This window comes from Diabrotica virgifera, chromosome 3 (genome assembly GCF_917563875.1).
Source record: "Diabrotica virgifera virgifera chromosome 3, PGI_DIABVI_V3a".
NCBI classification, from domain to species: Eukaryota; Metazoa; Arthropoda; class Insecta; order Coleoptera; family Chrysomelidae; genus Diabrotica; species Diabrotica virgifera.
Window position 1 is genome coordinate 210,075,626 of NC_065445.1, and position 52,096 is coordinate 210,127,721.

At 31.4% G+C, this 52,096-nt stretch overlaps 3 long non-coding RNA genes across 3 annotated transcripts; 2 read left to right on the forward strand and 1 right to left on the reverse strand.

Annotated features, from left to right (window-relative positions):
- Nucleotides 1-5,481: 5,481 nt before the first annotated feature.
- Nucleotides 5,482-10,084, reverse strand: LOC126882353 (uncharacterized). The gene is made up of 2 exons (XR_007697291.1): nucleotides 9,565-10,084; nucleotides 5,482-9,412 (listed from the first exon to the last, which is right to left on the reverse strand). It is a non-coding gene; the product is annotated as an uncharacterized LOC126882353 (long non-coding RNA).
- A 5,779-nt stretch (nucleotides 10,085-15,863) lies between these two features.
- LOC126882352 (uncharacterized) lies at nucleotides 15,864-22,076 on the forward strand. The gene is made up of 3 exons (XR_007697290.1): nucleotides 15,864-19,780; nucleotides 20,505-20,662; nucleotides 21,892-22,076. It is a non-coding gene; the product is annotated as an uncharacterized LOC126882352 (long non-coding RNA).
- Nucleotides 22,077-24,282: 2,206 nt separating this feature from the next.
- LOC126882345 (uncharacterized) lies at nucleotides 24,283-27,609 on the forward strand. Its single transcript, XR_007697283.1, has 2 exons — nucleotides 24,283-27,110; nucleotides 27,167-27,609. It is a non-coding gene; the product is annotated as an uncharacterized LOC126882345 (long non-coding RNA).
- Nucleotides 27,610-52,096: the final 24,487 nt, after the last annotated feature.

Here is a 52,096-nt window from a genome sequence, read left to right on the forward strand (position 1 = left end):
ACATTATTATACACTCACCGGCACAAAATTCCGCCACCTAAAATTTTTGATTGTTTGACAAACTATAACTTTATTATTTGTACTCCGATTTTCAAAATACTTGCATCAGTTTGTAGGTACATGTATTGATGTCGTTTTTTATTATTCCGGTAATAAATTTTTTTGCTTAGATGGCATTATACGGGGGTGAATGGAAGCGTTGTATTTTCTCTTAACTTTAAAAAATTCTGTGAAAATTTTTTGAGGGCTGATTTTGTTTCATACTCATTTTGTATTATCCTAGAAGTATCACTAAAGTTTTGTTTTTTGAATTATACAACTATCTCTTTTTTTGTAAGAGCTGTAAATAAAAACACTGCTTTGAAGGTTTTTTAATTAAAAATATCAAACTCACTAAAATTAACAAAACAAAACAAAATTAATAACAAAACCAAACAACTCAATAGCGGGTATGTCCACCTCTTGCAGCAACGACTGCTCGCAATCTCTTTGGCATCGAATAAAGGTGTGTTATCCTTGCCTCGGGAATAGCCCGATATTCCTCTACCAGGGCCATAACTGTACCAAATTTTCTGGAGGCCTAGGATAACGGCGAATAGCTTTTTTTAATTCATCCCATAAATACTCAATAGGATTGAGAGCTGGGCTGCATGCGGGCCATTCTAATCTTATCACTCCAACCTCTATTTTATGAGTCAATCAGTGTTTTTATTTACAAAAAATGGTACAGCTCTTACAAGAAGAGAGATATTCGGATAATTCAAAAAACAGAATTTTAGTGATGCCTCCGGGAAAATATGACAGGACTATGAAACAAAACCAGCCCTTTCATTTTTCCACAGAATGTTTTAAAGTTAGGAGGAAATACAACACTTCTATCCACCCCCGTATAATGAAATGCAAACAAAATTTTTGTTTTACCGGAATAATACCAAACGATATCAATACATGTACCTACAAACTGGTGCAAGAATCTTGAAAATCGGAGTACAAATAATAAAGTTATAAATTATCAAACTTAATCAAAAAATTTGGGTGGCGGAATTTTGTGCCGGTGAGTGTATATAATATTATAATTTCCTTGTTTGTATTTATGAATATATTACCCATAATATGATAAATAAAGACGGTTTATTTGTTTTTATTAACTACTTATATTTCTGCAACTACTTTCAGAAACATCTTAGTATCTCATTTTAAACACTTATTAACTTACACCGATTGGCTTCTGAGGCATCGATATTATAGTCAGTTTGTTTTTAGATTATCTCCAAAAGAGCAAGATGGAAATTATGGAGATACTAACTGAACATTCATCTCACGAAGAAAAGTATATGAACCCACATGCAGAAGGAAAAACATCAAATAAAAATATGAAAGTTGTGACTAGAAAAAAAACTCACAAGTATGAAATTTGTTTTAAGCAATTTGGTGAAGCATTTACTTTAAAAGCCCATTTGAGAACACACACTGGAGAAAAACCTCACAAGTGTGAAATTTGTTTTAAGCAATTTAGCGTAGCAAGTCATTTGAAAAGACATTTGAGAGTGCACACTGGAGAAAAACCTCACAAGTGTGAAATTTGTTTTAGGCAATTTAGCCAAGCAGGTAATTTCAACAATCATTTGAGAAGACACACTGGAGAAAAACCTCACAAGTGTGAAATTTGTTTTAAGCAATTTGGTGAAGCATTTAATTTAAAAGCCCATTTGAGAACACACACTGGAGAAAAACCTCACAAGTGTGAAATTTGTTTTAAACAATTTAGTAATGCAGGTTCTTTAAAAACACATTTGAGAGTGCATACTGGAGAAAGACCTCACAAGTGTGAAATTTGTTTTAAGCAATTTCGCGTAGCAAGTAATTTGAAAACACATTTGAGAGTGCACACTGGAGAAAAACCTCACAAGTGTGAAATTTGTTTTAAGCAATTTAGCCAAGCAGGTAATTTCAACAATCATTTGAGAAGACACACTGGAGAAAAACCTCACAAGTGTGAAATTTGTTTTAAGCAGTTTATTACAGCACTAGAACTAAAACTACATTTGAGAGTGCACACTGGAGAAAAACCTCACAAGTGTGACATTTGTTTTAAGCAGTTTATTAGAGCAAGAGAACTAAAACTACATTTGAGAGTGCATACTGAAGAAAAACCTCACAAGTGTAAAGTTTGTTTAAAACAATTTCGTCGAATAGTTCAATTAACTGGTCACATGAAAGTTCACACAGCAGAAAAACCTCACAAGTGTGAAATTTGTTTTAAGACCTTTTCTTATTTGCGTATTTTAAAAAATCATTTGCGAATACACCCTAGAGAAAAACTTTTCAAATGTGAAATTTGTTTGGAGGAGTTTAGTGAGCCACATAATTTGAAAACACATTTGAAAGTAGTTCATACTAGTAAAAAGCCATACAAAAAATGATTTTCCGTGTAAAAATAGCGTTTCAAAGTGCTTTGAAAAATGTACAAATTTGTATTATAAAAACAACAAAATGTTCAATATATATTTTAAAACTATTGTAGTATTTTTTTGTACACTTTGTATATCGTCGATTATGTGACAATACCTCATATCTGTTTTATCATGAGTTTTGTATGAGAGACTAAAAATTTGTTTAGGGTCTCCTCCTGTTTTCATATGATATATTTTGACTTATTTTGTAGTAAATTCAACTATATATTTACTACAAAACATGTCATAACTTATGCTATTCTAGTAAAATAAGATTACACTACATGTAAATCAAAATGTAAGTTCGTACAAGTTGGAACAAAATTTATATCAAAGTTTAGGTGGGTAGGTGGGTCTTGAAAATATCAAAGATTTTCGCAAGAAAGTATCCAAATGATATGAGGGGATCATTATTTAAATAATTAAAAAAGGGGTCATGTTTGCACAATATTTACTTTTTTAACTGCTGAGATCATTTACATTTTAACGAAGGTTTTAGGATTTTTTTCTGCAAAGCTGCAAATTTGCAAAAAATTATTATTTGCGTTTTAAATAAGTACATACTATAGATTATTTTATTTTATAGGAGAAGTTGCACTATGATATCAATATTAAGTGAAAAAAAAATTGGTTAAAAATATTTAATAATTTATGAGATATTTAATTTGTTTATTAAATATTACTATATTTTCAATTGCAAAAACGCGGTTGTTGCCAAAACAATATAAATCTATTTAAGGCTTCATTACTTTTATTTTTATGTATATTTTCAACAAATGTACTGATAAATTCAATTTTCAATTTAACTCCCCTATAAAATGGCATTTGAAAATTGTTCTAATTTGTTTATAAATTGTTTTTTAAATAACGTCGCGGAGATTAAACATTTTGAAATCCCGTTTCGATAATCGGATTCCTGGGAATTTTTCACTAATTAACAAATTTTTTTGTCATTATTTCTTCTTTTTTCCTTATAGTAAAAACATAGTTTTGCTTCTACATGTTGTTTCATTAAAATTGTCCAATCTGTGAGTTGTAAATTCTAGACATCAAAATATTAAGATTTAACCAAAATCATTTAAATAAAATATGGCTCCTTATTGAGTTACAGGGTGTTTTATTTAAAAATTTAAAAAATATTTTTGTTCAGTGTAGGCACTATACACCCTATGTAAATAAGTTAACTAGACGTTTCCAGATATTACCAGAGTCGTTCTAAAAGGGACAGCAAATAATTGACCCTTCCCAAATTCTACGTCACTGGAGAAATTGCCATTTTAGCTCAATTTTCAGATTCTTCAATACTGTCAATGTAAATAACATACTCTTCACTCGTAACGATAAAATCATTAGTTTTCGATATATTTGAAGTTACGTGTAACGGCAGTTATTTTGATTAATGTTTTGTGCAGCTTAATTTTTAGTTTCAAATATCTCTCATGATTTTATTATTTAGACTGAAGAATATACTATTCATTCTTAACGGTAAAATCGTTAGTTTTGGAGATATTTAAAACTAAAAATTAAGCGTCACAATACATTAATCAAAATAACTGTGCCGTTACATGTTTAACTTCAAATATATCGAAAACTAATGACTTTATCGTTACGAGTGAAGAGAATAATATTTACATATATAGTACAGGAGAATCTAAAAATTGTGCTAAAATGGCAATTTCACCAGTGACGTAGAATTTGGGAAGGGTCAACCATTTTTACTGTCCCCAGTCGTACGCCTCTGGTAATTGCCGGAAACGTGTATTTAAATAATTCCATAGTGTGTATTATAGTACTTACACTTTTTACCATATATGAAAAGGGTACCTCGAATAGTTTTAAAATACTGAGCAAAAATATTTTTTAAATTTTTAAATAAAACACCCTGTAACTCAATAAGGAGCCATATTTTATTTAAGTGATTTTGGTTAAATCTTAATATTTTGATGTCTAGAATTTACAACTCAGAGATTGGACATTTTTAATGCAACAACATGTAGAAGCAAAACTCTATGTTTTTACTATAAGAAAAAAAAAGAAGAAGAAATAACGACAAAAAAATTTGTTAATTAGTGAAAAATTTCCAGGAATCCGATTATCGAAACGGGATTTCAAAATGTTTAATCTCCGCGACGTTATTTAAAAAACAATTTATAAACAAATTAGAACAATTTTCAAATGCCATTTTAGGGGGGAGTTAAATTGAAAATTGAACTTATCAGTACATTTGTTGAAAATATACATAAAAATAAAAGTAATAAAGCCTTAGAGAGATTTATATTGTTTTGGCAACAACCGCGTTTTTGAAATTGAAGATATAGTAATATTTAATAAACAAATTAAATATCTCATAAATTATTAAATATTTTTTAACCATTTTTTTTTCACTTAATATTGATATCATAGTCCCTAATAGCACAAGGACGTCCAACGGACGTCCTTCACGGACTTTAGGGACGTCCATTGGACGTCCGTTTTCGTCCGAGGAACGTCCTTTATACGTCCTATTTTGGTCCAAATGTCGCGCTACCGAACGTCCATTGGACGTCCATCTAAGGTCCGAGGGGACGTATATTGGACCTTAATCGGACGTAATTTGGACCTTAATCGGACGTCCTAGGGGACGTAAATTGGACCTTAATCGGACGTAAATTGGACCTTAATCGGAAGTAAATTGTACCTTAATCGGACGTAAATTGGACCTTAATCGGACATAAATTGGACCTTAATCGGACGTAAATTGGACCTTAATCGGACGTAAATTGGACCTTAATAGGACGTAAATTAGACCTTAATCGGACGTAAATGGGACCTTAATCGGACGTAAATTGGACCTTAATCGGACGTAAATTGGACCTTAATCGGACGTAAATTGGACCTTAATAGGACGTAAATTGGACCTTCATCGGACGTAAATGGGACCTTAATCGGACGTAAATTGGACCTTAATCGGAAGTAAATTGGACCTTAACCGGACGTCCTAGGGGACGTGAATTGGACCTTAACAGGACGTCCAATTTTGGTCCAAATGCCACGTTGCCAAACGTTCAATGGAGGTCCACTTAACATCCGAAGGGACATTCGGTGGACGTCAATTGGGCCTTCATAGGACGTCCCAGTTTGGTCCAATGTCTTGCTGCCGAACATCCATCTAATGTCGTGGGAAATAAAAAATATATTTTTTAAGGAACTTATATTACATCTTATATTAAATTACAATTATTGGATATTACATTATTTACATTAAATTACAATACACTTCTCCAAGAAATTAACGCACCACCTTAAATATGAGGTATTTTTGATGTCTCGTATTTCCTAAACCTGTTGTTTCATCTAAGTGATTTTTTTAATAATATTATAGCCTAGGCTATAGGTTACCTCCTTAAGCTTGTCATGCACAGGGAGCTATGCTGTAATATATGTACATTATATCATATCGCTCTCTATAGTAATGAGTGAGCCTGCAGACAGGAAACAAATGGTTCCGTATGTGCAGGCTCACTCATTACTATAGAGAGCGATGTGATATAATATATATTACAGTATAGCTCCCCGTGCATGACAAGCATAAGGAGGTACTTAACCTATAGCCTAGGGCCTAGGCTAGAATATTATAAAAAAAATCACTTAGATGCAACAACATGTTTAGGAAATTCGAGACATCAAAAATGCCCAATTTTTAAGGTGGTGCGTAATGGGCTGTATATACAGGGTGTAACAAAAATACAGGTCATAAATTAAATCACATATTCTGGGACCAAAAATAGTTCGAATGAACCTAACTTACCTTAGTACAAATATGCACATAAAAAAAGTTACAGCCCTTTGAAATTACAAAATGAAAATAGATTTTTTCGATTATATCGAAAACTATTAGCGATTTTTTATTGAAAATGGACATGTGACATTATTATGGCAGGAATATCTTAAAGAAAAATTATGGTGAAATTTGTGCACCCCATAAAAATTTTATGGGGGTTTTGATCCCTTAGATCCTCCCAAACTTTTGTGTACGTTCCAATTCAATTTTATTATTGTGGTACCATTAGTTAAATTCAATATTTTTGTTTCTTAGTATTTTTCAGATAAGGCAGTTTTTATCGAGTTGCGACTTCTTTTTTAACATGTCTTTGTGTACGTTCCAATTAAACTATTACTGAGGTACCATTAGTTAAACAGAATGTTTTTAAAACATTTTTGCCTCTTTGTATTTTTTCGATAAGGCACGTTTTATCGAGATCTGGCTTTTTTTTTACTATGGTTCAAAATATACCTAAAAATGTAAAGCATAAATAAGTCTGCATATTATTATTAAGTCTCCATAATCGTACTTAACCATATACAAATATGTGGTGGATTTGACAAATATTCAAAATATTTCGATAAAAATTGACTTTTCGAAAAAGCAATAAGAGGCAAAAAAGTTTTTAAAACGTGTTTAAATGGTACTACAATAATAATTAAATTGAAACATGCACAAAAGTTTGGGGGGGGGGGGGGTTTATAGGAACAAAACCCCTATAAAATTTTTATGGGGTGTCCAAATTTTACTATAGTTTTTTCGTAAGATACTGCTGCCATAATAATGCCACATGTCCATTTTCAATAAAAAATCTCTAATAGTTTTCGATATATTGGAAAAAATCACTTCATCTTGTAACTTCAAATGAGTGATAAAGGCACAGAGACTTAGATGGCGAGGTCACATTGAAAGGATGCCAAACACGAGGAATCCAAAAAGGGTACTAAACTATACTACAGCTTCAAGAAAGAGAAGAGGAAGGCCGAAAAATAGATGGAAGCAAGAGGTCGAAAAAGATTTGGAAAGAATGGTGCTACAGGGTCAGAAAAGAAAAATGAATAACAGGAAGGAATGAAGAAAAATCACATATCAAGCCAGAGAAGATCTCAGTACATAAAGAAACGTGAAAATGAAGAGAAAAAAAAACAAACTTTTCAAGCCATGGGCCTCTAAGGCCCTTAGTGCTATTATATATATAATATATAACATCAAAGGGCTGTAACTTTTCTTGTGTGCACATTTGTACTAAGGTAAGTTAGGTCCAATCAAACTATTTTTGGTCCCAGAATATGTGATTAAATTTATGACCTGTATTTTTGTTACACCCTGTATATATCTACATATTTCGTCTAATTTACTGACTGTCGCGCGTCATCCGCGTCGTAGCCTGTGACGTCGCATGATACCAACACGAAATATTTAGGCGGTAGGTGTGTTCTTTTTTAGAATCACTTTGCCGAGTACACTGGAATTACAGCCACTAGACATATTTTATTATATACGCGTAGAAATAATATTTGAAGATTTCTATTAATGTTAACCTAAAGAAATACACAATAATATGTTTCATTTAATTTGTATAAATGGATTATAAAGCGTTTTTATGAAGCAGATTTGTTCGGATCACACTGTAACTGTAATCGAACGAAGGTGACATTTTAGAATAAATTGGTAACATTTATTTGACAGTTGCGGTGATGACACTTCATATTTGTTTATATTCTTTACTATAAGTATCTGTTTTATTTATTATATTTACTGTTTTTATTATTTACTTTACTATAAAAAGATCCTCTACTATAAAAATATAAATTTCACCTAATTTTATAACGACTTGGAATAATCGAGGTATCTGACAACTTTTTTAGTTGTTATTGTAGACATACTTATACAAAGAAACCTACCGGCTTTTTGCCAAGAGTTGCCGTTTTTTAATTATTAACAATGCAGTGCAAAAACGCTTGCACTGCAAATCTTAAAAGATTATAACTTAATTCTTGTTCTCTATTTCTTAAGTTTTTACTTATTTACATTGAATATTAATTTGTTTTGTTGTATAATCCACGTTTACAATAATTATGTGATAAATTTGATTTAAAATGGATTCAGGATCTTTTTATACTTTGGCAACTATGTCAACTTAGATCTCTGGCGTAGATAATGACGTGCAACGGTAAGTAAATTAGATGGACTGTAGGTTATATTTGGTTCTTGGGACATCAAAGTATATTTTTTAGACATTCCCTGGATATAGTCACCGATGTGACATATCTCCGATTTGTTTTTCATGAGTTTTGTAAGAGAGACTAAAAACTTTTTTTATAGTCACCTCCTGTTTTCATATATTTTTTGACATGTTTTGTAGTAAATTCAACTATCTATTTACTACAAAACATGTCAAAATTTACATGTGAAAGCAGATGATCCTAAAAATGGTTTTTCGTCTCGTACAAAATTCATGAAAAAGCAGATAGGAGAATTATTGTACATTACAATTCTCTGATGTTTGGGAAAAAGGGCTTAAGTCAGAATTGCACATCGATAATGTTTTGATGATTTCTACAGTACTGTAGTAGATTCTACTGTACATACAGTTTACATCTACAACAGTTTTTTTCTGGTCCAGATTTCATCAAAACATTATCAATGTGCAATTCTGACTTAAGCCCTTTTTGCCAAACATAAAAAAACAATCTGGTCATAACTGACCAATGAGCAATTTTAATTTAACCTAAATTACTACTGTTTCTTAAAATGAAGAGCTTACCCCATAGCGTCTCTTATCTAATCTAACAAGATCGTGCACTATTCTAACATACACAGGCACAGCACACAAGCACTATGCTCCGTTTTTCACTATCACCTATCACTCAAACTAGTTCAAAAGGCTTTGTCCTCTTCAATCTTCTAGTTTGCCCAGTAGTATCGAGGAGCTGGATTTCCTCAATATTCTTGAACTTATGAAGTTGTTGCTCGTGACTTATTCCTGCTATCTTCTTGATATTTGTTGATAAAGTAATAACTTATTATGCATGGACAATGTGGACTTTCTTCCAACTAGCCAATACACTTTTTATATCTCTCTTTTGCCTTTCATAGCCACAAGGCTATACATTTCCTCCTTGGTTTTTTTTTTGTAGACCACTTTCAGCCGATTCTAAAAAAAATTAAAAAGAACGGTAATTTTTCTATTCTTTACAATTAAAAATCAAAAGAAATAGGTACTATTTACAGGTAATAATATGCATGTATAAATGATTCGTTTCATAAAGAATAAAGAAAATTGAAAACGGATTTTATAATACTTACAAAATTGTTTAAACAAGAGATCCAGCCAGAGTCCAGAGCAAAAACTAGCAGACAGTACAGCAAAAAAGCCACTAATTTCCATTTCCCACACCCCCTTATCGACAGTTATCGATGCATTTTTTTCCAATCAAAATTTTTACTAAATTTTTAGGTTATCGGTTATCCATGAAAATGAAATAAATATATGAAATGTGATGACCAATGAATGCCAATGACCACGCGACGCTACATAGATACTCGCGCGGCAAATTTGAAAATGAACGCAAATTGAATAGTAAATGGCCTCTCTTAAAATCTTGTAATGGAAAATTTTACCCCTCCAGGAAGACATTGTACTATGTTCATAGAATATCTTGTGGTAACTTTCCACCCATAATTTAATCAGATAGATGTTCACGGAATAGAACGGTAGTACCTACATTCCTGGAATGTTTTGTGTTGTTAGGATTAAACTTTTATTTTATTTATTCTTGAATATTTCCTATTGTTAAACATTTGTAACCAATAATTTACAAATAAGATTTTCATTACATTACTATCCGACAAGCCAGTGCTGGCGCGTGACCTTGAGTGAAAATACACAGCGTCAAATGCAGAATACGAGAAGGTCAGCCGCCACCTTTCGCTTGTCGCTCTGTACATAAAATCAAAAACATGTTTTGGATATTAAACTATATATAGTTTATAATTGTAATAATTGTATATACAATTTTGAATTAAGATTTTAATCTTTTCGATTTAAACTACAGTAAATCCTGTGTTACCGGCCCCCTGCAAACACCGGCCACCTGTACTAACGGCCAGTTTAAAAATTCCCCAAACCAATTACAGTAAAACCTGTCAGTAACGGCCACTAAAAATGAAAAAGCTATTGGCCGATATAGAAAGGTGACCGGTATTGCCAGTTTTTGTAGTCTAGATATAATTGGTTTGGGGAATTTTTAAACTGGCCGTTAGTACAGGTGGCCAGTAACACAAGTTTTACTGTATATCTAGACTACAAAAACTGGCAATAACGGCCACCTTTCTATATCAGCCAATAGTTCTTTCATTTTAGTGGCCGTTATTGACAGGTTTGACTGTATTTCATTAACGTAAAGTTAACGCGTAAGTTAATATTTTATTGAATTATTTTGCTATTTGATCCCGTAATAATGTGTCCAATATAAAATATATAAGCGTTCATAAAACGTCCGTATTTCGTCCAGTATGGACGTCCAAAGGACGTTCAACGTCGGACGTCCAAAGGACGTCCATATTTATTCCGTCCGAAGGACGTCCATATTTATTCCTTCCGAAGGACGTCCGTTTATAGTCCATGGACGTAAGGACCAAAAATGGACCTATTTTGGACGTCCAAAGGACGTCGTGTGCTATTAGGGGTGCAACTTGTCCTATAAAATAAAATAATCTATAGTACTTATTTAAAACGCAAATAATAATTTTTTGCAAATTTGATTTTTAAATTTATATCATTATTTAAATAAAGAGGGGGTCAAATTGAATTTAGTAAGTTTTAGGTAAAAGACATCCTTCAGCTTTGCAGAAAAAAATCCTAAAACCTTCATTAAAATGTACATTATCTCAGCCGTCAAAAAAGTAAATATTGTGCAAAAATGACCCCTTTTTAATTATTTAAATAATGATCCCCTCATATGATTTGGATACTTTCTTGAAAATATCTTTTGTACTCACCTAAACTTTGATATAAAATTTGTTCCAATCTGTACGAATTTACATTTTGATTTACATGTATATTTTGAGGTCTAGAATTTACAACTCAGAGATTGGACATTTTTAATGAAACAACATGTATAAACAAGACTATATTTTTACTACCGTAAAGTGAGGCTACTTTGCGACACATGTGGTTACTTTGTGACAGTTGCCTCTAAAGTTAAAATTATTAACTTGGCCGAGCCATATTAGAAATGCTGGAATAATTAAAATGTTTTATCTCAATAGTAGAGTATGTGCACTATCTAGGGAACAATAACCAAAGTTCCTAGTGCAACTTTCGCTGGTCATGCCACAGATGATTTGATCATCGTCAAAACAGGTGATTTTAGGTTGGCGTGAAAACTTTGACTTTTGAAGAAGAATTTTTACAAGATATTTCTACCAAAGTAAATTTATATTTTAACACAATATGTTACCTCCATTTAACATTAAAATGTCTGTAAAAAATGTACGGGTGTTTCTTTGTACCACAGTTAGAATTCCATATAAATATCGCAGAAAAACTTACGTGTCACAAAGAAAATCCCACCCATGGGGCGACTTTGTGACAACTTTTTTGACATTTTCTTGATTTCTATAACATCTAGCGCATTATAGTTTTCACTGAACATAGAGCAAAGATTGAGCTTTCAGGTGATATTTTTAAAATTATAATAAACCGAAAGTGTATCTACTATATCATCACAAAACCTGAAAAAGTGTCACAAAGTAGCCTCCCTTTACGGTATAAGAAAAAAAATAAGAAATAACGACAAAAAATTTTGTTAATTACTAAAAAATTCACAGGAATCCGATTATCGAAACAGCATTTCAAAATTTTTAATCCCCGCGACGTTATTAAAAAACAATTTATAAACAAATTAGAACAATTTTCAAATTCACAAATTATTAAATATTTTTTAACCAATTTTTTTGCTTAATACTGATCACATAGTAGTCTAGTAAAATAAAATTACACTACATGTAAATCAAAATGTAAATTCGTACAGGTTGAAACAAATTTTATATCAAAGTTTAGGTGGGTACAAAACATATTTTCAAAAAAGTATCCAAATCATACAAGGGGTTCATTGTTTAAATAATTAAAAAGGGGTCATTTTTTCAAAAAAAAAATACTTTTTTAACTGCTGAGGTCATTCAATTACTAATGAAGGTCTATAGTAATATTTTCTACAAAGTTGAAGGGTAAATCTATCACATAAGACTTATTAAATTAAATTTGACCCCCTATTTATTTAAATAATTATACATAAAACTTTAAAAACAAATTTACAAAAAAATATTTTTGGAGTTTTAAATAAGCACTATAAAATAACAGGAGAAGTTGCGCTATGTTATCAGTATTAATAAAAAAAATGGGTCCAAAAATATTTAATATTTTTTAAGATATGGAATTTGTTTATCAAATGTTACTCTATTTTCCATCGCAAAGACGCGGTTGTTGCCAAAGAAATATTCACCTGTATTAAATGTTATTATTTTTATCCTTATGTATATTTTCGATAAATGTATTGATAAATTCAAATTTCAATTAAACTTCCTCCTAAAATGGCATTTGAAAATTATTCATATTTGTTTATAATTTGTTTTTTTAATAACGTCACGGGTATTAAATATTTTGAAATGCCGTTTCGATAATTGGATTCCTGGGAATTTTTCACTAATTAACAAATTTTTTTGTCTCTTTTTCCTCTTCTTTTTTTTTGCGAGTTATATTACTATGGGCCCTTTTAGGGTTAAGTTTCATTAAAAATGTCGAATCTCTAAGTTGTAGATTCTAGACCTAAAAATATTAAGATTGGTCTAAAATCACTTAAATAAAATGTGACTACTTACTGAGTTACAGGGTGTTTTATTTAAAAATTATTTTTACCAAGTACTTTCAAACTATTTGACATATCCTTATCATACTTGGCAGAAAGTGTAGGTACTATACAGTCTACTAAATTGTGATAAATAAAAGTTTCTAGCTACTACCAGAGGCGTACGACATGGGATAGTTAATGGTTGACCCTTTCCAAATTCTACGCCACTGAGGTAATTACTATTTTAGCGAAATTTTTCGATTCTCCAATACTTTCTAAGCAAATAATGTACTCTTTACTGGTAACGCTTAAGTCATTAGTTTTCGAGATATTGGACGTTAAACATTAAACGGCATAGTTATTTTGATTGATTCATTCATTCATTTTAAACTTCCAATATCTCTCAAACTGATCAACTTTATCGATACCAATAAAGCTATTTACATACAAAGTATTGGAGAATCGAAAAATTTCGCTAAAATCGTAATTCACTCAGTGGCGTAGAATTTGGGAAGGGTCAATCATTCACTATCCCCTGTCGTACGCCTCTGGAACTAACTAGAAACGTTTATTAATCACAATTTAGTAGGGTGTATAATAGCCACACTTTCTGCCAAGTATGATAAGGATACGTCAAATACTTTTAGAGTACTTGGTAACAATAGTTTTTAAATTTTTAAATAAAACACCCTGTAACTCAGTAAGTAGCCACATTTTATTTAAGAGATTTTTGTTAAATCTTAATATTTTTAGGTCTAGAATCTACAACTTAGAGATTCGATATTCTTAATAAAATTTAGCCCTAAAAGGGCCCGTAGTAATATAAATACAAGAAAAAAAAGAAGAAGAAAAAACGACAAAAAAATTTTGTTAATTAGTAAAAAATTCTCAGGAACCCAATTATCGAAACGGAATTTCAAAATACTTAATCCCCACGACATTATTAAAAAAACAAATTATAAACAAATTTGAATAATTTTCGAATGCCATTTTAGGGGGGAGTTTAGTTGAAATTTAAATTTATCAATACATTTATCGAAAATATACATAAAAATAAAAATAATGAGATCTTAAGCAGGTGAATATTTCTTTGGCAACAACCGCGTTTTTGCAATTGAAAATATAGTAACATTTAATAAACAAATTCAATATCTCAAAAAATATTAAATATTTTCCGACCAATTTTTTTTGCTTAATACTGGTAACATGGCGCAACTTAATCTGTAAAACAAGATATTTTATAGTGCTTATTTAAAACGCTAAAAATATTTTTTTGCAAATTTGTTTTTAAAGTTTTATATACAATTATTTAAATAAATAGGGGGTCAAATTTAATATAGTAAGTCTTATGTGAAAGATTTACCCTTCAACTTAGCAGAAAAAAATCCCATAGATCTTCATTGATAAGTGAATTACCTCAACAGTTAAAAAAGTATTTTTTTTTCAAAAATGACCCCTTTTTAATTATTTAAGCAATGATCCCCTTGCATGATTTGGATACTTTCTTGAAAATATCTTTTGTACCCACCTAAATTTTGATATAAAATTTGTTTTAACCTGTACGAATTTACATTTTGACTTTTTTTTATTTTATTAGGCTATAGCGCAACCTTCCCTATTAAATAAAATAATTTATAGTGCCTATTTAAAACGCAGAAAAAATAATTTTTTGCAAATTTGAATTTCGTAAGTTTTAGGTGAAAGATTTATCCTTTAACTTTCCAGAAAAAAAATCTTAGAGGCCTTTATTGGAATGTAAATTACCTCAGCAGTTAAAAAAGTAAATATTGTGCAAAAATGACCCATTTTTAATGATTTAAACCATGATCCCCTTATGATTTGGATACTTTTTTAAAAATATCTTTTGTATTCACCTAAACTTGGATATAAAATTTGTTCCAACCTGTACGGAATTACATTTTGATTTTTTTTTATTTTATTAGGCTATACATAATAAAACAGGAGATGATCCTAAAAATGGTTTTTCGTCTCTCCTACAAGATTCATGAAAAAGCAGATAGGAGGCATTTTCACATTTCACATCATCGACGATATAATAAAAATTTCAAGTTTGTATCTAAGATTTCGAAATGCGTTGTAGATTTTTATCTTTATATTATACGCTATATGCACAATCAGCATGCTTAACCCTGTTTGGAGGTCTGGAGAATATACTACAAGGACAAAGATCCGAATATTCCAGTCAAATGTTATGTCTGTTCTACTCTATGGATGTGAAACCTGGAAAGTGACAAAATATCTTACAGACAAATTGCAGGTCTTTGTTAACAAATGTCTACGAAGAATTGTTCGTATTTTCTGGCCAAACACCATCAGAAACGAAGATCTGCTACACCTGACCCAACAAAAGAGGGTAGAAAATGAAATAAAATACAGAAAGTGGGGGTGGATAGGTCACACACTCCGAAAAGATAGTTCCAGTATTGCAAAAAATGCCCTAGAGTGGAATCCCCAAGGAAAGAGAAAAAGAGGTCGCCCAGCACAAACTTGGAGAAGATCCATCATGGACGAGATAAGAAGTCAAGGAAAGTCTTGGAATGAGGTGAAGGCCCTAGCGCAAAATAGAACCCGATGGCGCGTTTTCACTGAAGCTCTATGCTCCACTTAGGAGTTCAAGAACATTATATATATATATATAATATATATATATATATATATATATATATATATATATATGCACAATAAGGGTATGTGTATAAGTTTCGCATTTTAGTTTATGCAATCCATGTGCAGGTGGCGCGACCACTAAGCAGTGTGCCCCCCCTCCACGGTGGAACTAGCAAAACAGAACCAGTTGGCAATTACGAGGAACACCAATCATTCGTACATTTATTAATTCACCCTCGCACTCATACCCATTTACTCCAGGTTAAAAAAGGAGGCAGTCCGCGAGGTTAGATGTAAAAGGTCCTTCCCGCTAGCTGCCCCAGGACAGAACAAAAGAAACAGAAAGTAGACAGAATAAAAATAATACATAAGACAGTCGGCATGGACCAGATGTAGAGAGTCTTCCCCATACTAATTGTTACGACGTGCACCAAATTAATAAAATTAAAATGAATAAAATTCTTTAAAATACAAATGATAAAAAAAATTGTAGAAATAAAATTTGATAAATAAATAAAACCAGGTAAAATAGAATAAAATAGGCAGATAGCGAAATTTGGTTGTAAAGGGTCCTCTCCCCGCTGGCTGCCTTCCATGATACAAAACACGTTATACAATAAATAAACGGTCATCCGCCTGCAGTCGCCCCTCTTTCTCTTCTTAATGCTTTATTGTCTTTGTGACAAAAGCAATGATAAGGTCGAAATATCGCTTGCTGTCGATAGCTTTATGATTAGCTCCTCTAAAGGGGATCCCAGGCCCAGCTACAGCTCGGTACGCCGTTCTTCGTGACATGCGGGGCATACGAACACGACATGCCGAGTGTCATTCACCACCTCGCACTCAGGACATAGACCGTTCTCGGTTTCCCCTATATCTTACGACCTACCACAATTGTAACCATATTATAGTTGAATTATAGCACACTAATGTGTACACAAAATGAATAAAGGCCGCGTTGCTCAGAATCGGAGATGTGGGGGAGGTTCTTTGGAGCATTCTTACTAGCTCAGAAAAAGAAATAAAATTGGAGAAAAAGAATATAAAGGTATGTCATCTAGACATCATCTCCGATGTAACACTTTCCGCTGAACACGATGGAGGTCGCAGAATTATCCTACGACTTCAGAAAAAGCCGAAAAATTTGCTGAGTAAATTACTTTTGTTTTCATTTCTCCCCAATATGTCTATCACAGTTTTGTTTTTTTATCGCTGTTTCAATGTTTGTAGGTAGGTACCCTAGTTGTTCTGTGGTTTGTTAAAGTTTTTCTGCATTGACTTGCAAGTGCGAAATTTGTTTTAAGCAATTTGGTCAAGCAGGTGCTTTAAAAAGACATTTGAGAGTGTATACTGGGGAAAAACCTCATAAGTGTGAAATTTGTTTTAAGCAATTTAGTAGAGAAGACTATTTAAAAGATCATTTATTGAGAACACACACTGAAGAAAAACCTCACAAGTGTGAAATCTGTTTTAAGCAGTATATTACAGCAAGACATCTGGAATTGAATTTGAGAGTGCACACTGGAGAAAAACCTCACAAGTGTGAAATTTGTTTTAAGCAATTTATTCAAGCAGGTGCTTTTTTAAAAAGACATTTGAGTGTGCATACTGGAGAAAGACCTCACAAATGTGAAATTTGTTTTAAACAGTTTATTACAGCAAGTGAGCTGAAACTACATTTTTTTAAACTGCACACTAAAGAAGAACCTCACAAGTGCGAAATTTGTTTTAAGCAATTTGGTCAAGCAGGTTCTTTAAAAAGTCATTTAAGAGTGCATGCTGAATAAAAACCTCACAAGTGTAAAATTTGCTTAAAATTGGTCAAAAATCTCAATTAACTGGTCACTTCCCCGATAGCATGTAAACTTGTGACAAGTTTGATTCTTCTTTGATTTTAAATTGCTGCGTCAAATATGACGAGGCAAGTTTGTGTCAAGTTTGCTGCAATATTGTTATGACAAAGATGATGATTCAAGTTTGTAGCAAAGCAACTTTGCTGCAAGCGTACAGTTGCAAAGCCATGTCACACGTGCCATCTATTACGCGAGATTTCAGTTTCTCCAGGACTTGTGTTATGGGAGAATTTGGACCAATCACGAGTCACAGATTTTCGATTTTTTGACACTTGACAGTTCGATTGTCAACTTTCGAAAATGAAAATAGATCCATACCATTTACCACAATAAGGGCCGGTACTTTATGTCTCCGTTAACAGCCGGTTAGTTAACCGGGGTTTAATCGGGACATAAATATATGCATAACATAGACATAAACGCAATTATACTTATTATTATATTCATAAATAATTATAATGATAATTATAATTGCTTTTATTACAACGCAAGAGGCTCTATGAGGTACTTTTCTGTCCCGATTAAACCCCGGTTAGCTAACCGAGGTTTAACCGGGACATAAAGTACCGGCCCTAAAACTAAAAACAAATTTGTTTTTAATATTGTGTGTTTACCTCTTTAATTTTGTTATTTTTATCCATTTTTATTTTGTTCTGTAGTATTCTGTACTTTTATTGATCTTTGTAGGTTAATTGGATTATTTAGAAGTTTAATTGGATTTACTTACTTGTATTTATCAAAGTGCACTCTAAAAATGAACGCTGTGTCTAGGTACACGCTAACGTGTACGCAAATAAAAAAGTTAGGTACACGCGAAACATCATCAAGTCAGTGACGTCACTATTTAGCGTGCACTATGGCACTGTTATTGGTTTTTTGCATACACGCTAATAACTTGAGCCGCGTGTATGCTGTGGTAAGTAGGTAGGATATATTCCGTGATTATCAGAATCTTAATTTGTCTAATCGCGTTGTGTTTACACTTTAATATTGATTAGTAAAGAGATTTCTTATTTGTTTTTAAATCAACTATGGAGTGTCCCAAGTAGCAATTTGTCGACGCGACAACGTTGTCTACCGCGTGGCAACGTTTTCTTACAACGTTGTTATTACCTAGAAGACGACCCTATGCTGCACTGGTTTGGTGGACGATTTTTGAGTTGTCTTGACGTTGCCTAGGCAACCTCCTGTAAGCAACATCGTTTCGTAAGCGTTGCATAAGACAACTGAAGCGACTATAAAATGCACCTGCGCGTGCAATAGTTGCTCAAGGAGTCAGACTAGTTATGTTTTTTTACCTATATTTTTAACACCTGTATGGTGAATGCGAAAACCAAAAAGTAAACTGTTTTGACATCGTATTGGGTATTTAAATTTATATAAATACATAAAGGACTTCCCTAACAACACACAACATTCCAGGAATGTATTACCAAAGTTCTATCAATATTTGAATGTCCTGGACATTTAGGGAACATTCGGTGAACATCTGTTTAAATTATTCCTGGAATGTTACCATAAGACATTCTGTGAACATACTACCAATGTTCCTATATTTTAAGTTGCGAAATAATACATACGTGTAACAGATACAACATTACTTATAACATACCAGACAAACTAAGTGACACTTTAGGCCTACAGTGCAATAATATGTCAAATTTAAAGAGTTTCCCAAGTTCAATTAATACAATATTATAAACATACAAATGTAATAAAAATTATTGTTCGCGAATATTCAATTTGGAATGCGATTTTGTTAATAAAAAAAATACTTATAACTTATGCAAAACCCAAGAGAGGCATTTATATTTATTTCTTTTGCGTTCATTTTCAAATTCGCCGTGCATATATTTTTGTGCATGGCGCTTGAGAGGGCATCACGTGACTAAAAACGACCAACCAACGACCTCGCTTCGGCCATCTTGGCATCTTCATCTTGGCCACCTTGCTTTGCCGTGGGTGGATCGTTGTTTGTATTATTTGTGCTTTTTAAGAATATTTTTTTAATTAGGATACTTTTATAATAGCTTTAATAGTATTATTAACATAGTGAATAAAATGGTGTCCTGTTTTTAACGCAGTTGGAGTAGCAGAAACAAATGTAGATAAAAAAATCTGCAGGAATAACGTTTCAATTATGACAGAAGCTCCAAACAAATGACTGTGAATGAAAAGCCCTATTAAAAGGTTAGTATGCAAATATGTAAACGAAGGCATGCCCTGTATTTCAGAAAATAAATTAATACTATTAATACCCTAATAATACTATTCATAAAAAATCTTTTAAGTAACCTAGATATAACAAAGTGAATAAAAGGCATAAATCAGAAGAATTATTATTTTATTTTATAAGTTAATAATTGGTCATATCCATTTATTATTTTAATAATAATTGTGAATAAGCCACAAACTTCGCTTATTCCTAACTAAAATAGTAAATAGAGATAATAACAATAGGATTTGTAAAACTAAAGTAATTCTTTTTGCGTTTTTGCTAATGTATGCCTTTATAAATAGGATGGTAGACCACACACTATAATATGCAGTACCAACTAATGAATACACAGAATATTATAGTCGATTTGCTAAACTCAGTCTCAGTACTACTGAGTCTCAGACACAACTGGCTAGTGATTTTAGTAAATAATTTTGCCAATTTGGTAAAATTGGCAAAAAAAAATAATAACTAAATAGTTAATAATTACTGTAATTTTGGCAAAATTGGCCAAAAACAAAAAAAATTACCTACTAAAATCACTAGCCAGTTGTGTCAGAGTTTGGGGAACCGACTATACTAATAAACAATTTCTAAGCTGTTTTATAATATTTTGTGAGTCCATTAATCATATTTTTTATTTAAAACTAAAATTTGTTAATAATGCTTAGTAATGCATATATTTTGTATTTTTAGCTTTCCAGAAGATCCTGCGAAGAAGACATGAAGTATAGATCAGATTTGTTAATAGAGGAGTATGTTCAAAACACTTTTTAGAAAAAGATATTGACAGAACTTCACTTTCATCTGTTCGTTTAAGAGACTGTGCTGTTCCAATAGCTTATGTCACACAGGTATATGCATTTTTTTTCTTGGTTTTAACATCTTTAAACGCGAAATACGCAATAGCCTATCGAATTGATGCCATGTTATTTTTCATTATTAAGGTCTTTGTTTATTATTGTGTATGTGTATTAACAACAGAAACATTTTTGGTTATTCTTTATTTTATTTTATATTTTGTCATCAAGTGTTCAGTCAATGTATGTAGTTTTCTTATGTACACCTTTATGGGTTTATACCTGGTGGATGTATATTTCAATAAATAAATAAATAAATAACCTAATTAATAATACAGTCTGTACAATATAGATACTGTTGTAATTCATTATCTACATCGGAGATCTAAGTTGACATTGTTGCCCAACTGCAAAAAATTTTTGAATTCATTTTAAGTCAAATATATCACATAATTATTGCGAAGTAGATTATACAACAAAACAGATTAATATTCAATGTAAATAAATAAAAACATCAGAAATAGAAAACAAGAATTAAGGTATAATCTTATGTTACAGTTATTAAGGTACCAAGGGTATTATAAGGATAATAACGCTTGAGGTCAATGGTGTTTTTAACAAGGGCCTGAGGGATATACGTTGACCGAAAGCGTTATTATTATAATACCTGTGGTGCCTTCAACGTTTAATGTCTGACTAAATTATTCTTTATATGCGAAAAATTTGAATGAATTTTGAATTGATTAGTTTTTAAATAAGTACATTTACCAGTAACAGTAGTAACATAATTGTGGTAACCATAGTTTTACTTAGGTTGATATTTGTCAACTTGACAGTATCTAAGTCGTTATTTAAATCGTTATATCGTACTTAACAGACTTCGAAATGTCATTATTTGTCAAATAATGTACCAGTAGGACATTAAAGTAAATAATAAAAACAATAAATATAATGAATACTAAATACTTATTTGTTTGTGAAAAATCTATTTCTTTGTGGCTTTTTTGTAATTAACTATTCTAATGAGGAAATAAGCCACAATTTACTTGAAAAAATAATTTTATTAAGGTTTCTACTTCCACGTCGGATGTCGTTGTCAAAATACAAAATGTTCATTATTATTATTTTATTTATTAAATATTATTTATTATTTATTTAAATATTATTTAATATTTATTTTTTTATTATTATTATTTATGCGTATTATTACCTGTAAATAATATTTCTTCTGATTGTTAATTGTAAAGGATAGAAAAATTACCTTTTATTTTATTTTCTTTTAGAATCAGCTGAGAGAAGTGGTCTACAAAAAACCAGAAAGGAAACGGAATATGTGGCTACGAAAAGCAAAAGAAAGGTTTACAAAGCAAATGTGACACATTTTTTTATAATATTTAGGAATGTCAGTAAATTACATTAAAAAATGTATGTAAAGATTTTTTGCAATAAAAATGTTTATATTTATCAAGGATGTATTATTTGGTATGGCCACATATCGTCAGTGATGTGACAATACCTCCTATCTGTTTTTTTCAAGAGATTTGTAAGATAGACTAAAAACTTGTTTCGGCCACCTCCTGTTTTCATATATTTTTTGACTTGTTTTGCAGTAAATTCAACTATCTATTTACTACAAAAAAGTCAGAATACGTACGAAAACAGAAAGTGACCTTAAAAAATGTTTTTCGTCTCCTGCAAACCTCATGAAAAAACATATAGGAGGTATTGTCACATTACTGACGATATATTTCAGTGAATGTCTAAAAAATATACTGTGAATGTTCAAAGAACGTTCGTAGACATTCATGGAATGTTCTAACAAGACATTCAGTCTAAAAATATACTGTGAATGTCCAAAGAACATTCATGGAATGTTCCAACAAGACATTCAGTCTAAAAAATAGACTGTGAATGTCCAAAGAACATTCGTAGACATTCATGGAATGTTCCAACAGAACATTCTAAGAATATTTAAAATGCTGACACAGCACTTTCCTGGTACTTTCCAGGGACATTCGTGTGCATTTGGGGACATTCCAGGAATGTTTTCAATGTCCTGTGTGTACATTCTAGGAGCATTCATGGAATGTTTTGTGTTATTAGGGTTATTACCTGATGTGAAATTTATAAACGCATCTCAGATTACCGTCAAATATGGATATTTCACCTTTAAAAAACACACGCGCTCCTTTTTTTATGACATTTTTGACAAAAATATGCAAATTTAAAAAATCAAATTTTAATATAAATGTCAAAATTTATGTTAAAGATGTTCTGTATAAATTTAATGTATTGATGGTGCTTTTAAAGGTATCAGAAAATGCCTGCATTTTTTATATTCTGTGTTTTCATTTTCTTTACATCCCTTAAAATCTCAAGTAAAACCAAAATGGCGCATTAAACAATATTACCAATATTACTAAAAAAATACCTTATAACCAACCTTAGACGCATAAGACAACTTTAGAAGTCCAATCGCCAACCAAACCCGACCGCGCCGACTATCAAAACCATTTTAGAACGCACCCTCTTATTGGGCGACAGAGGTCATGTGACCAGTGTCAAAAGTGTATCATTCTCATTAACAGCGTTGCCACATTTAGTAGATTTCTACTTTTTTGGTAGATTTTTGATATTTTTTAAAAAATTCTATAGTTTATTTTTTAACCAGGAGGAGTAAACTTAAAAGGCAGATTCACGCCTAAGAAAGTCACTAGAATAATAACCAAATACATCTTCTTTTTTGGTTGATCATGTCGGCCCTCAACGGTAATCCATAAATATTATATTATATTAATACGTCGCTAAAGAGTTCTAAAAACGACTGCTTTTTATATAAAAGCAGGCTAACAATCATTAAAGGAATAACACAGTTAACACAAAAAATCGCCGGTATAACTTAACTAACCTATGAAATTCCACTAGTGTCAAAATTTGATAAATGTCATAAAGGCCGCGTCTCACCATCAAATAATTTGAGCAAACTCCGGAAGTACGTCAAAGTGACGTCACAATTGCAGTTTTTTTGAAATTCTAAAAATCTGTGCTCTCACTATCAGTCTAGTTTGATCAAATTTTTTGTATTGAGCTGTCTAACTTGTTTGTACTTTATTTAAAATTAAAATTTTTCATTATTATCCACAATGAACACTCAGGATGTGGCGTCACTAACTGTCACTTTCAGTTTGCTCAAACCAGTTTGATCAAATTATTTGATGGTGGGACGCGGCCTTTAGTGTCAAAATTTTATAAGAGTGGAGTAAACTTGCCTGCAGTTGGACCAATTACAAACAAGCATTACAGCGCGGTAAATTTGAATCACTCCTTTTGGTTAAAAACAAACCATAGTAGGCAATATGTTTTAGTAGATTTTTGGTATATTTTAACAGAATTTGATCCATTTTTTTCGAATCATGAGGAAACTATAATAAGTATTTTTGAAAAATTTAAACGCAGAATGAAAGACTGCATTATTTAGAAAAACCAAAACGTTTCTTTTGAACGAGATATTTGGAATTAAAAGTCACACTAATTTTTTTCTTTTTTTCACCCCTGTAACTTATTAAAATAAACATTATAGAAGTTTTCAGGGACTTTCGGTCCTCGGTAATAACGTAATCTTTCTTTGTGCGTTTAAATTTTTCAAAAATACTTATTAGTTTTCTAACGATTCGCAAAAAATGAAAACATTTAAAATACATTGAACATTTTAACAGACGATTTGCGCCTATCCCCTTAAGTTAGCTGTTGTTTTTATTATAAAAAATCCCAAATATATCCCAAAAATCCTTATGTATATTTTAGTTTTTGATTTAGTAGATTTTAGCTAAAAAAATGGTAATTACCAGTTGGTGGTTTGGAATAATTAGGTTTCCAATTTTGTGGAATTCCTCTTGGGACATTGAGGACGGATGTGCATATCACTGTATTACTGTATATTTACATGGCCTAAAAAGAATCTACTGATTTTGTGAAAACAAAACTACTGAAAGAGTAAAAACTGACCTGGCAACCCTGTCTACGAAAGCTGATACAAAGATTTTATCAAATCTCAAATCTACAGATAAAACAATGGAATGGAAACCAGCTATTAAAAAAACAAATAAACAGGTTGTTAAATAAATCGAAAATTTCCATCAAAATAAAATATATAATAATAAGAAAAAAATAAGGTTATAAAGTAAATTCTTTTTCTCCTCTGGAAATTGCCGCAAACGTATCACACCTCTAGAACAACACAGGGTCGTGACGTGACAGACAACTCTAACTCTACTCAACTACAGAGTAAATTAGTTTAGCATTATAACATTTATTTTTAAGTCGTTGCGATTGTTGAAAAAACTGAACTGTGATATGTAGTTGTCACAATGGTAATAAATTAGTTGCCCGTATAACTTAAGGTTGTAACATCGTAATGTCAATCGGGGTAGGGGACGTTATTTAGACGGCCAAAAGTCATTTTTAAAAAGTCGAAATAACGGTAAGCTATCAACCGTTCCGGTGAGCCAACAGTTGCAGCTACGATATATCATCCCCTCCACTCACGACCGAAGCGCAGGAGTTGGCCTGCGGTCATTCGAATTCGACAGTGAACGAGTGTGTATATAGGCGCAGTCTCTCTTATCGATTGTCGCATGCGTTTGACGCAAGCAACAGTCGCAAGCAATGGCACCTATGTACGCCGTTGCTCCCGCCTGGCGGCGCTAGTGTAGTTGGAGGTCAAAATTTTGACTATTCGCGAAGTGTATATATGGTGTTTTTGATTACGATTTAATAAATAATAAATTATTGCCGAAATATACGGATCTTGGAGAATGTTTGTGCGTTGAAAAACAAATTGAGAAGGGATGCGAGAGTTACTGGAAAAAGGAAACACTTATCGAATGATAAACTATATTATTCATCGTCTCAATGTTTTATTTCTATAGCTCAGAGGGTATTTATCTGGTATTGATTAACTCCCCACACGAGTCTGACAACTGTGTATAATATGATATGTGCGATCTGCCTTACTTTTTTTTATCAATTTAAAATTCACAATTAAGTGCGCTCAGCATTAATTTTTGTGTTTATCTTATTTAAAAATGTAATATTTTTAAAATATGGCTGCCATGACAGTTGCGCATTTGGTGTAAATTTGGTTTAAGCATGGGGTGAGCGCAGTTGATTCTGCAATGTTGTCTTATTTAAAAAAAATTATAACTCCTTATGGAAATATAGAATGAGTTAATTTAATTAAGTATAATTATTTAGGTGTTTGTCTACGTGAAAGGCGACCTTAAATTTAAGGTGAAATTAGAAAAAATGAGGGTTAGGTTTGATCAGGTTATGTTTTAGTCACTAAAGAATATTTGAATGGTACTAGGTCACTTTAATTTTCAGTTATTAACTTATTTATATTATTTTCGATTAGGTTAGCTTTGCTCAGGTTATGTTTTAGTCATTTTAAAGAATATTTTAAAGATAATATATCACTAAAATGTTCAGTTATTAACTTTTTTATATTATTTTCGATGGCGCTAGGTTAGGTTTGGCCAGGTTATGTTTTAGTCACTAAAAAATATTGAGAACTTGAGAAATATTTAAAATTAGTATTTCAAAATTTTCTATATTATTACTTCATATATAAATTTTTTTACATGTTCACTCCATAAAAAGTGATTGTAGATGTGGCAACAGTGTGAATGTATATAAAATTGCATATCTTAATCCGTGCGTTTATAATAAATTTTGATCTGAATTTTATAGTGCTATATTCTATTTTTTACAGTCGAATCTGGGGGCAATACTTAAAATCTGTTTCAACAAAATGTTTATTGCAGATACGTGCATTTATTCTCGGCACATATTTATCCCTTCTTATTGCTACAATCCACTTTTTTCTCATCAGAATATCTTTGGGAAACTCGTGTCCTGATGTTCTCGATGAGCACAAATGCACAGCACAACATTGAGGGATTTTATTTTCTTAAGTTTAATTCACACAGCGAAACAAATATGCAATATTTACTTGGAAATAGATTGATTTGAAGTATTGATGTAAGTTGACATGACCTCCAACTACACGAGCGCCACCTACGTTGAGCTTTCCAGATTAGCTGCCATTGGTCGCGTTCACCAGAATAATCCGAGTGCAATCCGATTAATTTGCGCTGAAACGCTGACAGTTTTTTTACTAGTGAACGACTGACGTTTGACATTCGATTGAGAGTGTTCTGTGTTCCATTTGTTTATGTTGTTATTCTTTGTTTATATAATTTATAACCTAAACCTAGACAGTTTTGTTTTTATTTTAAATAAAACTGAAACTGTCTAAACTAAAATGGATAATATTCTTGAAGAACTTTTGTTTGGGGACGAAATTAGCAAATGCCGTTATACATTTAGCAGATGTACCTACCTCAAATTATTCCAGAAGGATGAGATGAAATTAAATATATATAAACCATAATTCAATATCCAATTTAGAGAACATTTTCATATGTCCAGAACTACTTTCCAGGTAAAATTGTATAACAAATTAATAACATCATGTATATTATATTGTTATATTTCCAGGAACTATTTAATTGTATTGGTCATATCCACCAATTTGAAAACAGAATAATTCTATTGGAAAAAATTAATGTTTATGATGTGGATGCTAAGTAAACCAGAGAATTTGTTGCTGGGGATACGTTTGGTTTGCCAAAGAGCTCTGGACATAAGATTTTCACCCAAATAATATAGAATTACAAAAAATTGGAAATAACTAATCTTGAATATCAATGTGTATATTGAGTTTAATTTTATTGTAAATATTCTATAATATAATTTTATTGTAAATATTGTATTAACACATTTGTGGACACATCTTCATATGCAGACAGTAATTTCCCTTTGTAAGTACATGCATATTAGTCGTATCTGCGAATGGGTTAATTGTAAATCGTAATCAATAAAAATTTTTTGTGAATCAATAAAAAACTGGTTTGTTTGAAAATAAATGTAGTACAAATGTGGTCATAATATTTATTTTCATGCTTAGATAAAAACTAAATGTATTGTATATATAACACAACCTTTCATATATCTTCCTCCTCCATTGTTAAGCAGAATTTGTTAACAAGAATTGTCCCTCCATTCTTTTTTTAATAAGAGGAATTTCTTCCTTAGCGTTCCTAGTATTTGGTTGTGGCTCTAAAATTGCATTTGTTTCACTGAGAGCATCTAAAAGGTCTCTCAATCCTTATTTCGTTGGACATAGCCATACTCGTAGAAATAATTCTATCTGTATTGATGGTATTATCAGAGAACAACGAACACATGGTGGTCTTCAGAGTGCTCCCAACCAACAGTACCTTATGCTGCTGCGTTTTCTTTTACTGTTTTAACCCTTATCCGGGCAAGTGGGGCTCAATAGGCCCGAAATGCCATGTCTTTTATATGGAAGTAAAATGTCTTGCCCGGATAAGTATTAAAGTGAGCTTTCTCGTTTCAGAATTTTTTATCGAATACAGCTTCAAGATAACGTAACCATGCAAAATAATTATTTTTTCCCTTTATAGGATGCCAGCAACAACTTTGTAATGTAAGATTGCTTGGAAATGTGCTTCTGTATGAGCATCATAAAGGGATGTCTACTGCATTCCCAGTTTATCTCAAGAGTTAGTTGGTTGTGATCAAAGAATCGTATTAAAAAATAGATTATATCTCCCTCTAGTTCTTTTTTCATAGTACTTATATTAAATTTGGATTATGCCTAATTCCATGAAATGACAACAAATAATATGATTGTAAATAGTTTTGAAAAAGCTGTTTAAACTGTATAATTAAATTTTTTTTAAAACATCTACTTTTAAAAATTTCGTACCTAGGCCTGGATCCTGCATACCAAAAAAAAGTTGATTAATAGCAAGCTCAAATTTGTTAATAGCTTAACGGTGTCTAGTTGGACACTCTTTGATGTATAGAAACACTGGAACAGGGGAAGCCTTAATTGTGGAACGTGCCATCCTGACAAGTTTATGATTGTGAAAACTAGCAGGTTGTTTTTAAGTTTATTCAATAGCAAACTTTGTATATTATAATATATGAAAAAATTTTTGTCCGAAAAATATGTTGGGCAGTTGGCTGAAAGACTTTGGTCGATGGCCTTTTGGTACATTGTATCAATAAAGTATGTCTCTCTCTATGTTGGGCATTTTAATAATTCCGACACGTAGAACATGTCAGAGGATAGGAATTATATTGGTGATAAATAGCAGTCTAATTTTGCATGCTAATGAAAGAGTAGGAAATCAATTGGAAGTTCTGTCCGACACAACACATGAGACGTTTTTGTAGTCTGACGTTCGAAACCTGTAACCTGTTCAACAATTAAAACTTCCCGTTCCAGTGTTTGTTTTAAATTAAAACATCAAAGTTTGTCCGACTAGACACTGTTAAGCTAATAACAAATTTTCAGCTTGCTATTAATAAACTTTCTTTTGGTATGCAGGATCCAGGCCTATTAACTATTTAACTCGAGCAGATTCCATTTTACCAGCGAATATAAATCTCATTCAAAATTCGGCATATCTAGATACTTAACTTAATGAAATCTTACCAGAATAATAAACGTTTACTACAAGAACAAGAAAATTTTGATAATAAATTAAAGATTCGGTCAGCTGTAGAAAGGTTTGAACTAATAAAATGCAAATTTAGAGGATTAAAATTTGATACAGAAAATATTCGATTAACGAACATTGTGTTTCACACAATTTTATAATATAGAAGGCAATAATGTTCTGGATAAATGCAATATTGAGTAGGTATGCTAAATAAAGAAATTAATAACATAACGGTGGGTGAAGAAGAATAAAAAATTGGAAATATTATTAAAAATAACTAATATGGAGTATTATTGTATAGGTACCTACCTACCTATATTAAATTTAATTTTATTGTAGGTAAATATTAATTACAAATAGTTGGTATGCAATCAATACCAATTTTTATAAGATTTGTGAATCAATCAAAAACTGGATTGTTGGAAAATAAATGAGGTAGGTACCTACTATACAGATATTGTGTTAATATTTCTAGTAACTATATAAATAAAAAAACACAAATATTTCTAACTTAATTTAGATAATAACTATATATAGGATACATATTAATAATACTAAAATAAGAACTACAAATATTTACAATAAATTACATACAATAATTATTGTATTTATATTCAATTTTAATTAAATTATCCATTTTACTTTGAACTTAATTTTAAAGTTGGCGGGATTCAGCTATCACAGCACAATAACAAATTTAAGGCTGAATAAAATGGCGAGCGCTTCCAATCCGATTAATTCAGCGCACCGTTCACTAGTAAAAGAGCTTCCAATCCGATTGCAATCCGATTCCAAGCTCTCTGTTTGATGAACGCAACCATTAACGCAGTGGTTGGGGTGAGGAGACGTTAATTTGTCCAATTCGTTCCTCTATTTGCGCATGTGCAAGCAATGTCATATAAAGGAATCTTTTATTTTGACAATTGACATTAAATAGTTTTGTAAATTTGTAAAAAATTATAAAAATAACTTTTAAAATGTGCTGAAATTCTGTATAAAATCTGCTGTTACCTGTAATGTAGATAAAAAGTAAAATAAGATCATGGAAAAAAGTAAAACGTTGACTTTAATTAGTATTTTGTCATTTAAAGAACAGAACAACATAGAACATAACCGATAATAATCATCCTGCAATATAGAAGTACATTTAGAAATAAATACTCTATTTTAGGAGTTGTTAAATACTTGTGCATATTATGGGTATATAAAATGGGGAATTTATGGACAATGTATTGCTATCCAGTTCTCAACTGCAGCAGTTGAAGTGCTTCCATTATAAATATTGCTTGTTATTGAAAGATTTGGTATTTTGAAGAGATTTTTCATATTGATATGTGAAATGAGATGCAATGCAAGAAATCTTTTGTTCAAAGAATATCAGCTTTACAATTGCAGTTGTTTAGAGAAAACATTGAAATACTTTCAACTGAACCTGCGGTTATTTAATCGAACAAGCTGTGGCAGTACATTTTTAACCAGGAGAAAATCTAGTGCAAATATATGTGTGTGTGTTTGTTTGTTTTAAAATGTTGCCATTTAAGGCAAATACAGTAAAAATTCCGTTAACCGAAATGTCTTGACAGTTTAAATAATTTTGTCAATAAAAAGTAAATTAAACAGCAATAAAATTAAGGAAATTGAACATGTTTAGACTGTTTTTTAAGGAAATCTTCTATTTTCTTTTGTGTTTCCCTTTGACAACGATGTTTTGTAGCTCTATCTCTCCAATACTATGTAATTTGATAAAAGAAGAATACAAAAAACAATGTTATTTTTAACCGAAATTCTTGTTATCCGAAACAGCCTCCCCCTGAATTATTTCGATTAACGGAGGTTTTACTGTAAATGGCTAATGTTGATAATATATTATTTTTCTTGGATTGCAGTTTGTTAATAAATTTATAAATATGTACATACATGATATTGGTGTTTGATTTGAAATGATTTTAAGTATCATTTAAAGTATGTTATATCACATTCCGTTAAAAGAACTTCCACAACTAGCAAAAATGTATGATAAACAAATTGTTTTAAAGGATAAAAATAATAATAAAGGAATTAGCTGTATGGTGGGTTTTTTATAGTACATTTAAATAAACAAATGCTGACGGCATGCAAATGAAAGTGTAATTAATACTTTTGGTTCAAAACTTTATAGATTGTAATACATAATGGATTAGAATTTAAAAAATAAATACTTAAACCTTTGTTTTATTGTATTAACCTCTTTATATTGTTAATATCATTTGGATTGCATATCAACCAAAGGATAACATGGAACAAATACCTCCAAATGAAATGCAGGCAGTTGGATCTCAAGTTCAGACAAATGTACTGGTTCCTTGGTAGGACATCCAAATTGTCATTAAATAACAAATTACAACTATACAAAGCCGTGTTGGTCACAACTTTGATTTTATATTATGTTTTTGTTCCTTAGTACCCATTGTTTACTGCTATTTGTTGAATGATGTACAATTCTATCTTGAAGTTATTTATGGCATGGGTATTTCTGTCAGTGTATGTAACATATTATGTAGACTGCCAATAGGATTTTTCAGCCCTTCTCATTTGTTTAGAACTTCTGTTCTATGAGAATGAGAAGTGTTGAAAAGTCCTATTTATGTTGTGTTAGGATGGGATGATGAAATGTGTCAGTATTTTGTATTAGATAAAAAAAATAGCAAGTTGCCCGAATCATCATTGTAAATCAAAAACAGGTCTTTTGAGATATTAGACTTTGGCATCCATTTATCCAACGTTGTAATAGGCATCAGGAAAAGAACAAAAAGAAGAGAACAATACGTTGGGCAACTTGCTACTTTTTTTATCTAATACAAAATACTGACACAATTCATCATCCCATCCTAACTATTAGGGTAGCTATTGGAGCCACCTCAGAAAATTTTACTTTTGTTTAATATTGGTATGTAAATTTTTTCTTTATACGGTCCACGTTGCCTTTAAAACTTTAGAAATGGACGGTATGCTTCTGTTGGAGTGATTTAGTGTTAAATAATAAAGTTTTTATTTCTACTATTTTCCTTGGTGAGATGTACCACTAGTGTAATGAACGTGCAATGTTTACTAAATTCCCAAAAAATTGTATAAGACTGTCAGAATATCACTGGAGAGCAATGGAAACTCTCAGAGTTTATTATAACTGTAAACACCAAGAATACAAAATAAGAGGCACACGAGTTGCAAGCTAGCTGGGCAGCACTGATAAACAAAGGCATCTGAGTCACGCATTACCACTATTGTCGGACTATTATTTATTGCATTCATTAAGTGCAACAAGACAGTCAAATGGAAACAAACGCATTAATATATTATACACTTCAATGATATACCCTTTCTCTAAAACATTGAATTTTACTACGTGGCTCTAATAATTTGATCACCCACTGTATGTTACATAGACTGACGGAAATATCCATATCATAAATAACTTCGAGATATAATTATAGAATTGCACGCATCATGCAACAAATATATATATGTAGCAGTAAACAATGGGTACAAGGAACAAACAATTAACAGAATCGAAAATCAAAAACTGCATAAAAAAGCCTTGAAATTAGTCTTCCCATTATCATAGAAAAACCCAGTACCTATCTTCTTCCCTATCACAGGTAAGATATCAACAAATATGTAGCCAAACACATAAAAAGAAAGGAATAACGCCAGCTTTCAGAACTAACAACTTACAAATATTTTAAATAAATCTTGTGGGAAGATTGAAAACAAGTTTTGTTTATTGTTAGACATGAATTTCCAACCATCGAATCCGTTAATTCTTTTCATTACACTTTAAGCACACTACACTCTAAAATAAATTTGTAGTAAAGTGTACAATCTGATAAAATAATACCGTCTTTTCCGTTGGCATCGGTCCATTTTAATTCGTATCTACTTATCCAATATATTTGAAAATATCATTTAACCTAACCTATTTTTTATAGTTTAGACTTGCCTTATCTTTATATAAATAGTTATAAATAATTATAGATAAATAATTTAATTGAAATCTACACTAACATTTGTTTAAAAGCACATTTAGATATTATGAATACTTTGTTAAAGAAAGAATAATCTATAATAATGTTAAAATATACTACTAGTTAAAGAAAGAATAATCTTTTTTTAGCCGTAATAGGTCCACCAAGGTTGCCAGGTCAAAAAACTAAAAATCACCAGACAATTGCTTCAAAAGTTGCCAGATTTTGTTAAAAATCACCAGATTGTTATGAGTATGCGCAGTAACGAAAAATGTGTTACTGCGCATACGCGTAACCATTCGAGAACGGTAATGTGAAGGGTTGGAACAAACCTAATAAAACAATTAGAATACCAATGAAACGATTTTTTTTGTAAAATATAATGCAAAATGTAGGTGTTCAATAGTGTTCATTTTTATGAAAGGTATGTACTGATAATTCCGACAATATAGATTATTCAAATCTTAACGTTTTATGTCTTAAACTTGGCCTTACAGACGACCCTCGTCGATCAGGGTGTTATACAAAATTCTTTTGTTGGAAACCTTGTAATTTTTGATCATGCTAATAAATTTTTAATACAAATTAAAATTGAAAAAATAGTTCCAATAACCTTTGAGATTTTAGATGATCAAACCAACACAAAACGTGACAAAACTACAAAATATGAAGAACAGTAATCACTTAAAACTCTACAGCTGACACAAGAAATATAAAACTGATACATTGAAAAATGATATGTTGATATTAACTGAACTGGTTTGTTTATAAAACCAAGACATAAATTATTGGAAGTGCATGACACGTGCAAGAGTAGCCTAAACTTCGGGAGATCCCCGGTTGAACATCACAGAGGCGGATCATTTTATATTACAAATAAGACTTTTTGTATGATATGAATATTAGGCAATTCTTAATAACGAATAACAAACATATATTCGTACTTTTTAAATAAAAAAATATAATATAGATAAGGTAAAAAAATCACCAGATATTAAGCTTTTTAAAAAAGTTTTCACCATATCACCAAATGGGTTAGAAAATCACCAAATCTGGTGATTTTTCACCAGACCTGGCAACCTTGAGGTCCACTGCCATAGCCACCTTAGTAAAGGTGGCTATGCCACTGCCATAGCCACCTTTACTTAACAAGCCATGAAGAGAAAAAGGCAACATCGCAATTGATGACGTACGTAGTCCGACTTTCGGACTACCGCTTTTGAAAACACAATTTTAAAGTAGTAATTCTGGTAAAATTTATAGTATTTTTTGAGTCGAACAAGAAAATATTATTAATTAGAAGTTTGTACAAAATAAAATTAAAAGTACTTCCTTGTAAGTAACGTTTATTATACAAAAAAAAACAATAACAAGAATATACATGGGATTAATTTTTTTCAAATCCTAAGAAAACTAATGAGTATTTTTCAAAAATTTAAACGCAGAATGAAAGATTACGTTAGGACCGAGGGCCGAAAGTCACTGAAAACTTCTATGTTTATTTTAATAAGTTACAGGGGCGAAAAATTAAGAAAATTTAGTGTGATTTTTAGTTTCAAATATGTCATTTAAAAACAACTTTTCATTCATTCTAAGGGACTTTCGGCCCTCGGTAATAAAGTAATCTTTCATTCAGCGATTAAATTTTTCAAAAATACTTATTAGTTTTCTCAGGATTCGAAAAAAATGATTGCATTTAAAATACACTGAAAATTTTGACAGGCGTCAAAATTTTGCATTTTGTTTCTTTCCCTTTAAAGTTTTTCGCACTTATTTAGAAACACCCTGATTTGATAAAGAACAAAAATCTAGTTCTTAAAGTAGCTAACTTTTTTTATTATCCAACATAAGCGAAATAATAAAAAAAAACAGAATGTTATTAAGAAAACCAGAGTCTATAGTTGGGTTTTAATATATTATTATTATTATACAAAAAAAAACCAATAACAAGAATATGTGTAAAATACTTTATTTTAAATAAATAATATCTTATTTTAAATTATATACAAATATCGCTAGAAATAACTATAACAACAATTTCTCACATGGTTTGATGTGAAGTGTTGGGGTTTAGAGTCGATAACTTTCTTTTTTTTGTTATTTCCCTTAGCATTACTTTTCTTTTTATACTTTTTTGAAAATTCATCACTTTGATGGCTGCTATTTTTGTTTTTTGTATAATTATTTAAAACAATATTACAGAATAAACTTTGAAGGCATTTTCCCCACAATCACACTCAAATTCAAAATTTAAATGAAAGCCTTCATGTTGTAAACCTTTCATTACCAAACATGATAACAGCTTCAGGTGACAATTGTGCTGCAAAAATAATTTTTCAAGATTGGGACTATTTATAATAAATTCGAATGTTGAGCAAAGATGATAATAAATAAATTTTACTGAGTCTGTTGCTAAGCACAAACCATCTCTCTGCAAATAATCGTAGTAATCTGCTCCAGTTGTCTCTCCTTTATTGCAGAAAACAAGCTGTTTGAAATGTTCACAATAGTTTTTACTTTTATGAATTTGATGAGCCACATATCCACAAATATATAACTGGGTTGGTTCATCCAATTTATACACTTCTAAGTGGACGCATTTCTATATGCACGTAAGTTTATATAAAAATATATTATACTATAAAATATATTATATAAAAATATATTATATTGAACTAAAATCATCTTAATACATACCTTTTAATATTCTTTATAATTTGGAGCACGAAATATTGTAAAATGTTTGAGTTTTTCTGTAAATACAGTGAATATTATTTAAAAACATTTAAAAATAAATGAGAACTGTCAGAATTAACCGGTCTACGCTTAGATGTTGCCAAGTTTCAACTTCATGGCTTGTAAAGTAAAGGTGGCTATGCCACTGCACATTATTTAAATTTTGGCACGAAATTCAATATGACATTGCCTGCACATGCGCAAATAAAGGAACGAATTGGACAAATTAACGTCTCAGGGGCCTGGGCCTAGATTCCGTGCACTGTAGATATCTACATGTCGCTTTCTATCGATATTTGAATATCAAAATAAATGAATTTTTAGCTTTAATTGAATTATTTTCTAGTTTTGCTCTAGTTTATCAATTAGAGTATAACCTAGCAAAACTAGAAAATAATTCAATTAAAGCTAAAAATTCAAATATTTTGATATTCAAATATCGATAGAAAGCGACATGTAGATATCTACAGTGCATGGAATCTAGGCCCTGATTCTAAATCAAATTTCGACACTAAACAAGTCGCTTTCAATATGGCGACGGTTGAAATGCGATTGTGCGAGCCTTGTGGATTTTAGTTGAACTAACGAAGTGACGTCATGAAATAGCGACTATCGAAATTAATAGCGACTTTAAAAAGGGTGTTGATATTATAATTTCGACTGTCGAAATTATTTGACACGGGCCCTGATTCTAATTCATTTCGACAGTCGCAATTTCATTTCGACACCGCCATGACAGCCGCAGAATATAGCGATTCTTATTCATTTCGATATTAGTTACAACTGGGGATATTAACCTTATCATGTTGAGACTGCTCAGAATTTGGGTTGGCGCTCCCGTTTATTGGAACTTGTTGATAGTCTGGGAAAATTATCGAAAAAATGCCATTTTTGGGAAAAATTATTTACCAGCTATTTTATTGCTAAAATCGAATCTTAAGATTGCATATACAGTGCGTCCATAAAGTAACGCATAAATTCATTATTTCGTAAACCAGCGACATTAATGAAAAATCCTGAAACGGGTCGATTTTTATTTTTAGATTCAGATTTTTTGGCATATATATCATACTAGTGACGTCATCCATCTGGGCGCGATGACGTAATCGATGATTTTTTTAAATGAGAATGGTCATGTGATAGCTCATTTGAAAGGGTATTCAATTCTCTATTCACTAATATAAACATTTACCTAATTATTTATATAAGGTGTTCAAAAAACATTTTTTTAATTAAAATAATTGAAACAAAAAGAAGAATGTACGTAATTTATTTAATTCAAAAGACGTTTTACTGTTGTCAGAAAACAGGAAAAAAATGTTTATTTGAGAAATAAATATTGTCAAAAAGAAGAATGTATGTAATTTATTTAACTCAAAATACATTGTACTGCTGTCAGAAAATAGAAGAAAAGGTTTATTTCACAAATAAGCATTTCTTTTCGCTTAAATTAAATCACAAACAGCCTCCCTCCTACCTATTGGCAGTTTGAACATTTAATTTAAGCTAAAAGCAATGTTTATTTGCAAAATAAACATTTTTTTCTATTTTCTGACAGCAATAGAATGTATTTTGAGTTAAATAAATTACATGCATTCTTCTTCTTGCGTCAATTAATTTAATTCAAAAATTTTTTTGGCCTCCCTGTATAAATAATGATATTAATGTTTATAATACTGAATAGAGAATTGAACGCCTTTGTAAATGAGCTACAACACGAACCCCTATTCCTATTTAAAAAAATAATCGATTACGTCATCACGCTCGGATGGATGACGTCACTAGTTTGAAATATATGCCAAGAAATTTAATTTAAAAATAAAAATCGACCTGTGTCGGGATTTTTCTCTAAAATCGTCCATTTTAGAGAAAATGAATTTATTCCATAATTTAGCCCCTCTCTGTATATCAGGAGACCGGCGACAATCTAACCAATAGTTTAGCAATAATTAAAATGTTAATTAAAAAATTTCGGTCGAAATAATAACCAGAAAGATTATGATACACCAGAATAACTATGATTTTCGTATAAAAAAGCACTATACCTATTCAACGTACCTTACAGGATTGAAATTGGACCATTTGAGCGGTCTCAGGAATGTTATAAAGAAACAATTTTTTGGCTTATAAACAAATAGAACCCCTCAGAAAATATTAGATTTAATTAAATTAAGTTAACGCTGTTGAAAAGGGCACGGCTTCTGTGTCCTTTTCGAAGAAAAACAAATTGAATTGCGAGGAGTGATTCCAGGTATAACCGGTCAAATTTGACCGGCATTTGCGACAGAGTTATAAACAACAGGATTTTAATCTTTGAACCATTAGATACCTTTTAATTCCGGTCCTCTTTGTACATACAAATTTTCATATCTTCAAGACACTTATAACAAAAAAGATTTATGTCACTGTCACCAAATTATTTAATTATTGATAAATAATTACTTCCCTCAAATTTTAGTTGAAAATTAAAGATTTTGTTTGGAAAACCCGAATTTTCCGAGGAAAATTTCCGTCGAAGGAAATTGGAATAAATTATCAATGTGCAGAATTAAATTACTTTCAATTTTTATGTGGGTGTTTTGGTTTAAAGTTAAAATTTTCGGAGTTATAGAGCAATTAGTCCTGTCGCCAGGGGGTACAACGGCCTTCTTAATTCAGATTCAGATTTTTTATGTATTTTGACCCGTAGAACACGAATTTTTTGGGTAACAGTTGATCCGGATGTCGATAAGGTTGTTATAAACAAAGAAGTTGAGGAATTACATAACAGCGATTTCTCGCAAAACAAAACATTTTTTTGTATTTTTTGGGTCATTCTAACCAAAAAATGTTCCTACAAGTTTTTTCGTAGGATGCATAGTTTTCGAGATAAACGCGGTTGAACTTTCAAAAAATCGAAAAATTGCAATTTTTGAACCCGAATAACGTTTGAATAAAAAATAAAATAGCAATTCTTCTTACCGCCTTTAAAAGTGTAAGTCAAATTATATCTGTTTTGAATATTTGCATTGCTAAAAATTTATTTTTTGATTGTTAAAAAAAGCTATGAACACATAGTGTTTCCCGTGCCTAATACATGCGTTTTAATGCATGCTACTTAGAAATAGCCCCGCTTGCACTTTTACCTCCTCTACGCACTCGTTCGATTTTAAATGAGAAATCATTGAAACATCACTCAAGCACTAGGTGTTTATAGCTTTGTTTTAACAATCAAATAATACATTTTTAGCAATATAAATAATTAAAACCGATATAATTTGACTTGAACTTTCAAATGCGGTAAGCAGAATTGCTATTTTATTTTTTAATCAAAAGTTTTTCGGGTTCAAAAATTCCAATTTTTCGATTTTTTGAAAGTTCAACCGCGTTTATCTCGAAAACTATGTATCCTACGAAAAAATTTGTAGGAACATTTTTTGGTTAGAATGGCCCAGAAAATACAAAAAAATGTTTTGTTTTGCGAGAAATCGCTGTTATGTGATTCCTCAACTTCTTGGTTTATAACAATCTTATCGACATCCGGATCAACTGTTACCCAAAAAATTCGTGTTCTACAGGTCAAAATACATAAAAAAAACTTGGGTAAGTCCATCTGAATACAGGAGGCCGTTGTACCCCCCCTGGCGACAGGACTAAATAATAAAAAAAAGATTTCGGAGCGCTAATTTGATTATAAACAAAATAGCACACTTTCTGTGGACTTTGCACAGCTATATTACTAATATAGGAAATCTTAAGTTTTGATTTCAGCATGTCCAGCATGGTAATTAATTTTTCTTGTTTTTTACTAATTTTCCCAGATTATTACCTTACATCTTTCATTGAGTTGATGATTCATGTTGTGGACATTCTCAATTATTATATTTCTAATTTAATACTATTCTATCTAATTCCTCAAAACAAGCAAATTTCAATTAAACCCAGCTATATTATAATACCTTTTGCTTTAGTTTTCCTTGCAAGAAATAAACAAAACACATCTAAACTAAACCTAACCTCGCTTTTGGCCATTCATTCATCTCCGTGTCAAATAATTTCGACAGTCGAAATTATAATATCAACACCCTTTTTAAAGTCGCTATTAATTTCGATAGTCGCTATTTCATGACGTCACTTCGTTAGTTCAACTAAAATTCACAAGGCTCGCACAATCGCATTTCAACCGTCGCCATATTGAAAGCGACTTGTTTAGTGTCGAAATTTGATTTAGAATCAGGGCCACGGAGATGAACGATTGGCCAAAAGCGAGGTTAGGTTTAGTTTAGATGTGTTTTGTTTATTTCTTGCAAGGAAAACTAAAGCAAAAGGTATTATAATATAGCTGGGTTTAATTGAAATTTGCTTGTTTTGAGGAATTAGATAGAATAGTATTAAATTAGAAATATAATAATTGAGAATGTCCACAACATGAATCATCAACTCAATGAAAGATGTAAGGTAATAATCTGGGAAAATTAGTAAAAAACAAGAAAAATTAATTACCAGCTATTTTATTGCTGGACATGCTGAAATCAAATCTTAAGACTTCCTATATTAGTAATATAGCTGTGCAAGGTCCACAGAAAGTGTGCTATTTTGTTTATAAACAAATTAGCGCTCCGAAATCTTTTTTTATTATTGCTCTATAACTCCGAAAATTTTAACTTTAAACCAAAACACTCACATAAAAATTGACAGTAATTCTGCACATTGATAATTTATTCCAATTTCCTTCGACGGAAATTTTCGTCGGAAAATTCAGGTTTTCCAAACAAAATCTTTAATTTTCAACTAAAATTTGAGGGAAGTAATTATTTATCAATAATTAAATAATTTGGTGACAGTGACATAAATCTTTTTTGTTATAAGTGTCTTGAAGATATGAAAATTTGTATGTACAAAGAGGACCGGAATTAAAAGGTATCTAATGGTTCAAAGATTAAAATCCTGTTGTTTATAACTCTGTCACAAATGCCGGTCAGATTTGACCGGTTATACCTGGAATCACTCCTCGCAATTCAATTTGTTTTTCTTCGAAAAGGACACAGAAGCCGTGCCCTTTTCAACAGCGTTAACTTAATTTAATTAAATCTAATATTTTCTGAGGGGTTCTATTTGTTTATAAGCCAAAAAACTGTTTCTTTATAACATTCCTGAGACCGCTCAAATGGTCCAATTTCAATCCTGTAAGGAACGTTGAATAGGTATAGTGCTTTTTTATACGAAAATCATAGTTATTCTGGTGTATCATAATCTTTCTGGTTATTATTTCGACCGAAATTTTTTAATTAACATTTTAATTATTGCTAAACTATTGGTTAGATTGTCGCCGGTCTCCTGATATACAGAGGGGGGCTAAATTATGGAATAAATTCATTTTCTCTAAAATTTTTTACGATTTTAGAGAAAAATCCCGAAACAGGTCGATTTTTATTTTTAAATTAAATTTCTTGGCATATATTTCAAACTAGTGACGTCATCCATCCGAGCGTGATGACGTAATCGATTATTTTTTTAAATAGGAATAGGGGTTCGTGTTGTAGCTCATTTACAAAGGCGTTCAATTCTCTATTCAGTATTATAAACATTAATATCATTATTTATACAGGGAGGCCAAAAAAATTTTTGAATTAAATTAATTGACGCAAGAAGAAGAATGCATGTAATTTATTTAACTCAAAATACATTCTATTGCTGTCAGAAAATAGAAAAAAATGTTTATTTTGCAAATAAACATTGCTTTTAGCTTAAATTAAATGTTCAAACTGCCAATAGGTAGGAGGGAGGCTGTTTGTGATTTAATTTAAGCGAAAAGAAATGCTTATTTGTGAAATAAACCTTTTCTTCTATTTTCTGACAGCAGTACAATGTATTTTGAGTTAAATAAATTAAAATTCATAAATTTTTTTGGCAACCCTGTATAAATACCTAATGATAATAATGTTTATATTACTGAATAGAGAATTGAACGCCCTTTCAAATGACCTACCACACGACCCCTATTCCCATTAACAAAATTATCGATTACGTCATCACGCTCAGATGGATGACGTCACTAGTAAGAAATATATGCCAAAAAATTGTAATTTAAAAATAAAAATCGACCTCTTTCGGGATTTTGCTCCAAAATCGTCCGCTTTAAAGAAATGAATTTATTCCATAATTTAGCCCCTCTGTATAATCTACTATAATAAATCTTTCATGTCATTAATTATTTAATTATTGATAAATAATTAGGTACTTCCCTAAAATTTTATTTGAAAATTGCAGATTTTTTGGGAAAACTCGGATTTTCTGAGTAAAATTTTTGTTGAAGGAAATCGGAAAAAAAATAACTTTGTGCAGAACTAAATTACGGTGAATTTTTATTTGAGTGTTTTTGGCTCAAAGGAAAAATTTTAGGAGTTACAGACCACTAATTGAAAAATAAAGAAGATTTAGAAGTGCTAATTTGTTTATAAATAAAATAACACACTTTCTGCGGACTTGTCATACCCCATATTACTAATAAAGTAACGCATAAATTCGTTATTTCGTAAACTGGTTACTTTAAGGAAAATTCCCGAAACACGTCGATTTTTATTTTTAAATTACGGTTTTTTGGCATATATATCATACTAGTGAAGTCATCCATCTGGGCGTGATGACGTAATCGATGATTTTTTTAAATGAGAATAGGGGTCATATGATAGCTCATTTAAATGGGTATTCAATTCTCTATCCAAGAATATAAACATTAACATAATTATTTATACAGTGTGTTCAAAAAACATTTTTTAATTAAAATAAGTGAGACAAAAAGAAGAATATAATGTAATTATTTAATTCAAAATACATTTTACTACTGTCAGTAAACAGAAAAAAATTTTATTTGACAAATAAACATTGATTTTCGCTTAAACGAAATGTTCAAACTGCCAAGCGACAGGTGGGTGGCAGCTTTAACATTGAATTTAAGCAAAAAACAATATTTATTTCTCAAATAAACATTTTTTTCCTGTTTTCGGACAACAGTAAAACGTATTTTGAATTAAATAAATTACGTACATTCTTCTTTTTGTTTCAATTATTTTAATTAAAAAAATGTTTTTTGAACACCTTGTATAAATAATTAGGTAAATGTTTATATTAGTGAATAGAGAATTGAATACCCTTTCAAATGAGCTATCACATGACCATTCTCATTTAAAAAAATCATCGATTACGTCATCGCGCCCAGATGGATGACGTCACTAGTATGATATATATGCCAAAAAATCTCAATCTAAAAATAAAAATCGACCCGTTTCAGGATTTTTCATTAATGTCGCTGGTTTACGAAATAATGAATTTATGCGTTACTTTATGGACGCACTGTATATGCAATCTTAAGATTCGATTTTAGCAATAAAATAGCTGGTAAATAATTTTTCCCAAAAATGGCATTTTTTCGATAATTTTCCCAGACTATCAACAAGTTCCAATAAACGGGAGCGCCAACCCAAATTCTGAGCAGTCTCAACATGATAAGATTAATATCCCCAGTTGTAACTAATATCGAAATGAATAAGAATCGCTATATTCTGCGGCTGTCATGGCGGTGTCGAAATGAAATTGCGACTGTCGAAATGAATTAGAATCAGGGCCCTGTTGGGGTGGTCTCTCTTGAGCGTTTAGACGCATCCGACGCATCAGATATAACAGCTGATGAAAAGCGGGAATTTTAAAAATAATATGTTATATCTAACGTGCTATGTACTAAGAGTATAAGTCATAAAAAAGATTTTTCGGGATGCTTCTATATTTTGAATTATATAATTAATAAGGTATTACCAAAGTAGAAAGTAAAATCGTTAATTACTAATTTATTAATCATATTTCGTCACCATTTTCATATTCAGTTGTAATAGTTATTTCATCAGTGGTAAAAAAGACTTTGAAAAGTCCTAATAAAATATTTTCATTTTTGATTTATACTCTTAATACATAGCACTCTAGATATATTATCTAATAGCACCAATAACAGTAACATTGCTTCAGAGTAATTTATAATAATATTGATATTGCTTCATAGTAATTTATAATAATATTGATATTTAGTAATTTATAATTATAGTAATACTTATTAATTAATAATAATAGGAATATTTAGTAATTTATAATAATGGTAATAACTTAGTAATTAATAATATTCATTAGTCATTTATAATAATATGTAGTAATTTATAATTAGTAGGTAGTAGTAATAGTAGTAAGTAGTAATTAAATTTAGTGATAATAATAATATAATTGGTGCATCTACAGAGACAGCTAGGTTTATCTTCACATATTAAAAGAGCAAGAATTGGAGGAGAACATTTTAAAAATGATGCTCTCAGATGAAGGTAAACCAAATAAGAGTAAAACTGATGAAATGTATGTGAATAGGGTTGAAGAAGGATACCAAACCAATTTAATAAGTAAATATATGGTTGATAATGAGACCAAGTTTCATAGTTTCTTTCGCGTGACGAAGAACCAGCTCCATTTCTTGTTATGTGCTATTAAGGAAGACATAACGAAATCTCCTACAAGAATGGTAAAGAGAATGATAACACTATATATAACACCAGAAGAAAAACTTGGTGTCACATTAAGGTTAGTACAAAATGTTTATTTCCTGTGCAATTATGAAAACAACAGAATTGCTTATTTATATCTGGAAATTACGTATTATTAAAATATTAATTAATAAAGCTTTTTAACCTCGAACCTCGTTATCATAATTTGATAAACAATAAACAACAAACTTTTAAATTCTATGTCAAATTTTTTGTTGTTTTATGAAATGGACGCATGCAGTCACTGCAAAGCACTGCTATCATTACCAGTCGATGCAGCAGGCGCATGCGATTCCTCGCGTCGGACGCACAAGACAGACCGGCCGTATAAAGTTTACATTTGAGGAGTGCACAGAACATCGCTTGCGACTGCTGCTTGCGTCAAACGCATGCGACAATCGCATAAGAGAGACTGCGGCTTATGTGTTAGTTTTCGACGCTCTCCTAAACTTATAACTTTCTTAAGTGCATTATTCATTTCAAGCTAATTGTTTCGTTTTAATTGTGATGGATTACGATAATACAGGTAAGAACTATTGTTTTTGAAAACACAATAACTCAGTTCACATTATCTATCATTAATTTTGAACACGACAAACATCACCCTGTTCATAATGTATTTTTTTATATAAATTTATATTCAATAACTGTTTTAAAGTACTTCTTAGTCCGTCCCTGTCATAATTTTTATTATAATATATACTTGACATATGTAACTAAGTAATTCTATAAAAAATAGCCGCGCAAATTCGCGCTTTTTTGAGTTAAGCCCTTTTGAAATGCTCTATGTCAAATATTTCAAAATATTGAGTTTGCGTTATTTTGTATCAAACTAGTTTTTCATATGTTTCAGGTCTACCTACTGCATCGGGTACTAAAGTAGTGCAGTGGCGGCCCGTGAGGTAGTGCCATAGAGCCATGGCACTACCTTGCTAACTATGCAGAAACATATTTTTTATCTTAAAAACATTTTAATGCCTGTTTATTTTTTTTGTGAATATTTCTCTTTATTTTTATAAATTATATCAAATCTGGCAACTGTGTAGCGCAATGCAAATCTACCGACTCTGGCCACCCACAGCTGACCGGATAAAGGATGAAAATCATAAAAATCCCAGTGCCGAACGGCATAGTGGCTCGTGAGAAAAGCGAAAGATTATATGAGCATCCTGTGTAAGTGACAGAGAGAGAGCGGTATTGCACTTTTAACATACGTTTAAATTGGAGTCTCCGTGCCAGGCTCGAAATCTCGAAAAGGAAGTTAGTGGATCTTAAGATACAATGTTTTAGATCTACATATTTCTAGTTTCTTTACGCGTTCGCTTGACGCTATTGTGTTTATTGTCTACTACTGTATTGTATATTTGTGTTTATACTCTACTATATTTTTTAATTTGTAATTATTAGTTAGTGCGTTGTGATCGTGGGTGTCGTAGGTATAAAAATAATATTTTGATTATTTTCTACGTTTAATTTATTTATTGACAATGAATCAAATTAGTATATTAAAAAACTCTTTTGGTGGTTTTTCGTTAGAAAAAAAACTACAAATTAAAGAACTCGGTCGGCCTTTACCCGATTTAAAAATTGAAAAACAAAGTGGAAATGGACAAAAACTTCGCTGTCGTAAGTTTAATAAAATTATTTATGATAAAAATAGCTGGTTGTGTGGTTGCGAACAAACTAATAAAAACTCTTCTGTTTTGTATGCGTTTTGTTTGGAGGTGACGAGACTTGGTCAAACAAAGGAACCGATGATCTTGTACATATATGGGAGAAATTGAAATCCCATGAAAAATCTAAAGTGCACATGAATAACGTTTTTAGCTTTTCAATGCTTGGTAAGTTAAATATAAAAACCCAATTAAATTCAGCTTATCGTGATACTCTAATTAAACATAATGAACAGGTAGATAAGAATCGATATGTCTTGAATCAAATCATAAATTGTATAAGGTTTTGTGGAGCTTTTGAGTTAGCTTTAAGAGATCACGAAGAAAAAGAAAATTCAGAAAATAGAGGCATATTTAAGGAGCTGGTCAATTTAAGCGCCGATTTAGACAACGACTAAAAGTTCATATTATTCAAAGTACCAGATCTTTCAAAGGTCTACTCCGGACGTTTAGTTGCTTCTATTTTATTTATGTCGGAGAAGTTTTCTGCTTATAAGCATCAGTTCTTCGAATCATTTCTTAATGAAACATGGAGACAATTTTAATTTTTAAACAAAACTCGATTTAAAACTGAATTAGAAGTAGGTACTGTATTGGCGAGACGAATTAAGTACTACCTGTGGGGCTGTTTCGCTATCGGTTTTATTGTAGAGGGAAGGCTTAAAAAGCACATTTGAAGAAACTATTAAACTTTTAAGTATTTTAGTTACCATTCCTATATCAACATCTGAAGCAGAACGCTGTTTTTCGATGTTAAAACATAGTGCTTTAGGTATGCTATCTGCAGAAAAGCATTTTGTAAATTGTATTGATAATTTTAATAATAAAGGCATTGAAAACTTTGCAACCAAAAAATAGAAGAATGAACTTCATATTGTCGTAAACTTTAAAGTGACATTACAAAAATTTGTGCATGTGTGTAAATAATGAAATAGTATTATTTTTATAAATTGGTAAATAGAGACTAAATCTTAATAACAAACTTCAAGCACTATCAGCAGTAAATGCTGGTGGTAGGTTAAGAGGTTTTTATTATTAATTAATTTACGGAACTGTTTTGATCAATGTTGGACAATTGCTTGGCACCTCAGATCAATAAACATAAGATACATAAGATAAAAGTATCCGCGCATATATTTTTTCAGTTTTTGTTGTAAGTATACCTTTTTTGACAATACCGTGAATTCGTCACTAAAAATTTTGGCGGCTGCCCGAGTTCTGGCACTACCTTCTTAAAGTGGTACGAGCCGCCACTGAAGTAGTGACTCGTCAATATATATTTGACCAACTACAAAGTCAAAATTTACCAACATTAAATGAAAAACTTGATTATTATGAGAATTTTCTCCTAATGCGTTATGGGCACAACCAAGAGGCTAAAGATGTCTTCAAACAAAGATATTCTAATATAAAATCACAAATTAAGCAACGATGGGCAAAATCGAATAAACACCTAGATGTTTTCCTGAAAAAAAACCAATCGTGGTTAGAGGGAACATTCGAGATTCCAATTGAAACAGCCTTTCACTCAAGGTCGACCACCCAAGTCTTTTGGGGAATTAAGTGAGCGTAGTAAACGAAGGAAAACGGAAGAAATAAGAGCCTCCGTAGGTAATGAAGTTATTGTCCATGCTGCTAAATCTGTGTTGCAGACAACAGGACATAGGACCGCCTCAAAATTGCTTAAAGATATTACGAACTCACCAACACGGGCCAGTAAATATAGAAAAGCCTACAGTAAAGTTTGCGACAAGGATGAGCTACCTCCATTGACGCCTCTGCAAGCACTCAAGATGTTAGTTGAAGCTGATCTATCAAGACGGCAGTATGAGATAGTAAGAGCAACAAATCCAAAACATTTCCCTTGCTATGATCTTGTTTTGAAAGCTAAACAAGAGTGCTATCCGCCGAAAGAATCCCTAAAAATTACGTCTACCTGCGCAGAGAGTAACCTACAGTGCCTAATGGATCTAACCGTAACACGATTATCAAAATACCTAGAAGATGTGCTAATTCGACTTAACGAGCAAGAGAGGAAGTCTTTAATGATAATTTGCAAATGGGGTTGTGACGGTGCCCAACAATCCAAATTTAAACAAAGTTTCAATAATGATACTGATTCAGATGCAAACATTTTTATGAGTTCCTTTGTACCTTTGCGCATTGTTTGTGGAAAAAACGGCAGTAAAATTATATGGCAAAATCCAACCCCTTCTTCGTCAAAGTTTTGCCGGCCAATTCGATTTAGATTTGTGAAAGAAACAACGGATGTAACTAAAGAAGAAATAAAATATGTGCAGGAGTCTATTAAACAACTGAACTATACAGTTGTTACGTTAAATGAAGAAGAGTTTTCGTTCGGGCACCAACTCAAAATGAGTATGATTGACGGTAAGGTGTGCAACGCAGCCACAGACACAAAGTCAACATCCCAGTGCTACATTTGTGGAGCTACCTCGAAGAAGTTTAATGATTTGTCAATGAAAAATACTGTAACACTCAAGCTTTAGAATTTGGTTTGTCAATATTACACGCGCGGATCCGTATTTTTTAAAGTATTATACACCTTGCATATAAACTACCTGTTAAAAAATACAGGGAAAGAAAAAGTGAAGAAGAAAAGGCATTAGAAGCTCAAAAGAAGTCGGAAATTCAGGAGAGGTTTCGGAATGAAACCGGACTACTCGTTGACATGCCAAAGGCCAACTTTGGCAACACCAATGATGGCAACACAAGCCGCAGATTTTTTGAAAACCCAGAATTGGCTTCAGACATTACAGGTATTAGCTTTGATCTGATTTACAGATTCAAGGTTATTTTAGAAACTATTTCAAGTGGTCACAAAATAGATGCTGAAAAATATGATACGTATGCGTACGAAACAGCAAAATTGTACGTGGAACTGTATGGTTGGCACCCAATGACGCCAACCATGCACAAGCTATTGATACATGGAAGCCAAATCATAAAAAGTTCGCTACTTCCAATAGGACAGCTATCAGAAGAAGCTGCAGAAGCCCGGAACAAGCATTTCCGATCATACCGGTTAAATTTTGCAAGAAAGTTTTCTAGGGAAGAGTGTAACTTAGATATATATTATAGACTTTTATTGAGTTCAGATCCCTTCATTAGTTGCTCGAGACAAATAAAAAAAGCTTCACGCAAAGCATTTCTATCTGAAACGATTGAACTTTTATTACCTGCTGACCCAAACAGAGTCAGTGGAGACGTCTGAACTGGAAGATAATGATTATTAATATATTTTTGTATTGTTAATTCGAGTTTTCATTCATTTGTGTTTTGTAACTATACTGTTTTTTTTAACATGATAAAATATGTTTGTTGTAAAAAATATATACTTTTCCTTTAATTTAATTGAACGTAGAACCAAAATTACCCCAAAAATAATTTTGGCCGCCTAAATCTTTGAAATCTATGTATGTGCGTTGTATACAGTGCATTTGTTTGTACTGACAACCAATGCGTCGAAAAATTGCTACTTGGGGTGGGCGATTATTTAGTTCTTTTAATGAGTTTAACGATATTCTAAAACAGTATGAAAAAGATAAGAGACAAAAATTCGTGATTATATAAGGGTAGCAGTAGTATTAAGATGAAATATACAGGGCGATTGATTAGTGTGATAAAGGTCAGTAGATTCGCAGTAATAGATAGCAATAAAAGTTAGTAACAAGAATTGTAGCAAATTTTGAGCTTCATATTAAAAAATTAGTTAGAATGTTACAGGGCGTTCGAAAACATAGTGGCAGACCAAACTTATATTTTTAAATGGAACACCTTATATTTTATTTTATATTCGAAATCTTCTTAACTTCCCCATCACAAAAATATTGAGTTTATTATGTTATACAGGGTATTTACAAAGTTATAACTAATTTTCTATGAAAATCGTAACAAGTTCAACTCCCTGTATAAATAAAAATAAACACAACAGCATTGATTTATGAACTGGTATAATAATTAACTTACTACAAAAATTATTTTAACAGTGTTTTGTATATGTCATGTCAACTAAATATTTATTTTGCCTACTTGAATATATACTTTTATATACCTACCTACAGTTGAGTCCGCGAGTCTTTACCCGTGCGTCATCATTTAAAGCATACGAAATAAGTCGGAAATTTACTGAACGCAACGGCAAATGGATATTATTCCGATCAAGGGTTATTATAAAATTTGACGTTATCAAATAAATAAAATGTCAAATTTAAGTTTTCCTTTAAAATTTTGGTGCATCATTACATCTACATTTGAAGTGGCTTAATAAATTATTTTATTATCAAATAAAAATGTATACCATTTTTATTCAGTTGCAATGCGAAGGCAAAACAATCTTACTTTTCAATTAGAATACGGAGTGCAGTCCAGTCCCTTGAATCGCGATTTTCGGCTCTTATTGGAGCCTTCATCGGAAAGAACGTAGGCACTGTTCTCCATATTTTAACTGATTCGTATCGAGAGGTTTTCCCACCCATTGCAACTGAAGTGATGATAGTAGGTGGCTAGCGCCATCTGACATTGTAACACGAAGTAGTTTTCAATCCTAATAGTAAATTATTAATATTGAAAATATCAAAAATATTACTAAAAGATTTTTAAATTGGAAACTTATTGGTACACTTTCCTGGTGACACCTCCAAGACTTCTACAATTTGCAAGTCAAATGGATGCTGCAGTAAAGACGAGAGGGAAGGAATTCTACACTATGCAATTCACATCCCCCGTCTGCAGCTGGTAAAGTTCCAACGGAAAAATGCACCTAGTTACTCTACGGAGTAATACGACTATAAAATAAAAATGTATACCATTTTTATTCAGTTGCAATGCGAAGGCAAAACAATCTTACTTTTCAATTAGAATACGGAGTGCAGTCCAGTCCCTTGAATCGCGATTTTCGGCTCTTATTGGAGCCTTCATCGGAAAGAACGTAGGCACTGTTCTCCATATTTTAACTGATTCGTATCGAGAGGTTTTCCCACCCATTGCAACTGAAGTGATGATAGTAGGTGGCTAGCGCCATCTGACATTGTAACACGAAGTAGTTTTCAATCCTAATAGTAAATTATTAATATTGAAAATATCAAAAATATTACTAAAAGATTTTTAAATTGGAAACTTATTGGTACACTTTCCTGGTGACACCTCCAAGACTTCTACAATTTGCAAGTCAAATGGATGCTGCAGTAAAGACGAGAGGGAGGGGGGGGAGAGGAGAGGGAATCAGCTGCAGACGGGGGATGTGAATTGCATAGTGTAGAATTCCTTCCCTCTCGTCTTTACTGCAGCATCCATTTGACTTGCAAATTGTAGAAGTCTTGGAGGTGTCACCAGGAAAGTGTACCAATAAGTTTCCAATTTAAAAATCTTTTAGTAATATTTTTGATATTTTCAATATTAATAATTTACTATTCAACTTCGTGTTACAATGTCAGATGGCGCTAGCCACCTACTATCATCACTTCAGTTGCAATGGGTGGGAAAACCTCTCGATACGAATCAGTTAAAATATGGAGAACAGTGCCTACGTTCTTTCCGATGAAGGCTCCAATAAGAGCCGAAAATCGCGATTCAAGGGACTGGACTGCACTCCGTATTCTAATTGAAAAGTAAGATTGTTTTGCCTTCGCATTGCAACTGAATAAAAATGGTATACATTTTTATTTTATAGTCGTATTACTCCGTAGAGTAACTAGGTGCATTTTTCCGTTGGAACTTTACCAGCTGCAGACGGGGGATGTGAATTGCATAGTGTAGAATTCCTTCCCTCTCGTCTTTACTGCAGCATCCATTTGACTTGCAAATTGTAGAAGTCTTGGAGGTGTCACCAGGAAAGTGTACCAATAAGTTTCCAATTTAAAAATCTTTTAGTAATATTTTTGATATTTTCAATATTAATAATTTA